Below are 71,357 nucleotides of genomic sequence, written 5' to 3' on the forward strand. Positions count from 1 at the left end.
TAGCGGCATTAAATATATATCAGTGTGCAGGAGGGTAGAATTCATTCATTAAAAGCAGGATGGAATGCTATTTTAATGTACCTTATAAGATTTTAGTTTAGGTAAAAAAACGAGGAGTACTTGTGGCACCTTAGAAACTAGCAAATTTATTTGGGCATAAGCTTTCGTGGGCTAAAATCCACTTCATCAGGTGCATGCAGTGGAAAATACAGTTGGAAGATATATATATATATATATACACAGAACATGGAAAAATGGGTGTTGCCATATCAACTGTAATGAGACTAATCAGTTAAGGTGGGCTATTATCAGCAGGAGAAAAAAATTTTTTGTAGTGATAATTAGGATGGCCCATTTCAGACAGTTGACAAGAAGGTGTGAGTAACAATAGGGGGGAAATATTAGCATGGGGAAATAGTTTTTACTTTGTGTAATGACCCATCCACTCCCAGTCTTTTATTCAAGCCTAATTTAATGGTGTCCAGTTTGCAAATGAATTCAGATTCTGCAGTTTCTCGTTGGAGTCTGTTTTTGAAGTTGTTTTGTTGGAGAATTGCAACTTTTAGGTCTGAAATTGAGTGACCAGGGAGATTGAAGTGTTCTCCGACTGGTTTTTGAATGTTATAATTCTTGACGTCTGATTTGTGTCCATTTATTCTTTTGCATGGAGACTGTCCAGTTTGGCCAATGTACATGGCAGAGGGCACATGATGGCATATATCACATTGGTAGATGCGCAGGTGAACGAGCCTCTGATAGTGTGGCTGATGTGATTAGGTCCTATGATGGTGTCCCTTGAATAAATATGTGGACAGAGTTGGTAATGGGCTTTGTTGCAAGGATAGGTTCCTGGGTTAGTGTTTTTGTTGTGTGGTATGTGGTTGCTGGTGAGTATTTGCTTCAGGTTGGGGGGCTGTCTGTAAGCAAGGACTGGCCTATCTCCCAAGATCTGTGAGAGTGAGGGATTGTCCTTCAGGATAGGTTGTAGATCCTTGATGATGTGCTGGAGAGGTTTTAATTGGGGGCTGAAGGTGACAGCTAGTGGCGTTCTGTTACTTTCTTTGTTGGGCCTGTCCTGGAGTAGGTGACTTCTGGGTATTCTGGCTCTGTCAATCTGTTTCTTCACTTCAGCAGGTGGGTACTGTAGTTTTAAGAACGCTTGATAGAGAGCTTGTAGGTGTTTGTCTCTGCTAATTTTTTTCCCTACTGTTACTCACACCTTCTTGTCAACTGTTTGAAATGGGCCATCCTACAAAAGTTTTTTTCTCTTGCTGATAATAGCCCACCTTAATTGATTGGTCTCCTTACAGTTGGTATGGCAACACCCATTTTTTCATGTTCTCTGTGTATATATATCTTCCTACTGTATTTTCCACTGCATGAATCCGATGAAGTGGGAAAGCTTATGCCCAGATAAATTTGTTAGTCTCTAAGGTGCCACAAGTACTCCCGGTTATTTTTTGCTGATACACACTGACACGGCTACCACTCTGAAACTAGTTTAGGTAAGAAACCTACTCTTCCTTGTCTCATCTCATCTGCTGCAACTTGCATGCCGGGCTCCTTGTTGTTGGTTATCTTAGTTTCTTTGACTGGATCATAAATGCATAATTTCTCATAATCTTTTACAGACCACAGAGGCACGTTCCCTCTTTCTCTGCACTTCCATTTCATTTCTCTGAGTTCTCAGTTTCAGTTCTGAGAATGTCTGGGCCCTGGATGAAGTGGGAAAGCCTCGGGGGAGTTAGGAGACTTCTAACTGACATTTGAATAAAACCTCAGCGTCTGTTTTTCACTGTCATTTGTTATAGGGAGATTGTTGAACAGTCTTTTTTGTAGATCTGTGATCATTTGGAGAAATCGCTCTGTACAACTTAGAATCATAGACTTTAAGGTCAGAAGGGACTATCACGATCATCTAGTCTGACCTCGTGCACAATGCGGGCCACAGAATCTCACCCACCAACTCCTGTAACAAACCCCTAACTTATGTCTGAGCTATTGAAGTCCTCAAATCGTGGTTTAAAGACTTCAAGGTGCAGAGAATCCTCCAGCAAGTGACCCATGCCCCACGCTGCAGAGGAAGGCGAAAAACCCCCAGGGCCTCTGCCAATCTGTCCTGGGGGAAAATTCCTTCCCGACCCCAAATATGGCAATCAGCTAAACCCTGAGCACATGGGCAAGACTCACCAGCCAGACACCCAGGAAAGAATTTTCTGTAGTAACTCAGATCCCACCCCATCTAACATCCCATCACAGGCCATTGGGCATATCTACCACTAATAGTCAAAGATCTATTAATTGCCAAAATTAGGCTATCCCATCATATCATCTCCTCCATAAACTTATCAAGCTTTGTCTTGAAACCAGATATGTCTTTTGTCCCCACTGCTTCCCTTGGAAGGCTGTTCCAGAACTTCACTCCCCTGATGGTTATAGAAACCTTCGTCTAATTTCGAGTCTAAACTTCCTGATGACCAGTTTATATCCATTTGTTCTTGTGTCCACATTGGTATTGAGCTTAAATAATTCTTCTCCCTCGGTGGTATTTATCCCTCTGATACATTTATAGATAGCAATCATATCTCCTCTCAGCCTTCTTTTAGTTAGAACCAAGCTCATTGAGTCTCCTTTCATAAGACAGGTTTTCCATTCCTCGGATCCTCCTAGTAGCCCTTCTCTGTACCTGTTCCAGTTTGAATTCATCCTTCTTAAACATGGGAGACCAGAACTGCACACAATATTCCAGATGAGGTCACACCAGTGCCTTGTATAACGGTACTAACACCTCCTTATCTCTACTGGAAATACCTTGCCTGATGCAGCCCAAGACCGCATTAGCTTTTTTCACAGCCATATCACATTGGTGGCTCATAGTCATCCTGTGATCAACCAATACTCCGAGGTCCTTCTCCTCCTCTGTTACTTCCAAGTAATGCATCCCCAGTTTATAACAGAAATTCTTGTTATTAATCCCTAAATGCATGACCTTGCACTTTTCACTATTAAATTTCATCCTATTACTCCATTTTAAAAGGTCATCCAGATCTTCCTGTATGATATCCTGGTCCTTTTCTGTATTGGCAATACCTCTCAGCTTTGTGTCATCTGCAAACTTTATTAGCACATTCCCGCTTTTTGTGCCAAGTTCAATAATAAAAAGATTAAATAATATTGGTCCCAAAACTGATCCCTGAGGAACTCCACTATTAACCTCCTTCCAGCCTGACAGTTCACCTTTCAGTGTGACCCACTGTAGTCTCCCCTTTAACCAGTTCCTTATCCACCTTTCAATTTTCATGTTGATCCCCGTCTTTTCCAATTTAGCTCATAATTCTCCATGTGGAACCATATCAAATGCCTTACTGAAATAGAGATAACTTAGATCCGCTGGGTTCCCTTTGTCTAAAAAATCTATTACCTTCTCAAAGAAGGAGATCAGGTTGGTTTGACACGATCTACCTTTTGTAAAGCCATGTTGTATTTTGTCCCAATTACCATTGACTTCAATGTCCTTAACTACTTTCTCCTTCAAATTTTTTCCAAGACCTTGCATACTACAGATGTCAAACTAACAGGCCTGTAGTTACCCGGATCACTTTTTTTACTTTTCTTAAAAATAGGAACTATGTTAGCAATTCTCCAGTCATACGGTACAACCCCTGAGTTTACAGATTGATTAAAAATTCTTGCTAATGGGCTTGCAATTTCATGTGCCAGTTCCTTTAATATTCTTGGATGAAGATTATCCGGGGCCCCCAATTTAGTCCCATTAAGCTGTTCGGGTTTCGCTTCTACCTCGGATGTGATAATGTCTACCTCCATATCCTCATTTCCATTTCTCGTCCTACCATTATCCCCAAGTTGCTCATTAGCCTCATTAAAGACTGAGGCAGAGTATTTGTTTAGATATTGGGCCATCCCTAGATTATCCTTAACCTCCACTCCATCCTCAGTGTTAAGCGGTCCCACTTCTTCTTTGTTTGTTTTCTTCTTATTTATACATCTATAGAACCTTTTACTATTGTTTTTAATTCCCTTTGGAAGGTCCAACTCTGCATGGCTTTTGGTCTTTCTCACTTTATTCCTACATGTTCTGTCCTCAGTAAATTAGCTTTCCTTGCTAATCCCTTCCATCTTCCACTCCTTATAGGCTTTCTGCTTTTTCCTAATCACCTCTCTGAGATGCTTGCTCATCCAGCCTGGTCTACAACTCCCGCCTATGAATTTTTTCCCCTTTCTTGGGATGCAGGCTTCTGATTAGTTTCTGCAATTTTGACTTGAAGTAATTCCAAGCCTCCTCCACCTTTAGATCCACAAGTTTTTCAGTCCAATCCACTTCCCTAACTAATTTCCTTAATTTTTTAAAGTTAGCCTTTTTGAAATAAAAAACCCTAGTCATAGATCTATTTTTGTTTATCCTTCCATTTAGTTTGAACTGAACTAGCTCATGATCACTCAAACCAAGGTTGTCCCCTACAACCATTTCTTCTATGAGGTCCTCACTGCTCACCAAAACCAAATCTAAAATGGCATCTCCTCTTGTCGATTCAGCAACTGCTTGGTGAAGGAATCCATCAGCTATCGCATCCAGGAAAATCTGAGCCCTATTATTATTATTAGCACTTGTCCTCCAGGCTGTATCTGGGAAGTTAAAGTCTCCCATGATCACACAATTCCCATTAGTATTTACTTCTTTTAAAACATTAAAGAGGTCTCTATCCATATCTAGATCGGATCCTGGCGGTCTATAGCACACCCCAAGCACTATCCCAGGGGACGCTCTAGTAGCTTTCTTCCCCAATGTGATTTTTTGCCCAGACAGACTCTGTCTTATCCATTCCATCACTTCTTATTTCTTTACAGTCTACCTCATCATTGATATACAATGCTACTCCACCACCTTTGCCTTTATTTCTGTCTTTCCTAAACAGCACATACCCTTCAATACCTGTAGTCCAGTCATGACGACTATTCCACCATGTTTCTGTTATCCCTATAATATATGGTTTCACTTCGTGCACCAGTAGCTCTAGTTCCTCCATTTTGTTATCTAGGCTCCTCGCATTAGTGTACAAACATCTTAATTTTTACTGTTTGGCTTCGCTCACATTCTTTACCCAATTAGGCACAGATATTCCACCGCCAATATTACCTATTAGATTGGTATGTACACTGCCCTTCTGCCTTATGTCCATTCTCCTACCCACGGCTGTATCCTGTCTTACTTCGTTTTCTTCCCTCTCAAAGAGAAAATCTGGCGTGGAGATTACCTGGACATCTCCCAACCATCTCCCCTAAATTCCTAGTTTAAAGCTCTCTTGATCAGTTGTGCCATCCTTCATCCTACAAGTCTATTTCCCTCCCTACTCAGGTGATGTCCATCCCGAGAGAACAGTCCTCTGACCATGGATGCTTCCCAGTGGCCAAACATCCCAAAGCCCTCCTTATAGCACCACTGCCTGAGCCATCTTTTGAGCATCATAATCTTGTCACACCTTTGTTGTCCTTCTCTAGGAACAGGCAGAATGCCACTGAAGATCACCTGAGCCTCGATTTCCTTAAGCATCTTCCCCAGCCTGGCATAGTCTCCCTTGATATGTTCCAGAGAGAATCTTAGAACTTCAGATTGATATGATGAAGTTGTTACTATAAAAATTGCTGTAACATTGAATGCCTCTATGTTAATGTGGAATCCACAATGGGCTGACAGGGTTTCTAGCACATCCCCATCTGGTTAGGGACAATGGAGATTAGTTAGTTTTACCAAATGTACTCTGACCACACAATGGGTATGCTGAGAAGTTTTTCTCATGTGAAAACAGTTTTCCCCAACCCCTCAACAGGGGCCAGGGATTTGGAGAGTGGAAAATTAGCAGCAGCAGGGCAAACAAATCAAGGTACTGATGTTAGCCTTTAAAAATCACAGAGGATGGATGCGTCGGGAAGACTCAGAGAGCCACACAGGAAGTTTTGGGCGGGAGAGGGAAGAAGACTGGGATGCTTTCATAGCTGAGGAGTGATTTAGCTGAGGGGATCAACCAAGATCAGAGCATGGTGAGCTGGCAGGAGAGAGAGAAAAACTCCATGACTGAGAAGACAAGCCATGCATTGCAGGAGAAAGATCCTGAATGCCCCCAGAGAACTGTGACCCCAGCCCAAAGAATGCTGGGGAGCGGTGTGGAAATTGAGGCAGGGAAATGCATGTAGAGTTTGACATTTTATATAGGTTTATTTATTTATTGTGTGAGTACAGAGCAATGGTGTTAAAATCCTGTGCAAAGTGTCTGTGTGTGTGTTTCCTACTACATGCTCCTGAAGCATTAACCTGTGGACCAAGAATGACCACATGGCTGGAGTTCTGGGTGAGGGTGTGTTCAACCAATGAGGATGTCATGGGAAGGGGGGGTCAGCACTAGTCCCAAGAGTCAAGCAACTGGACCACAGGGTCAAAGCTCTCAGGACCCCAAGCTAGGGACAGTGCATGGGCACTGTTCAGATTTTGGAGGCTTAAAGCACACAGGGGATTCGGCAGCTGTCACAGAAGTATAGTGATTGTCCAAGAAGGGGCATTTGTCCAAGATGATGTGACAGCATCACCTTGTCTTGAGCCCTCTCCCAGAATATTACACATTCAGGAAAACTGAAATTGAATCCCAGTTATTGCTTCTAGCTAAAAACCATTCTATAGTTACTAGGTTCCTTTCATTTCAGTCATTTATTCAGTCCTAAACGGACAGTATTAGGTAAAAACTGGGCCAGATTAATGTAACTGCATTGCCCCATATATTTACACGCAATTGCCATTCCTTTGTTATTAATAATGCCATAGATTATTAAAACTAAGGCCCAGTCCTACAACTGGTTGCATGGGCAGGCCCCTGCAGTCATGAAGGTTTCAGTCAGGTTTTGCACAGGTGCAGTATCCCACATGAGTGGAGCTAGTTACAATTTGAAGGTCTTAAAATATTTATTACTGAGCTAGTGTTTGTGGCTCCAGTCCTGGTGAACATAGCCTTTCTCTGCAAAAATGGCAAAAAGCTGCAACTTCTGAGCAGATGGATGAATTCGTATCCCAGTAGATGTTGTTGAGATATTTTGCCATTTTCACAGAAAACTATATTTTGGATGTTCAGGTCAAAACAGTGCATTCCCTCTTACAAAAAACTAGCCTCTAGTTTTTGAAAACAAAAGTGAAAAATAAATTCAAGGTAAAATGAAAAATGTTTGTCTTTCTGGCAAACTCACAAAAATATGGGGCTCGAGCTGAGCAGCTGGTGTCAATCTGCTGAGTCAATGGAGCTACTCCACTGATTTACGCCAGCTGAGGACTTGGCCCTAATTCGCCATTGACATGTTATTGGAAAACTCTCTTTCCCCAAAAGAATAGCAATAACCAAGCAATTTCTTCTGCCGAACAATGGAACTATAGCATTTTTCTCCCTCTTTCCCAAGCATTGTTCCTTGTACTTGGGTTTGGTTTTTTTCATAATACCAGATTCACATTCATGACTCTTTTTTCCGCCTTTTAATGAAAAGCACAGTAAAACTAAGTGCCAAAAATAAATAGGCCTAAAAATGAAATATGCATCAATTATACAATTAGGGCAACCACATAAACAATGACAGGTTTCAGAGTAACAGCCGCGTTAGTCTGTATTCGCAAAAAGAAAAGGAGTACTTGTGGCACCTTAGAGACTAACCAATTTATTTGAGCATAAGCTTTCGTGAGCTACAGCTCACTTCATCGGATGCATACTGTAGACTATGCATCCGATGAAGTGAGCTGTAGCTCACGAAAGCTTATGCTCAAATAAATTGGTTAGTCTCTAAGGTGCCACAAGTACTCCTTTTCTTTTCACATAAACAATGTGGCCCACCCTGATTGGTTGGTCTGTTCTAAAACACGGCCGTCAGACCAGATAAAAAGACGAAGGCACGGGAGTTTGTGTGTTGTCGGTCGTACCTGACCCACACCCCCTGAACCAAAGGGACGTGCACTTCTCAACTGTCTGTACCTGGCCAGTGCAGAAAACAGCCGACTGAAGGGTAACATATTTTTCGGACAAATGCAGGGTAAGTCTATGGAGTAAAGAAGTCTGGTTGCTCGAGCTGAACTGACCATAGTCGTATTGATATCATAGTATAAAATCAGTAGTAGATGGCTGATGCATAATAGCTTTGCATGTGTTATTGCTCGTCTTTTACATAGCCCTAGCAAATGCGTGTAGCACTGTCATTCATCAGCTTTATGTTGCCTTTAAAAACACCAGAAATATAGGGCTGGTGAACAATAGTTTTAGCTGTGCTTGTCTTCGGGGCTTTTATTATAACCTGCCAGGACCAGCATATGTAGAGTCTCTCTTCAGGAACTCGCAAATGGTCCACAATATTACTTGTACTTGTGCTTGTCTTTGGTATAATCTGCCTTTTGTATTAATTCTTATTCAGTGTTGGTCTTTCATTTTCCTTTTCTTGTTTTGTTTATGCTGTTATTTTAGTTGAAATTATTAAAAGCCTTTCTTGAGGAATAATTAATAGTTCTTACTTATTTTATACGGACACCACTTAACCTCATTACATCTGTGTTGGGTGGTAGGAAGTAGTGAACACCCCAGGGTGAAATAGGGCCCCGAGGCATGCCTCCTTCTTCCTTGATCTCCGCACATTTCACCCTGGAACTTTAGCATCTTTGGGCTTAATATTGCTCCCATTGAAAACGACAGCAAAAATCCATCTGGAGTCACTGGAAGCAGGATCCTGCCAGATATGCTGTGCTTAAAGTTCTGAGTGCACCAACCTGAAATAGCTTGCTTGCATTGTTACAGAAATAAAAATTATATGAGACACATGTCAACACAAAACTCATTCAATTCAAGGATCATGAGCTTTTAATTTGTCTTCCAAATACAAACAGTTCAGTTAGTGAAGCTTACTAGGCAAACTGTTTTACTAAATGTGTTTTATTACTTTATAACCCCATTGTTGTTCAGTAAAAAGCATTTGCTCTGATTCTCCACCACCTTGCAAACTGTCATCACAAATTGAGGGTAAAATGCTACCCTGTGTGTGTGTTGCAGAATTTATTGGGCAATGTTCAGATTTCATTTGGTGGCTCCACTATGTCTTCCTGTGAATGTAAAACTATAGGCCAGATTTATCACTAGTGTAATTCTACTGACTTCAGATGGGTTACTCCAGTGGTAGTTACGACCTACTATGCAAACCACTATCTAACATATACTCCCATTAATCAGTGTCATAACTTATCCCAGACATAGCCAGCCCTTAGCACGTCTCCGTCTGCACACTCTTTCCAGCACACCATGTTCCACCATTTTGTGGGGCTGGGTTATTACATTGCCTTGTACGTCTCTTTGTTCCAGACTGGCAGGGAGTCCAGGATGACCAGCAGCTCCAGCTACCATTTGTCTTACTGCCTGTAAAATGATTTTTAAAAATATATTAGATTATAAGGTTCATTTCACAAGTAAGTGAGTCTCAGCTGAAAGCTAAATTGCTTTATTGCAGTGGCATGCTGCACTTGAGAGCTGGTGCAAAGTCAACTGAAGTTTCTTATGGGAGTAAGTCAGAGGCTACCATGATAAACTTATTCTTTAGACCAGAGATCTAATCCTAGCTCTGACACTGGTTCCCTCTGCATCCTTGAGACTTACCTAGTATGTAGGGTTGTTGTGAGGATAAATGTTTATATGGCACTTTGAAAATAGGATCTTCTAAAGAATATTTACCCAATTCAGATTGGTAGTTCATTGCTTTTTATTCTGCTTCTCTGATAATTTGCTGGGTTACAATTTGGCTTCTCTTTCCAAAGTGATTGGCAACGTGTCTCGGTGATGCATCTGTCTCACCTCCAAAAGGATAAAAGTTTCAGTCTTGTTCCAGGCAGGTCATCATAGTAATGCTGCTTGGGGAAATGCTGCAGAGATTCTTTGTGGAAGGGTCATTTCAGGACTTTTTCATTACTGTATACTCTTACTTGTCAGCAGAGTTCAATACTATAGATTGTGGTGTCAGTTTAGATTGATGGGAGCACATGATGGGGCTGTCACTGCATTTTTTTTTTTATTTACTCAACTGGTCTCTTTGTGTATCACAGACACTGTATTAATCCAGTTGTGCTGAAGTTTGCTATGAAGTCCTGATGAACCCATATGCTCTTACTATCTGTATTACCAAGGCATCAGTTTTCCAGTGACATGAGCCCAGGGCCTAACTCCTATTGATTTCAATCAGTGTTAGGTATTTAGGTGCTTTTGAAAATCCCATAAGGTGCCTATCTCCACCTTCAGGTGTCTAAATGCTTTTTAAAATCTGACCTCTAGTCACTACTGTTTTGCTGATAGCATCAAGCATCACCCCCTGGCCTCTGCCATGGCTTTCTCAGTCTATCTATTCTCTCTCTCTTACTCTGGGTTTTGCATTGTTATCCATCACTGTAATACCTACAAGTATCTTCCTGATTAGCAGAGGTCCAAAAGCGGATGTCACATTACCTCTTGCAAATCAGTACCTCAAGGACGCCTGGGTCAAATGGCTCTAGAAGTCTAGTTCCTCCCAGTGACACACAGATCAATGAGGACCATCTGGGTATAATGACTCCTTTCAGTTTCCATAGTGAGAGATCAGTGTTGGGCCATTTAAAGGGTATTTCCACATTTCCGCCTCGGTTATTTCTGTCTGACACTGAAGAGTCGATCCAACCTCCAGTCAGATCATATTTCACGGGCTCCTTGATGGAGCCTGGTGCACCTTACAACTGCAGCAGAGTGCTGCTGTCGGGTTCTGCACATTTCCCCAGCCTTGCTGGTGATTGATTCCTTTCCCTGACATGTCTGAGATCACACTTGTAACCACAAAAGAAGAAGAAGGATCTAGTCTGGTTTACTGTAGTGGTCTACACATGCCTTATATACACTGAGCAGTGCACTAAGGCCTAAAAAAACTGATCCCTTGATGATTCTCACAGAGCTGGGCAAAGCTGGCTGTTAGAGCTGTTAGCCGGCTGCTATTCTTCAGCTCAGACTTTGCTGTCTCCGCCAATTTGTGGTGCTGACATCTCTCCAGCTTTTAAAGCCTCCCTTGTTTAACCTGGCTTATTTATAATAATTACTTGAGCAGTTAATTTTACTCTTTTGCAAAGCCCCTAAGACTGCTTGGCACGAAAGGTGGTTTAGAAGTGAAGGTTTGATTGATGAATGGATTCAAATAGCTGCTGATTAGTATTGCCCAGGGTGAGAATACAGTTGCTATTTCCCGCCCCCCTCCTCACCGCCATGTATGCATGTTGTCGCCCTACCTTTGCGTCTGGTCTTCTCGCAGGCTGGGCCCTCATAACCCTGTGGACACTGACAAACACAGGTGTCCCCGAGAAGCATGGGTTCAGCATTGTTCTGACAAGGGCCACAGCGGCAGGCGTTGAACTCTGTTAAGTAATCGTCCAAAGCCCTTTTCAGGTTTTGCCTTTTTGTTTCAATATCACCAAGGTTGCTTCTACGGAGGATTTCATGTATGGGTTGTAGCTGCATAGAACAGAAGAGAAAATGTGGCAGTGATGGATTATAATTGCTTTAGTGGGTACACAAAAAAGGGGATTTAATTTAATGAGTACAGTTCAATTTATAAAGTACTACAGCCACAGCATGTTGGAAATTTATTGGAGAACACCTCAGAGCTAAAGAAAAAATTTACAGACAGATAGATATGGGCTGTGTACAATATTACAGATGGGCTAGAGCCAGAAACCTCCTCTCCAAAGCCCTGGTAATTTTGGAGGTGTTGGAATTATTTGAATACGTGGACTTATGTGCATCCCTTTGATTCTGCTCCCAAATCAGATCAAAAACCACAAGGGGCCTTATTTTGTTATTCATATTTAAATGATCCCACCCACAGTCTTGCAAGAGTTTTGCATGATTTCTGCCATCTTGGATCAGAATCCTTTGGTAGCAGCTGGTGGCATTTCAATGCCATTTAATCTAAACTCTAGCCTAACCACCTTAATCAAAGCAGTATCAGTTCAGCATCAATATATACTACACGCATAGATCTCTATGTATGAAGCACACATACTAGGTACATCCATGATACGGTATGCTACAGTTAAAACATATTGTACCATATGAAATATTTAAAACATCATGAGTCTAAAAATACTAACATCTAAATCTGCCATGTATTTAGGCCAATGGATTGAAATGTGGGTATCTAAAACTATGAACCTAACGTCCATATTTAGCCACTTAAGTGAAAGTGAACTGGTTTCCTGCGGTGCTAAGGACCCACCATTCCTATTGAAATGTTCAGCACCCTGAAAAAGGAGGCTTTCATTTGGCTGTCTATATAAGTATTTTAGCTAGCTAATTTTAGGCACCGAAAAGTAGCAAAAGTTGGACTTAATATCCTGCCCCTTATAGGTTTCAAAATAGGTTTTGTCAAGGACATGACTGTTCAAACAAAGTGCATTTTAAAAATCAAGGTTGGCTTTATATGTGTGTGTGTGTGTGTGTGTGTGTGTGTGTGTGTGTACATATACATGAATGAGACTGATACATACACAAATGATCACACTGGTTGCAGAGACTGGGTTTTCTCCTATTACACAAAGAGCATAGAAAAGGTTTTCTGAGGAAGTCCTACATGGCTTTGAAAATGCTGCTTAAAAACAATGTGCACAAGACTCTTTAACAAATAAGAGTGAGCTAAAGATAAGCTCGTCTGGCTTCTCCTTCTTACATAGCTCAGTGATGGGGGCAGTTAGGGAGCTCAAGTGGGGTACAAACCTCCAACAGTACCCCGCTATCCCAATAGAGACCTGGACCTGTTCCTTGGTCTGGGGAACAGGCCACTCTCTGATTATCTCCACCTTACACTTTTAAGCTTTTATTGTTGGTCCTGCCTCCTTGAGGCAGCCCAGCACCCTCTTCACCTGGGACACATACTGTTCACTTACAGAATTAGCATGGGGACATTCCTTTCTCAACAACCTGGTCTCCCCAACAAGTTGGCCAAACACAGCCACTTGGTTATGGGACTGTTTAACTTTCTTAACAGCTTTCACTCCATCTGAGACCTTCTCAAAGCTATCCACACTGGATCCTTCAACAGGAAAGTCAGTGGCTTCATTCACAACAGAAAATTTCTGGCTGTTAGGAACTGAAACTTTCTTGATTAAATCACTTTCACACCCTTCAGTTGCAGTAATCTGCTTGCAAAGACTACCATGAGGATTCCTTTCCCTAGGGGCTTTTCTATGCAACAATTCACACCTCTCAGAAATTCTGCCCTTACCCTCTTTACCTAGGGCTTGCTCTAGAGGAACATTCAAGTGGACACAAGTGCTTAGCAGCTATCTGAACTCACTCCAGATCCCCAAGCAATTGCAGAGCTCCCAAAGCCGCCAACTGAGAGGTCACCGAGTGAGTTACTAGAAAATTGCAGCAAATTTTGCCCAGAGTTGATGGAAACTTGCACAGAAGGGTGGATAACCTGCAGCAGAATGCTCAGCTGATACTGAGAGTGTTTCTATTTAAACAAAAAGAAAAGGAGTACTTGTGGCACCTTAGAGACTAACAAATTTATTTGAGCATAAGCTTTCGTGAGCTACAGCTCACATGAAGTGAGCTGTAGCTCACAAAAGCTTATGTTCAAATAAATGTGTTTGTCTCTAAGATGCCACAAGTACTCCTTTTCTTTTTGCGAATACAGACTAACATGGCTGCTACTCTGAAATCTATTTAAACAGACCATTTTGTCAATATGGCAGAATGTTCTGTAATTTCCTGTTTACCCAGCTAATAGTGTGGATAATTCCTGTTTCTGGGTTCCTTTCTACCTTCTATCACATTTTGTTGCCAAAGTCAGAGGCAGACATGCTTTTAAGTTAGAATGAGGGGAATGACAATGGAGTGGCACGACTCCATACCTGTACAATTACCTAGATGCTCCTCATTTCCTCGCACAGCTGTAGTCCCAGAGTGGGCTGGCAATTATAAATTCTCATGGAAGATTTTCCACCCTTAAGTGCAAGGAGAGAAACGCCCCCTCCACTGCCACACACTCAGAGCCATGCCTTTTAAGAAAATGTCTTGTCAAAGGCGGTGATGCGCTGAGAGATAGCAATGGCACAAAATAAAAGCTGCAGCGTATGACCACACTGAATTCTTTTTCCTCCTCACTGATCTCCTCCTTTCCTGTTCTATCTCCTCTCAATGACTCCCTTCCTGAAAACACTCAGGGTGGTGAGGCAGTTTGTCTGGAATGTCCTTGTTCCATTTTATGGGACACACAAGACTTGTGGGCATTCTGGTTAGGGTGACTAGACAGCAAGTGTGAAAAATGGGGACAGGGGGTGGAGGGTAATAGGTGCCTATATAAGCAAAAGCTCCAAATATCAGGACTGTCCCTATAAAATCGGAACATCTGATCACCCTAGTTCTGGTTTTGGCCCCTCCAGTTTTAGTTGTGATTTTTCCTGATTTTTATTTCACTTATTGTTTGTCCGGAAGCAGCAGGACCTAGACTACTAATTTACAGAGGCCATCAAACAGCCAGCAAACTGTGTGTTTAGAACTCCAAGAACTGCCTAGAGAGGGCACCCAGAATCAGCTGCTGGTCTGACCAACATGAATTGGTCCTCCAGCAGCTAGCAGGGCCGGGAGCAGGCTGAAGGCAATCAGCGCTCAGCTGGCAAGATAAAAAGGTCTGAATGATTTTTTCCAGGGGACATTTCTGGGTGAAATTGGGACCAGGGGAGGAAGGATTTCTCCTGTCTTAACCCAGGAGGCCCAGCCTGGTCAGGAGTTCTGATTACACCTTTTTGGTTGAGCCAACACAGGATTGTTGATTTTTGTTATGGAAAGTAATGCCCAGGTAGCCATCTTGAGTTGAATATCTATTCACTGCTGTAAAATTCAAGTGAGTGCACTTTGTGAATTGCCCCACTGTTTCAGGCAAACACAATGACAGGGTAACCTAGAAGTCAGAGATTCTGTATTTCATGCACTTGATCTGCTTATTCCTATAACTAGAACAATGCCTAATCCCTCAGAGCCATCCCCACATTGCCTTCAAGAAGGGGGATTTTTTTATAAAGGCATGGAGTGGAACATAACGGCCACACTGGATCAGACCAATGGTCCATTCAGCCCAGCATCCTGTCTTCTGACAGTGCCCAATGCCAGGTGCTTCAAAGGGAATGAACAGAACAGGTAATCATCAAGTGATCCATTGCCTGTTGCCCATTCCCAGCTTCTGGCAAACAGAGGTGAGGGACACTTCAGAGCATGGTTATGCACCGCTGCCCATCATGGCTAATAACCATTGATGGACCTATCCTCCATGAACTTATCTAATTCTTTTTTGAACCCTGTTATAGTTTTGGCCTTCACACCATCCCCTGGCAATGAGTTCCACAGGTTAACTGTGCGTTGTGCGAAGAAATACTTCCTTTTGTTTGTTTTAAACTTGGTGCCTGTTAAGTCATTGGATGACCCCTGGTTCTTGTGTTATGTGCAGAAGTAAATAACACTTCCTTATTCACTTTCTCCACACCAGTCATGAGTAAGGCTAAGATTTTGTCACGGATATTTTTAGTAAAAGCCATGGACAGGTCACAGGCAATAATGACCTGTCCCTGACTTTTACTAAAAATATCCATGACAAAATGAGGAGCCTGGACATCTGCCCATGGGCTGGGAGCTCCAGGGGCCCTCACCCCCATTGGGACTCAGAGCTCCAGGGCTCCCCTCCACTGGTGGCTCTGAGCTGCGGGGGTCCTTCCTGCCACTGCTGTGGTCAGGAGTGGCAGGGGTCCTCCCTGCCGCTTGGGGCAGCCAGGAGCTCCAGGGGACAGGCGGCAGGGGACCCTGCAGCTCCCCAGATGGCACTGGCTGAAGAAATGGATTCCATGACCTCCGTGACTAAATTGCAAACTTACTCATGATTATGCAGACCTCCATCATATCCCCCTTTAGTTGTCTCTTTTCCAAGCTGAAAAGCCCCAGTCTTTTTAATCTCTCCTCATATGGAAGCTGTTCCATACCCCTAATCATTTTAGTTGCCCTTCTCTGCACCCTTTCCAATTCCAATATACATTTTTTGAGATGGGATGACCAGATCTTCATGCAGTATTCAAGATGTGGGCATACCATGGATTTATATGGAGGTATTATGATATTTTCTATCTTGTTATCTATCCCTTTCCTAGTGGTTTGTAACATTTTGTTAGCTTTTTTGACTGCCACTGCAAATTGAGCGGATGTTTTCAGCGACCTATCCACCATGACTCCAAGATCTCTTTCTTGAGTGGTAACAGCTAACTTAGCCCCCATCATTTTGTATGTATAGTTGGGATTATGTTTTCCAATGTGCATTACTTTGCATTTATCAGCACTGAATTTCATCTGCCATTTTCTTGCCCAGTCACCCAGTTTTGTGAGATCCCTTTGTAACTCTTTGCAGTCAGCTTTGAGACTGAACTATCTTGAGCAATTTTGTATCATCTACAAATTTTTCCTCCTCCCCGTTTACCCCTTTTTCCAGATCATTTGTGAATATGATGAACAGCACTAGTCCCAGTACAGACCCCTGAGGGACACCACTATTTACCTCTCTCCATGCTGAAAACTGACCATTTATTCCTACTCTTTGTTTTCTATCTTTTAACCAGTTACTGATCCATGAAAGAACCTTCCCTCTTATTAAAGTCTGGGAAAAGCAGTGGCCAAATTCTGTTTACTATTTCAATTAAAAGAAGCAGTTGCATCAAATGTGGGATTAGCTTTTCTACCAGCCTAGCACAGAACTGTCTCTGGATATTTTTTTTTATTTTGTTGATCTTCTTTGACAGTGTTGCAAGTTGAGATATAAACTTTGCTCCTAAATTAGAGCATTCAACATGCAACCTTTTTTGCAAAGACTGCCTAAAACTAGCACTCTTGCCGATGACGAATTTTGTATTACTACTTACAACAAATAGGAGATAGGTATTTGCTAATACCCTTGAGAATTATAGTTCCCTAAACTGCTGCAGTGATTAATCAAGAATTGAATTAAAGGTAAATCCATCTGAGTTTATTTTTAACTTGTGGCATTTAACATTTGTGGGGGCGGGCGGTTGTAGGCAGTTTTAAGTTTTGCGGAAGTTTTTTAGGTTTCCCATTTCATTGCAAGAAAATTGTATGAAAGGCAAGAAATGTAAAAATGCTTCATTATGCCCCAGCGGTACAATCTAACCAATAAAATATCGTTTATCCTAACTAGAAAACTCTATGCTCTTTGCTATTTTGTCTCATCTTTAAGAATGAAATACTGGATCCTGCTCCATGGCCACTGGAGGGCAAAACCTCAGAAGAAATAGCTACCTATTTTGGTATGTATATAGTGCCTAACACCGTGATATCGAAGGGCAGCGGAGCAACATTTAAGCAGCGCAAGAAGCCAAGACAAAGGAATGTCTTGAAGCCAAGTTCTGCAGTACCCCACTCCATAGGAGCAGGTATGTCTATTGAAGTGCAGGGGGTTATGAGCATGACCACCAGACCTGTAAATTGTCTTTATTCCCCACATTGGATTGCATGGGGTGCATCCACTATGACAGCCTATGAGCTCTATTAGCATCTGCAAAATGGCTGTGTTGGGGAGGAGCCCATCCCTTCACGTCTCCTTTTGGTTCCCTATTTAACTGGGAGAACACAAATTTCAGCTGTCATGAGAATAATAGTGATTAGGTGACCACTGAAAACCATTCCTTGGGAAGCTGTTTTGTTGTGCATAGGGACACATCAAAAACTAAACTCTGCACTAAGCCAGCATTAAGCTTCTTGTCTGTCTCACCTTTGATGCTGTTGCTAAGAAGTGCACTCCCCATTGTGGAAGGTCTGAGAGGTTACCAGATCAGCGGCTCATTACATTTAATCTTGTTCTCTGATGGGATCACAATGAAAATATGAAATGATCTGGTCTACTCCACTTTCATTCCTCATAGTGGTGGAGTTTCTTCAACTGCAGAAAGTCTTACCTCAAAATCAATAACAGCAGGATTATATTTTAATGACCTTCCCCAGTGACGATACATATTGGCATTCCAACTGTTTAAAAGCCCTCCACTTGAACCAACATCTCCACCTTGAATCCGAGAGATAATATCTTCCACTACTGCATGCTTGGTTTCAGGATCTGGAAAGTTGAATTATAGCTAAATATTAGTTACCATTTCCACACGCAATAGAAAGTGTGACTCGGTGGATGGGCACTTGCCCCCATTAAGGCCCTGATCCTGCACCATTAAAGTCAATGGGAGATTTGCCATTGACTTCAATGAGCCTAGGAGCAAGCCCTAAACAGCCTTCCCCATCATTACAAGATAGCGTCTGATGAGTTAAACATTCTAGCTGCTATAATCATGGTGATGTAGGAGTTAAAGAATTTCTAAACTCCATGGCTCTGATCCTCTTGTCTCTCTGACATATACACAGGACCCAATATGTGGGGCAAAGATGGCTTTATATGATCTTTGTACCCCCCAGTCCATGTACAAAATAGCAATACTTGTCACTTGTATCATTTTCAAATCTTGGTAAATACCATTATTCCCCTACACATTTTTGTTTGCTTGGTTAATAGAGGCGAAGAGACTTGCCCAAGGTCACACACATCACGTCATCAGGGAATAGTACTCAGGTCCCCTGAGTCTAAATGAGATAGTTGGAGATGGAAAAAAAATCAAATAGACTGTGGAAGACATAGGCAGAAAGAGAGAAACATTCTAAGGAGGAAATGAGAGCTATTGGGAATGTTCTGTTGAAATGCTTTTTCTACAGCAAATGGATTTTCTGCACAATTGAAATTTTATGTGGTGTGACAAAGTCAGACTGGACAGCTGCAAGAGAGTGGTGGAAGCCCTAGACTGATAAAAGCCATTTTTCCTATCAGCTGAGAAGGAGTTACCTCAAGTCAATTAGGGACACCTGAGTCCAGTTAAGGGCTACCTGAGACCTTTTAAAACTCGTGGGGGGAGGAGGGAGAGAAGCTGCTGCAGGGATAGTGGCAGCAAGGAGATGGGTTTCTCCAGCATGAGAGGCTGTTCTCTTCCCCAGAGGGTAAACAACCAAAATTGAGTGCCTGTTTAGGGGAAGGACTGACACCCCAGGGGAAACAACAGGACAACGTCCCCCCCACAGTGTGGGGGCCGGGAAAGGTATTCCCCCTTTGTTCCTATGTTTGTAAATTTGTTTCTTTTTTGGTTGGTGGAGGTGCACTGCTTAGGTTTGCCCTGAGGCCTACCCTGAAAATACAGACAAATAAACGCAGAGGGAGAAAACAAACACTGTCTAGAGTGGGCCTGACTTACCCCAAGCCCGGCCACCACCAGATGGGGAAGTGCTATGTCTGGTGAGATGCCTTGCCACAGTGGGGAAATTACAACGAAATATTTTGTTTTGGGTCAGTTTGATCTAAATTAAAATATTTTGGTTTCTTGAATTGAAACAAAACATACACTTTTGACTTAGTTTGACCTTAAACTGCATCTACATATGGCGCAATGATGTCTCATGGGAGTTGTAGTTTGGGTGCCCCATGTCCCCCAGAATGATATTTTGATTTGAGACTGTCAGAAAGTTTTGTTTCAATTCAAAATTGTCCAAACAAAACATTTCCAAACTGAAAAATTTTGTTCCATTAAAAGTTTTGCTCTTTTGACTTTTTGTTCTGATTTGGAGTAATAGTAAATATTGCAATACTGGAATTTTCTGTAAGATGGATATTCCAATTTTTGCTCAGGTCTAGTCAAAATAAACACGTGGGAAGTTCCTCAGCTGGTGTAAATCAGTGTATCTCCATTACTGATTTACACCAGTTCAGGATCTTGACCCACCATGTAGAATGCCCACTTGTACTACCCTAGCTTTAGAGGTTGTGGACAGGGAATTGTTCAAACCCTAATGCATATTACCCTTTAGTTAGAGGTTAAATTGAATCTCCCTTGAAAAAACACAAGTTAGAATAATAGGGAAAATGGTTTGTGAATCTGAATTAGTTTTGTGAACACTACAACCCAACATTTATTTTGAGAGGTTCATTTAACCTCTTGAGCTTCATCCATCTCTACTTTAAACCATAGCCTAACCTCCACTTGCACCTCCAGATCCAGGGTAGTCAGAAATCTGCTAATGGCAACAGGGATAATAGGCCAGATTCATTACTGACATCAGTGGGTAAGAACTCCACAAATGCAGTTTGATCCACTTACACCAATGGTGAATTCAGCTCAAGATTTACTAGTAAAACAAATATATTCTGTGTATTCCCTTTTCGGGCATCATACCAGTTTTAAGGAATCCTTCCTTATCACACTTTTTGTATGATAGTGACATTGATATATCTGTTCTTTCCTTTTGGTACATGAGGCCTCCTGACAGACCAAAACAGGAACTTATTGTTTCAGCACTAATGGCTGTAAAACAAAACAAGAAAAACAATAATGTCAGTGTCATTATTGGTAAGAACGGCATTATTTTTTTCCCAGTGGTACTTGCGGGCACATCAACCAATAAAATATTCATACAGCTATGTATGGCACATTTGTGGAAGCTAAGAAATTATTGCCATCATTGTGAAAATGATTTTGCTGGGCTTTGTCGTTCTGGTGTGGAAGCCAAATATATGGCTCAGGTATGTCAGTGATTGTTAAGTCTGAAAGGGCAAAATACTTGCCCCAAAAGATTTTCTTCTAAAAGAAGAGTGAAAAATCTCAAATCTAGGAAGTCCTTTCATATGTCAGGTTCCGTTCTATCTGTTTACATTCTATTTAAACCCACTAAAGTCAATAGACCTATGCCAATTTTTAGCAACAGAGTATCTGGTGCCTACATCATAATATGCTTCTTAATCATCTGCATACTGAGACTGGCATATTAGCTACATAATTAGATAGAGGGTCAGAAGACAGTGTTGCAGAGAGCGTTTGCCTTTTTGTAGGAGTTTGGCCTTAGCCAAATATGACTTCCTGGGATACATTGATCATAACCTGAGCTGATATAAATTGACGTAGCTCAAGTGACCAGCTGAAGTACTGGCCCCATAGATTTTGGCCAGTAGATAATGTTTTACAAAACATGACTGAACGGATACTGAAAAAACCTCCATACTGAAAATAGCTGCCACAGAATTACAATACCATTTGGGTCAATTTGCATGAGTTGTTCTAGTGAGATAAAATGACTGGCTAGAATAGTAACTTCAATAAAAATGTATCAATTGTTTATCCTTTGAAAATCACTGAAGGTTTATTGCATGCTCTTATATTACCGTTAACCACCACTACGGCTGTATGTATTGTAAAAAATAAATAACTGGAGTCCTGTGAACAAGCTGTAGAGAAGAGAACTGAAATAAAGAAGTGGTTTCACCAAAGTACAGTAGCAGACACATTTCTTAGGTCAACAATGTTTTGTTATGTGTAAATTTCAGTGTGTGTGTGTGTGTGTGTGTGTGTATATACACACACACATATATATATTTATAAAGGCAAGTTCAGCAGAAGTTAATGGCAAGTCTTCCATTGATTTCAGTGAATGCAGGATAATAATACCTAGCTTTTATATAGCCCTTTTCATCAGTAGTAGAGCCCTGCGTGAATACAAAATTTGTATCCATGGATATAAGGTGGATATCTGCAGCGTTGCAGGGCTCTACTGCCAACGAGTGAGACCATGGCCAGCGACGGGGCCAGGAACCACAGCGGTGAAAGCAGCAGCATGTCGGGCCGCTGCTTGCAGGAACCAGTGCCCAGTGCAAGCAGTTCCTCTGGCGTGGCTGTACCCCCTCCCCCCCAGCCCTGCCCACTGGGGCGGGCACCAGGCTCACTGGCAGCTGTCCCTGGTCACAGCGTCCCTTCAACGCTCCTTCGCATCTCCTGTCCAGGACCGTGTGAGCTACTTGCATACACACACTAGCGTGACCAGGGATAGCTACTTTTGTATCCATGCAGGGCTCTAATCAGTAGTGCTTTACGAAGAACTTTACTGTATCATTATGCCCATTTTACAGATCGAGAAACTGAAGCATAAAGAGGCAAACAGACTTGCCCAAGGTCACCCAGCAGGCCGGTTGCCAAGGCGGGAATAGAACATAGCTGGCCTGATGCTAAGTTCAGTCCTCCCACTAGGCCACACTGCCTCTCATCAGCATCAGGCCTGTAGGCCTGAGTTTGCTTCCATTGAAGTAACTAGCAAATGCTGTTGAGCACAAGTCTCTTCTCTACTGCTACTCCTGTGAATAAGGAGTAACTCCAGTTGAGTCACACCTGTGCATGCCTGCAACAATTGAGACCAGAATCTGGCTCATTGACTTACTGGTGCAGGATCAGACCCTGAGCATGTGAGATGCTGACCACCTCAAGAGAGGCAGTCTGCTCCCTGAACTCCCATTCAAGTTGATGGGAGATGGAGAGTGCCTAACCCTTCATTTCTCATTGACTTCAATAGGAATAGAAGGTCTCATTGCATTGTAGGCCTGGGCCCTGAGAAAGAGTAAACATGCAGCATTCAATTACAAGGAGTAAAATATTCAACAGTTGTAAACAGAAATAGATAAAATTCCCTTCATCGGATGCATTTAGTGGAAAATACAGTGGGGAGATTTATATACACAGAGAACATGAAACAATGGGTGTTATCATACACACTGTAAGGAGAGTGATCGCTTAAGATGAGCTATTACCAGCAGGAGCGTGGAGGGGGGGGAACCTTTTGTAGTGATAATCAAGATGGGCCATTTCCAGCAGTTGATAAGAACATCTAAGGAACAATGGGGGAGGGGGGTAATAAACATGGGGAAATAGTTTTACTTTGTATAATGACCCATCCACTCCCAGTCTCTATTCAAGCCTAAATTAATTGTATCCAGTTTGCAAATTAATTCCAATTCAGCAGTCTCTTGTTGGAGTCTGTTTTTGAAGTCTTTTTGTTGTAATATTGCGACTTTTAGGTCTGTAATCGAGTGACCAGAGAGACTGAAGTGTTCTCCGACTGGTTTATGAATGTTATAATTCTTGACATCTGATTTGTGTCCATTTATTCTTTTACGTAGAGACTGTCCAGTTTGACCATGGCAGAGGGGCATTGCTGGCACATGATGGCACATATCACATTGGTAGATGTGCAGGTGAAAGAGCCTCTGATAGTGTGGCTGATGTGATTAGGCCCTATGATGGTGTCCCCTGAATAGATATGTGGACACAGTTGGCAACGGGCTTTGTTGCAAGGATAGGTTCCTGGGTTAGTGGTTCTGTTGTGTGGTGTGTGGTTGCCAGTGAGTATTTGCTTCAGGTTGGGGGGCTGTCTGTAAGCAAGGACTGGCCTGTCTCCCAAGATCTGTGAGAGCAATGGGTCGTCTTTCAGGATAGGTTGTAGATCCTTGATGATGCGTTGGAGAGGTTTTAGTTGGGGGCTGAAGGTGACGGCTAGTGGAGTTCTGTTATTTTCTTTTTTGGGCCTGTCCTGTAGTAGGTGACTTCTGGGTACTCTTCTGACTGTTCCTCAGACGTTCTTGTCAACTGCTGGAAATGGCCCACCTTGATTATCACTACAAAAGGTTTTCTTCCCCCCTCCCCCCCCCGTCCCGCTCTCCTGCTGGTATTAGCTCATCTTAAGTGATCACTCTCCTTACTGTGTGTATGATAACACCCATTGTTTCATGTTCTCTGTGTATATAAATCTCCCCACTGTATTTTCCATTGAATGCATCTGATGAAGTGAGCTGTAGCTCACGAAAGCTTATGCTCAAATAAATTGGTTAGTCTCTAAGGTGCCACAAGTACTCCTTTTCTTTTTGCAAATACAGACTAACACGGCTGCTACTCTGAAACCAGATAAAATTCATTCACTCAAAGCAACATGAATGATTGCTTATCTCAGCATTGAAGTGCCATAAAATTAAAGTTGAGATACACTCTGATTAATTGATTCACCATGGTTCCTGTTGAATAATTATGCTCAGCAAGGGTCTGTCAATACAATTTGCAATTGGTTGTCACGAACAGTGTAGATCCAGTCTTGATAAATATTGAAGTGGTTATTGTTGCAAAAGGGTGGTCATACAGAATACTGGCTCTTTGCAGGAGGGGAAACCATGATTGTTTATCATCTGATATAATTTCAGATAGTTGAATGTGTCCTACTCATGAGATTTATTGCTGCATTTTGAATTAATCAGAATATGAAAAGGCTCTTTCCATACTATTCTGTGCTGACTGCATCTCCCCAAAACGTCGTTATAGCTGTTAATGAATTACTCAATTTTTCTGCTGTGTAATAAAATAAGAATTTATTTTAAAAAGAAGGAATGAAAAATGTTGGTGGCATGATTCACAAGGTGCCTTATCCTGATACCCTTATTCATTTTTACTCAGTCCTTATTGAGACAAATTTCCACTTCAATGGGATTTTTGCCTTCGTTCTAAATGGCGTAATATCGGGATATAGCTTAGTAATTGGTTAGGACAAACTAGTTGTATTAGTTAGTGCTCGTTTATGCAGCTCAGTGGCTCAAGTTTTAGTGATAACATTTTTTGGTGGTTTTTTTTAAGGAAGTACAGGGCCAGTTCTTCAACTGGTGTAAATTCAACTGATTTCAATTGAGCTGTGCTGATTTACAGCAGCTGAGGATCTGACTCATACACACCATGTAACAACATAGTGAGGAACGACCTCATTCAATAGGAAATCTGTCCAGTACCCATGTATGGCATGATATAAGCCCTGCACTGATATTTTAGGATATAGATGCCTACGTAACTTTCTATGACATATAGTGGTCACTATTAAACCATCAACACTTACCAATTATTACCATGTGGTGGAATCTGAGACTCTGCAGTTTCATTCCCTATGGGATATAATGCTTTATCAGTTGATAAATGTTGAGTTTTTACTGGTATCCACTATAAATGGAAATTATACAAGTATCCTACATTAGAATGAAAATTATCTCTCTTCTGGGGCACATTTTTTATCTCTTGCAGAACTCCAACATCCCTCATTTTTAAAATAGGGCACCTTTGTAGCAGTAAATCTCATCTCAGATACACAGTAAGCACAAGATAAAGTAAAATAACAGCTCCTGTCCAGCTACTGGTGATTAATCCTTTCCTCTAACTTGGCAGTCTGCTTCTTAAAGTCTTCCTTGCCAAGACCTTGCTCACCTCTTTGTCACTCACTCTTCCAGGAGTGGAGGACACAGAGCGTCTCCAAGAATAAGGACACGGACTTCAGGAGAGCTGTACAAATCATTTCTGTTGCTAAGTACTTCTTTTGTAACACTCTCTATGGTTGGCTGTGAGCACTGAATATGTGTCATTGTAGATACCCAAACTACTCCAGGCCAAATCATAAACTGCCATAGTCTTACTGAAGTCAATGAAGCTGATTTATACCAGCTGAGCATCTGGCTGTCTTTTACTATTGCTATCATCATAGTCTCCATCTTAGGCCACCAGGTTGAAACCAAAGCAGAACCTCTAACAGATACTATAGATGACTAATGTCTGCTTGTATCATTGGATGTATAAAGGTTGTGGTATCTATCACACGGTAGTTGACTTTGCATTTTCACTAACAATCTTGTGAGTGTACCAAAGGACTATGTTGTTCTGCATCCTCATTCTTGATTAGATGAGGCTTTGTGTTTCAACTACCCAGAAACTGATGTGCATGCAATCCAAACTGCAGATGATACATTACATAAACATAATTTACAGGCATAACCAGGCAGCCCCGCACATCTCCATTGATTGAAAGCTGTAGTGAGCAGAACTCTGTCATTCCTGAGATTACAAGCCATCCAGTGTAAAATGGCAGATGTAAGGCCAAGTACAATGCATTTTTCACACATTCAGAACAAACAAATGCCTTTGAGTGTATCTTGATCTGTCTGTGTAATGCCTTTTTTCTTGATCTTAGTGCTAGCAAGTATAATCAAAGCTACAATTTTCCCCACCAGTGTGAAGAGAATGTCCTTGGGGGTCGATCCTGATACACTTGTGTCTGGGTCACTCATGGCGACCCTCTCAGAGGAGAGCTTGGTTTTTAGACTAGGTCTCACTAAGGGTTCCATCATATATGATTGAGGCCTGCACTGATTGTTGAAGTTTGAGTGACAGTGTCATTCTTTCCTCTGGATCTCTGTATGTGGTTGTTTTGTTCCCAGGCAGCCAGTTATTAAGTCTTCAGGCTTCTGAATATGGACATGAAATCCCTTACTGCATTCTGGACCCGTCCCGATCTCTGTACTGATAAATGAACTTTTCTCCAGGTACTGTCCTCCCTTTCTGTAGTAATAAGCCGGGGAGAGCAAAAAGGATGTGAAAAGAACAGGTTCAGATTTGGGAAGCCTAGATGCTGATGACACAAGGCAGTCATTGGTTGCAAAATTAGCTGGTGGAAAAGATGCAGCGCCATTATATGTAAGTTATAGGAGAATGATACGGTCAAGAAAGGGTACTGGACAAATCCAGACTCCTGCCGAAACTACTAATTACTGCCAAGGGAAACTTTGATGTAAGAAAGTAGAACAAGATGCCTTACTGGTGACTTTCCTCTGTTTTCATCCCCACAGGATATACCTGTTTGTTTAACCAGGCGTCGTGCAAAAGATAATTGACAGTCCTTCTTCTGGGAGGTAATGAGAGCTGCAAAATTTGGATCCATATTGGGTCTGGATGTAGAAACTACCCCCAAAGTGTGAGGAGGTTTGGACTTGTGGTTCTGGTTTGACCCATAGGAAAGGGAAACCCTAATCATGAATTTTAAAACCCCCTGACAGGTCACATCTTTTCAGAGTCAAGGTTACAGAATACCTCAGTCTTCTGAGTTCGCCTGTTTTGAGAGAGCACATTGGAGATGAGTTCATGTCCACTGGGATGATGCCTCCCATATAGCAGCCATACTAATATAAAGATTAAGCAGATGAAAAGCCATGTAGATTCCCCAGTACAATGAATGAGCTGGACAGGAACTGCATGCTGACTGTGAGGTGTACTTATTGGTTTATTTAACACCTTACAGCAGGATAAAAGATAAATAATCGAACCTAGAGAGCCTCCAGTTTAACTTCTCACATGCCTCCTAGTGACCAAAAGGAGATGTACTTTAAAAAAGATTTAGGGCCAGAACCTCAGCTGGTGTAAATCAGTGTAATTCCATTTATGCCAAATGACGCCAGCTGCGGAATCTGACTCATTATATTTAACTCACCTATGAAATGTACTGAAGCCAAGAATACTAAAGCGCTGGGAGTGACTCAGAGTGCCTAATTTTAGCCACTGTGAGCTCACTCCTGGCCCTGCTCTCTAAGGCCAGAAGGCCCAAATGCTACTCAGAAGCTGCTGATTTGCTGCACAGGAGGGCAAACTATGGAAAGTCAGTGTAAGTGGCTCTGCATGAGCATAGTGTGGAACAGTGGCAGCTGGTCCCGTGAGCGGTGGTGAGGGGGAATTTGGTGGAGGTAGATGGGTCAGGGGTAGGACGTGCCAGTTGGTGAGTGGCTATATGTACCCTCTGGTGGTAGGTGCTGCTTTAGCCGGGCTAGCACTATTGCTCCATGCCTGGGAGGATGAAGAGGGAGGAACCCAGCCGTTAGTCTGAACAGTTTATAACATTAAACAATCAGAGGGGGACAGTCGGAGAATAAAATGACGGACATGGAATTTGTAGCATTATTCTAACCTTTTCTATCCATTTCTTCTTTGTTAATGACGAGGATATATTCAAAGATGCCTCCCATGGTCCCAGATGTCATGAAATGGGTACCGTAGTCATTAATAAATTGGGCATACATTCCATAGTTGTAGCTTTCTGGAAGCGCCATCAGGGACTGAAGCACGTCTTCATCCAGAACTATGTTATCCCGTCTCATTTTGAACCGCGCTGTCTGTACCTTTGTTATGGCTCTAATGAATTCTATGTTCTGCAGATAAAGCAAAACAGACATTAAAAGGGAAACGTGCCTCTTCCCTGAGAAATATGCATGGGTCCACATTGCAGAATAGCGATATAAACATTCAGTGGGTTTACACCAAGCTGGGAGCCCTCTAAAGGAACATTGTCTGAGCCTGATTCTCCACTAAAGAACACTAATGTATCCTCACTGAAGCCAATAGAGATATATTGGTCTGGAATGGAGGTAAGCAGTGTTGCCAACTCTTGTGATTTTTATCTCAAATCTCTCAATATCTGCTCTTTTTCTTACAGCTTCAGTTCCTGGAGTCAAGTGATTCTGAGAAAATCTCAGCTTTCATTTAAAAAAAAAGTTTCTAGCTCTTACGGTTGCAGAGAAAAGCTTGAAAGTGTGACCCAAGTGTCCCTTAAAGGATCAAAAAACAAGAAGGAAACTAAAAATACATTTTATTTCTTAACATATTTTAAAGCAAATCTCGTGATTTTGGGGAGCTGGAGTCATGATTTTTGATCACCTGGGCAGTGGAGCTGGAACAATTTGTATAGTAGGGGTACTGAGAGCCATCGAACCAAGCTGCAAACCCTGTATATGATGGAAACCACTTCAAGCCAGAGGGTGTGGCTGCACCCCCCAGGAACCTCTAGTCCCAGCACCTGTGCACTTGGCGTTAGCAATACTGTATACGTGAAATCAGAATAGGCTCCTTATGCTTTTTTCCCCTGTAAATCGGATGCTCTACTCCAGGGGTTCTCACACTTCATTGCACCGTGACCCCTTTCTGACAACAAAAATTACTTCACAACCCCAGGAGGGGCACTGAAGCCTGAGCCCACCCAAGGCCCACTGCCCCGCGGAGGAGAGAGTCCAAAGCCCAAGCCCCACCACTCCGGGCGGGCTGTGGGGGGTACAAAGCTGAAACTCAAAGGCTTCAGCCCCTTGTCAGGGGGCTTGCAATCTGAGCCCTGCCACCCAGAGCTGAAGCCCTTGGGCTTTGGCTTCAGCACTGGGCAGTAGGGTTTGGGCTTCAGCCCCAGGCCCCAGCAAGTCTAAGCCACCCCTGGTGACGCCATTCAAAGAGGGTCCCGACCCACAGTTTGAGAACTGCTTCTCTACTCCTTTCCTGTATTACAAATAATTCCTTTGACAATTGAACATCTAACTGACATGTCACTGTTTATGCTGTTTGTTCACTTTTGCGTATCTCTCAGCTTTGACCATTAAAGTCGGCTTGTCAGTTTCACTTTACAATTTTTAGTCAATTTTGGTGCGGGCTTCTATGGCCTAGCCCAAAGCTTCAATAATGGAATTGCAATGCTTCCAGAGAATGTTTATATGTCTTAAAAATAGAAATATTTTTTAAAAATTGAATCATTTCTATTGGTGTTAGGTTCTGTTAAAATGTATTTGTTTTGTAAAACCTAAACCTAGTGGCCAGATTTAACCTGGTAACTTCCCTTTACACAGCAAAACTATGTTATGGCCACTCTGCTGGACAGCCAAGCAATGGAGAACCTCTGCAGGGGAACTCCACCAAGCAAAGTCGATGTGATTCTTGGGGCCATGTAAAAGATCCAGGTGCCACACCCAGATGCAATTACTACATTGCTCACACATGCTCGCTAACACACAAATACACACTCTCCTCTCCCCTTGGCGCTGGTACTAGAACTGTGGTCCTTCAGCTCCAGAAAACATAAGCTTTTACCACTTAAGTTAAAGAAGACCTTCTTTAGATAGTTCTAATAGTAGAATCTTGTATCTTCTCTATAGCAATGTCACATGTGTGCACACACACACCTAGTACATTTCATAGCATGTCTCTGCAAGGGGGTGCAGAGGAGAAGAATGAGTATATCAACAAATCCACATGGCAGCTGGTGCCTGGCGTTGCTTCCCCTACTCAGCATTAATTAGCTGTGTCTCAGCTGTGCAGACACCCTGGCTGTTCTCCTGTTGAGGGCAGAGGATGCTGTTCCCCAAAGTCCACGTGACTGGAGAGCATTCTCCTGCAAGTTCTCTCATGTTTAAGCCATTGCTCCAAGTCTCAGAAACTGACACAATGGGCTGCCCTGCCTGTGATGGGGTGTCAGCCCCACACAGACTTGGAAGAGGTTAAGGTGGCCAAGCAGGCCAATTAAATCCCCTAGGTGCACCTGAAGGGGGAGCCAGGGAGCTGGCCACTAATTATGAGTAGGCTCAGCTGTGCCGGAGCAGGAGGGGTCCAGTATATAGCCAAGTAGCTGGCCACAAGCAGTGGTGGTAGGAAGGCAGGCTACACTCACTCACTCAAAGTGGAAGGAGTTAAGATGCTGGTAAACCCAGAGAGGGGAGAAACCAGTGAAGTAGGAAGAAGCCCAGGGAAATAAAGAGATATAGGCCTTGGCTACATGTTATAGGATCCCTGAGCTGGAACCCAGTGTAGAGGGCAGGCCTTGGTTCCCCTACCAGCCACTGGATAGTGGCACAACGTGTCGGAGATCCCATCCTGACAGCAGAGTCTGGAAGACCTTTGAATTCCCCAGAAGGGGAGGACTTTAGTGACCTGGCCGGAGGGCCAAGTCATGAAGAGGAAGATGTAGATCTGGGAGTGAGCAGTGTAGTGGGAGATAGGATGGCGGAAGACACCACCGGAATGGGAGCACAGGCTGGTGGAGCTATTCCCTGGGAGAACCAGCAGGAGGTGCGGTGAGTGACCCTTGTGACCCAGCCCTTTTAATGAGTCATTTTCTGAGGATATAAAATCACTGATTGTTTTCATCAAAAAAATTATGTGACTCTAGACAAGGAAGAACTAGATACTTTAATGGTGCCAGCTTAGAGCAGTTTTGTAAGCACTTCAAGTAGGACACTGTCAAGATCATTCTCTTTTACTGTTCCTTGTCACTAACCAAGAGAAAAGTAGATCACAGGCATAGTATAAATATAAAATATTATCATTAATATTATTAAATCTAAATGGGAGTCACGACATATTTGGCCATGATACAAACTTTCTACTAAAAATAAACAGTTCCATTTAGTACTATTTGTTTACTAAGATACTTTTAACTTATGATACAATAGAAGCTTAATTTACCACCATATTGCAGCTTGTATTAAATTGAACAAGATCTATTTGCCACTGGAGCTCATTCCCTGAGGACAACTGTTTTGATGAACATCTTGATATTTTCCCCTCCCTGTTTGTCACTTTAAGCATTTCTTTATTTATATACTTAATATAGCCATGAAACAGGAAGGGGCAAGATGACATTTATTCTTATACTTTGTAATTCAATTTTATTCCCATTATAATGATTCTGTTTGCTTAAATGTAATAAGACCAACAAACAAGATTACTAATGATGACACATTTGCAATTACATGAACAAATGAAGGTACGATTACTATTGTTTAAAAAACATGCAAGTAAGGGAATAAACTAACAGAAGTTAAATTGAAATTGCACAATGCAACAAGACATGACTGAGAGAACACATGCACCATTATTTTGTTACCTTCTCGTTATACTGTGTGAAATTCTTCAGGGATCCTTTACCCTTTGATAAACTGAAACCTAGCTCAAAAAGGGGAGGTATGTTAGCATAACTTATTCCAAAGGTAAAGCCATAATTTGTGTATTTATCTTTTTTTATGGCATCAATTAAATCTCTCGAATCATCATAAAACTCAACAGAGAATCCAGAATCAGCATGAGCCTGAAATGAAAAGAAGAGGCATTACTTTTGCAGCTATGACCTGCCTTCTTTATCCTATAACTCTCTGTGCTGACGTATCTGATCCTGCCCCAAATGAAGTCAGTGGTAAGGTAATGCAGCTTATTATTAAAGTAGTCTGACACTTCCCATTACAAAACCCTGTTTTCAGTTGCTTATAACTTTGCCAAACCTTAATTGTTTTTGCTGAAATTTTCCCAGGTGGTGCCTAACTCACTCTGAATATTTTCTGGAAAATATCATCAAAAATGGTTCAACTATTTCTGAGAATGGGGTTAGGGGGAAATAATTTTTTTTTTGTTTTTGCTCACAATAAAAATATTCTTTGAACAACTCTAGTGCCCCTATACTTGAGAGCAGTGACTTGAAATTTGGCATGGTGGTGGCCTTTGTGTTAGGGATGTGCCTTTTGCCAAATCTGACTCAATTTAACCAAGTTTTGAGTCTTTTAAAAATCTACACCATAGATTAAGTTATAAATTATAAACACCTGCTCAGTAGAGACTGCTTAGATTTTAGCAATTAAAATCTAAGCACATTCCACCCACAGTGAGCCCCTGACAGCTCCTAGCATGAGCATGCACCATTCCCACAGAGTTACTGAACACGGTCCATCCCCGGGCTACAGGGCCTCAGATGGACTTTTGCTGTAAGTGCTGCTCCTAGCTGTCTATGCTGGGCAGGGGTCTCTCTCTCTTAGGGTATATCTGTACTACCCGCGGGATCGGTGGGCCACTATCGATCCAGCGGGGGACGATTTATCGAATCTAGTCTAGACGCGATAAATCGACCCCCGAGCGCTCTCCCATCGACTCCTGTACTCCAGCGCCATGAGACGCGCAGGCAGAGTCGCCGGGGGAGCGGCAGCAGTAGACTCGCGGCAGTGAAGACACCGCAGTGAGTAGGTCTAAGTACATCGACATCAGCTACGTTATTCATGTAAGCTGAAGTGGCGTAACTTAGATCAGTTCCCGCCCCCACCCCCATGTAGCCCAGGCCTTGGACCCTCAGCGATGGCACCCAGGCAGTGTGGAGGAGAAAGCTCTCTGATCTGAACACACAATGGTCAAAAAGCTGGACCAGGGAGGGGGAAAATGAGTAGATTGGGACAAGATGTCTGGGGCGGGAGAGAAACTGGGATTGGCTGGGCAAAGAAATTGTAACTGGGAGCAGAAAGGGAAGCTGAGACTGAGAGTTGGTGTGGGGGAGGCAGGGTAGAGGGAGTAGAAGTTGGGACGAGTTGGGCAGGGAGCCAGGTCGAGGAGTGGGAGCTAGTGAGGAAAACAGGAAGAGGGTGTCAGTTGGTGGTGGTGTGAGGGACATGGAAATTGGATGAGGAGCTGGGAGGAGGGGGGCTGTGCTTTCACCACATGAACTGCTTTATAATGCTACGTACTCTGAAAAATTAGGTCCTCCTAAACTCAAAATTTGTGGATTTTAATCTCGGTACTTCAACCCCCCATCTCTAAAATGGGGATAATATTACCCTCCTCACAGGGATGTTGTGAAGATAATTTAATAGATGTCTGTGAATCACTCAGATACTGTAGGGATGAGTGCCAGAGAAAAGACCATGAAGAAATTAGTAATTCTTTCTTCAGAGCACTATTTGAATAGTATGCAGTGAATAAGCCCTTCGGAGTTGGGGAACAAAATATTGAACAGGTGCTTGTTAAGTGAGCACCGTCCATCCTGTGCATTGAATTTTCTATCCTGTGGAAAATATGGTATGTGATCATGTAATTATAAACTGCAGCATAACGCTTACACACAAGAGGGCCAAATTAAGATTGCACAGGCAACCTTAGTTCTGGCTTCCTTAACTTTTTAGTGCTTGACTTTGCAATCTTAACATTCTTTTAATTTTTTGGTAGTTTATACAGTGCATAACATTTGTTAGTGAAAGCAACAAGTCTCTGCATGGAATAGCTTGCCATCTTGAGGGGCATACAGAGAAAATACCGTTTTGGAGCTTTACAGTGAAGTAACGCATTTAGAGTTCTGCAAGGCATTTGGTACTGCACCACATTTTGATTAAGAAACTAGAATGACACAAGCAACACGGCAAACATTAAATGGATTAAAAATGGGATGCGTCTCTCAATATAATTGCAAATGGGGAAAACGTCATCTAATAGGTGTTTTTTCTCTTGGAGTCCTGCAGATTCTTGGCCCTAAATATTTAAAATTTTTATCAATGACTTGGAAGAAAACATGAAGTCATGACTGCTAAAGTTTGTAGATGACTCACAGATCAGGGGAGTGGTAAATAACAAATAGAACTGGTCACGGATACAGAGCCATCTAGATTGCTTGATAAGCTGGGATCTGGCAAACAATATGCCTTTCAATATGGCCAAAATCAAAATTCATACATCTAGGCACAAAATATACAAGCCATATTTATAGGATGGACTCTATCCAGGCAAGCAGGGACTGAACAGAAGTCTGAAGTGTGACACTGTAGCCAAAAGAGCTAATGGAATCCTTGGCTGTATAAACAGGGGAATATTGAGAGAAGTAAGGAGGTTATATTACTTCTGCATTTGGCACTGGGTGACCACTGCAGGAATACCAGGTCCAGTTCTGGTGTCCGTACTTCAGGAAGGATGTTGAAAAATTGGAGAGGGTTCAGAGAAGAGTCTCGAGAATGATTAAAAGGATTGGACAGCATGCCATATACTGAGACACTCCAGGAGCTCGATCTCTTTAGCTTATCTAAGAGAAAGGGGGTGATTTTATCACAGTTTATATATATCTACATGGGAATACAAATTTGGTCTGCTAGATTGAAGAGCCTTCTATTATCAAGGTAAAACAAGATCCAGTGGCTGGAGATTGAAGCTAGACAAATTCACACGGGAAATAAGGTGGAATTTTTTTAACAGCGAGGGCAACTAACCATTGGAACAATTTACCAATGGTTCTTCGTGACTGAAAATGTTTAAGATACGCTCTAGTTTGAGCACAACAACTGGACTTGAAGCAGGAATTTAATTTAGGGAAGTCCTGCGGGGTGTGTTGTTCAGGTGGTCAGACTAGATCACAGTGGTCCCTTCTGGCCTTAAAATGTATTAATCTGAGGGCATGTCTTCATTAGCAACGTTAAGCACTGCCATGGCAGCGCTTTAACGTGGCTGCGTAGTCGCGGCCCCAGTGCTGGGAGAGCGCTGTAAAAAAACCACCCCCACGAGGGGAGTAGCTCCCAGCGCTGGTCCACTGTCTACACTGCCACTTTGTAGCGCTAAAACTTGCAGCACTCAGGGGGGTGTTTTTTTCACATCCTTGAGTGAGAAAGTTGCAGTGCTAAAAAGTAGCAGGGTAGACCAGGCCTAAAAGTCCATCTCCACTGCAGGAAGAAGTGTGTGTTCTGTGGGAATGCATAGTAAAATTTTTGAAAGGGTGAAAATTGACTTAGAAGCTGAAGACCCATTTTCAAATATGGCCTAGGGCTAGGGCCAGATTTTCAAAGGCACCTAAAAATGAAGACAGGTCCCTTCTAGGATTTTCGGAAGTCCCTGTGGCATGACTATAGCACTCCTGTTTCTCCACAGTTAACAGACATGATCAGGATATTTTCCTATGGGGAGCTTACTAAATGGGGGACCTTCCTGGTGAGAGGGTTCTCTACTAGGTGCGTAAAGCATGGCTCTCTGTGTTTGACCTCATGCTACAGATCCTAAGCAAGTTAAGCATCTAACTCAAAACTATTTCAATGGGATTTAGGGTTGTGGGCCCAGATCCTTAAAGATACTCTGTTCAGCACTGCAATGCCTAACACATAGGCTGCCTGCCACGCAGTGGAATCTTCAGCCTCAAGCTGGGTGCCCAGGCCCCGCATACGATGAATGGAGAGAGTTAGGCATAAGAAAGCACCTTCTTACAATCCTTAGGTGCTTTTGAAAACCACGCTAGGCTCTGATCTGTATTTTTAGGTGCTGAAATATCTTTGAAATCTGGTTCTGAGTGACTTAACCAAGCTCACATAGAAAGTCTGTGGCAGAGCAAAATCTCCATAGTTCCTAGACTAGTACCCTAACCATTAGATTATCCTTCCTCCCCTGTTTATTTGTTTTGTGTTAGTGCCTAAAAGCCCTTGCCTCCATGTACTGGGAAATGTACAAAGAGGTAACAAAGAGGCCTTCCCTGCCTCAAAGAGGCTATAGACAAAAAGTGGGTATAACAACCTGACAGGAGGAGCAAAAAGTAACAAAGCGGGGATTAGGATAAGCAATGGTCAAAGCACACTAACTGCTAACCATGGCAGTTATGACTTTACCCTGCAGTGTAGGAAGTTCTCAGCAGGAGAAGCTCCAGCATTATACAGACAGAGGTGGGGGTGGGAGGTGCCTTAGCTCTTCTATGGCACTTGTCATCCAGCCTGCAGATCTCAAAGCACTGTAAAAGTGGGCAAGTATCATCATCCCCATTTAACAAATGGGGAAACTGAGGCACAGAGAGGGTGACGTGACTTGTCCAAGGTGTCACAGTTCGTTAATAACCGAGCTGGGAGCAGAAACCCAGTTCAGTGCCTTGTCCACTCAACCAGAATAAGTAATAGGATTGCTTGGGTGATGCAGCAAGAATCACATTAGTTCCTTGATGTGTGGATTTTAAAAATAACTATGTTGTGCAAATGCTTCTTGTTAACTAAAAAAATGTTGCTTTAGAGACTGTTGTAAAAGGTGGGTGTTGTGGAAGGATTTGAAGGAGAGCCTGATTGAAGGGAGTACTGGACCCAAAACATATGGAATTGCTCTAGTAATCTATTGTATCAAAATGCACAATCTCAGTAACAGCCCCAGAGCATATGAGGCTGCTCATCCATGAAAGTAGGTCTTCAATGTTATCTTTCTACTGCTGGAAATAACTGTAATATATATCCTGAGAAAATCTACATAACATCTCTAAGGCAAACTTCAGTTCCTAGTGAGAAAATGTTTCTAAATTAACATCTTAAATACTTACTAGAAATTGATATACATGGAAATTGTAGGGTTTTCTAAAATATTTCTCATCATCCCCATAGTACAAATGTTCACATGCAGAGTCATACTTCAATTCCCGCCATTCTCCATTGTAAATGTACTCACACTGGCCTCCATAATACTTAGGATCATATACAAATTGCATTTCTTCTTGTGTAAGAACATTATATCTTTAATGAAAAGAGACATCATCCAGAAATTAACTATAGCTTTCTTTGCTACTACAAGAAAAATCGCTACCTTTTCTCTCTCCCCCCGCCCCCTTTGACTTTACATACATTCTGTTCTCAGACACTGGACTCTGTTTGCTTTGGATAGCAATGACTCAGGATCTTCGACTTCATAAATGGGAGGTTTTGATTCCACATCTCTCCATTTTTGCCCTCTCCTGGGGGAACTAAGCTAAAGTGATTTGTCTCTCTGACTAAAAATGAGACAAATAGCCTGTTATTTCAAAGACAGTATTGTAGAATCATAAATTAGAGATGGAAGACACTAATGAAATCATCCAGTTCATCTCTCTTCCAATAAAAGATGGTTCTCTGTAGTTCATTTTCTAGTATTTGGTCAGGTAGAGTTATAAAAATGTCCCAAATTGTGGGGCTTCCATCAAGTCCCTTGAGAAATCATTTCACAGCCTCCTAATCCATCTCACTGTCACAAAATTCTTCCTGGTATTCAAAGTAAGCATTCTGTTTCTCAATTTCACCACTTTTCTGCTAGTTCTCTCATTTACCTGTTTCCCCTTGGGTGTTAACACCCTCCATATATTTGTAGACTGCTCCCACTTAGTCAGATTATTCATAGTTGGTTCACTTAGTCATTCCATATTAGTCATTTCCTCCTGCTCCCTGACCATTTTAGATTCTCTTCTCTCAATTCCCTTCAGTTTGTCAATGTCTTTTTGCTAACTTGGTAGCCTGAAATGAAAGTAGCATACACTGATGTCCATTAAGAAATTCCTCAGAACCGGAAATTCTCTTCAAGAACATAAGAATGGCCATACTGGGTCAGACCTAAGGTCCATCTAGCCCAGTGTCCTGTCTTCCGACAGTGGCCAATGCCAGGTGCCCCAGAGGGAATGAACAGAACAGGTAATCATCAAGTGATCCATCCCCTGTCGCCCATCCCCAGGTTCTGCCAAACAGAGGCTAGGGACACCATCTCTGCCCATCCTGGCTAATAGCCATTGATGGACCTATCCTCCATGAACTTATCTAGTTCTTTTTTGAATCCTGTTAGTCTTGGCCTTCACAACATACTCTGGCAAAGAATTCCAATGACTGACTGCGTTTTGTGAAAAAATATTTCTTTTTTATTTTTTTTTAAACATGCTGCCTATTAATTTCATTTGGTGACCCCTAGTTCTTGTGTTATGAGAAGGAGTAAATAACACTTCCTTATTTACTTTCTCCACACCAGTCACGATTTTATAGACCTCTATCATATCCCCCCTTTGTCGTCGTCTCTTTTTCAAGCAGAAAAGTCCCAGTCTTATTAATCTTTCCTCATACAGAAGCCGTTCCATACCCCTAATTTTTGTTGCCCTTTTCTGAAACTTTTCCAATTTCAATATATCTTTTTTGAGATGGAGTGACCACATCTGCATGCAGTATTCAAGATGTGGGCGTACCATGGGTTTATATAGGGGCAATATGATATTTTCTGTCTTATTATCTTGCCCTTTCTTAATGATGCCCAACATGCTGGTCGCTTTTTTGACTGCCACTGCCCATTGACTGGATGTTTTCAGAGAATTATCCACAAGATCTTTCTTGAGTGGCAACAGCTAATTTAGACCCCATCATTTTATATGTATAGTTGGGATTATGTTTTCCAATGTGCTTTACTTTGCATTTATCCACATTGAATTTCATCTGCCATTTTGTTGCCCAGTCACCCAGTTTTCAGAGGTCCCTTTGTAGCTGTTTGTAGTCTGCCTTGGACTTAACTATCCTGAGTAGTTTTGTATCATCTGCAAAGTTTGCCACCTCACCGTTTTACCCTTTTTCCCAGATCATTTATGAATATGTTGAATAGGACTGGTCCCAGTACAGACCACTGGGGGACACCACTATTTACCGCTCTCCATTCTGAAAACCGACCATTTATTCCTACCCTTTGTTTCCTATCTTTTAACCAGTTACCAGTCCATGAGAGGACCTTCCCTCTTATCCCATGACAGCTTACTTTGCTTAAGAGCCTTTAGTCAGGGACCTGGTCAAAGGCTTTCTGAAAATCTAAGTACACTATCTTCAATGGTTTTCCCCCTTGTCCACAGGCATGTTGATCCCTTCAAAGAATTCTAATAGATTGGTGAGGCATGATTTCCAATTATGAAGATACTGAACACTTAATATTGTGTGCTTTGCCGAGGGAAATATAAATGACAGTAGTCTATGGCAATGAAAACAAAATAAATATGTGGACTGATAAGCTTTTGATAGACTCCTTTGGGGCTTCTTCCAAAAAAACCCCACCAACACCATTTAACTCATAAGGAGTCTTTCCACCAACTTCTGTAGCTTTGGATCAAGCTAATGTAGTGGTTATATGATGAAGGACCACATTCTCATACTGTAGCTCCTATTTTCTTTCACATAAGGCTAAGCTTATAAATATATAAATATATATATATATATACTTTAAATTATGCCATCATAGAGAGTTTGCCAGTGTTACCTGTCTTAGATTCCACTTTTTTCTTACCTAATTCAGTCATAATCAGTTTAGGATTTGATTAAGCAATACTTTCTCCTGCAAGTAGGTACACTGAGGACAGGCCCTGAATGCTCTAAATCAATGCTCTTAATTCTTCAAAGTGGGGAAAGCAATCAGACTTAGCATTCAGAATGTTCTATTTCACTTCATATATTGCTTTCATTAAATAGAGAAAGTTATAGCTTAATAGGGCATTACAAAGGTGGGGAATTATTATTATTACCCTGAGGGGCAAGCAGAAACATGGAGGGCATGTCTACACTGCAACTGAATGCCAGTGGCTGGCCTGTGTCAGCTGACTCCTGCTCAGAGGGCTCCGGCTAGGGGGCTGTTTAATTGTGGGGTAGACGCTTGGGTTGAAGCCTGGGCTCTGAGAGACTGCCAGGCGAGCCCGAGCCCGAGCCCAAGCCCAAATGTCAACACTGCAATGAAATAGCCCCCTAGCCTAAGTCTTGCGAGACTGAGCCAGCTGACATGGGCCAGCTGCAGGTGTTAACCTCTCTGGGCATGTCTGCACTGCAGTTAAAGTGATTTGTTGAAGCTTCCAGAGTGAGTCAGATGCAGAACTTGGATCAGATGCCGTGTCTGTTGACTCAAAGTCCAGTGCCCTGTCTGCTACAGTGCTACTCACTGCTGTACCATTTAGACTGTGAAGTCCTTGGGACAATATCCTCCTCCTCTGTTTTGTACAGTACTATGCATGCTGTCAGAGCTCAATTCATAGAGAAATGATGCTACTACAGAATAAGAGCAACATAAAAATGTAATCCTGGTCTGACTGAAAGAACAGCAAATAGAGATTAATTACTCACCCTTGGGCTGCTCTTTCAGACCCAGGAATTGGCTGTAGGTTTTCACAGAGGATTTCAATATCTTCATCCTCACAGTTACTCTCATCAGACCCATCTCTGCAGTCTGGCTCTCCGTTACATACAAGGTGGGGTTTTATACAGCGACCTGAAGTGTATATGTACATGTAATCTCTTAATCATCTCTACAATGCTTGTTCAGTCTAAGTAGGTAATTTTGGTTTAAGTGTTCAGTGACACAAGTCCATAAAGAAGGGTTGAGCCTGCATCTCCTTACTCAGGCAAAAGTTCCATTTATTTCAGTAAAAGGAGTGTATTACACTCCAGGGTCTACACTGGCTTCTGCCATTGTAGAGTCTTCAGAGACCCTAGCAGCTAAAGCTCCTTCATGGGCACAGGTGGTGCAGAACAACCACAATCTTCTTTCACTGGTGGCCCATAGAGAGACATCTGAGTGTGGGCAGCCCTGGCTGTGGTAGCAGTATGGCTTGAGCATCCAGGGATCCAGTGACTCAGCTTCTTCTTGCAGCTGGATGCTAAGCTGCCATAGGCAACCTGCTTCCCTTCATGGTGAATTACCTACTCTGGTTCAAGAGGCCAGTAGGCAAGGTGCACTTGATGTCTTGTTCACAGAAAACTGTACAGTGGTCAACATTAAAAAGTCACCCTTTGTTAAGTTACCCCCCACACTGGCATTTACAATACCCCTATTCATGGACAGGGGAAAGCTTGGTATCTCAGAAACCTCTGTGTGGTCAGGGCTGGCAAATGGTGGAACTATTAAAGGTGACCACTGTACATAAGAACGGCTATACTGGGTCAGACCAAAGGTTCATCCAGCCCAGTATCCTGTCTACCGACAGTGGCCAATGCCAGGTGCCCCAGAGGGAGTGAACCTAACAGATGGTGATCTAGTGATCTCTCTCTCCTGCCATCCATCTCCGCCCTCTGACAAACAGAGGCTAGGGACACCATTCCTTACCCATCCTGGCTAATAGCCATTAATGGACTTAACCTCCATGAATTTATCCAGTTCTCTTTTAAACCCTGTTTTAGTCCTAGCCTTCACAACCTCCTCAGGCAAGGAGTTCCACAGGTTGACTGTGCGCTGAGTGAAGAAGAGCTTCCTTTTATTTGTTTTAAACCTGCTACCCATTAATTTCATTTGGTGGCCTCTAGTTCTTATATTATGGGAACGAGTAAATAACTTTTCCTTATTCAATTTCTCCACACCACTCATGATTTTATATACCTCTATCATATCATCATAGAATATCAGGGTTGGAAGGGACCTCAGGAGGTCATCTAGTCCAACCCCCTGCTCAAAGCAGGACCAATCCCCAACTAAATCATCCCAGCCAGGGCTTTGTCAAGCCTGACCTTAAAAACTTCAAAGGAAGGAGATTCCACCACCTCCCTAAGTAACCCATTCCAGTGCTTCACCACCCTCCTAGTGAAATAGTGTTTCCTAATATCCAACCTAAACCTCTCCCACTGCAACTTGAGACCATTACTCCTTGTTCTGTCATCTGCTACCACTAAGAACAGCCTAGATCCATCCTCTTTGGAGCCCCCTTTCAGGTAGTTGAAAGCAGTTATCAAATTCTTCTCATTCTCATTCTTCTCTTCTGCAGACTAAACAATCCTAGTTCCCTCGGCCTCTCCTCATAAATCATGTGTTCCAGTCCCCTAATCATTTTTGTTGCCCTTTTCTGAAGCTTTTCTAATGCCAGTATGTCTTTTTTGAGATGAGGGGACCACATCTGAACACAGTATTCATGGATTTCTATAAGGGGAATAAGATCTTCTCCTTCTTATTCTCTATCCCTTTTTTAATGATTCCTAACATCCCATTAGCATTTTTGAATGCCGCTGCACACTGGGTGGACATCTTCAGAGAACTATCCACGATGACTCCAAGATCTTTCTCCTGATTCGTCATAGCTAAATTAGCCCCAGTCATAGTTGGAGTTATTTTTTCCAGTGTGCATTACTTTACATTTATCCACATTAAATTTCATTTGCCATTTTGTTGCCCAATCACTTAGTTTTGTGAGATCTTTTCGAAGTTCTTCACAGTCTGCTTTGGTCTTAACTATCTTGAGCAATTTAGTATCATCTGCAAACTTTGCCACCTCACTGTTTACCCCATCTCCAGATCATTTATGAATAAGTTGAATATGATTGGTCCTAGGACTAACCCTTGGGGAACTACCACTAGTTACCCCTTTCCATTCTGAAAATTTACCATTTATTTCTATCCTTTGTTCCCTGTCTTTTAACCAGTTCTCAGTCCATGAAAGGATCTTTCCTCTTACCTATGACAACTTGATTTACGTAAGAGCCTTTGGTAAAGGACCTTGTCAAAGGCTTTCTGGAAATCTAAGTACACTATGTCCACTGGATCCCCCTTGTCCACATGTTTGTTTGACCCCCTCAAAGAACTCTAATAGATTAGTAAGACATGATCTCCCTTTATAGAAACCATGTTGACTTTTGCGCAACAATTTATGTTCTTCTATGTGTCTGACCATTTTATTCCTGTATTTATATCCTGTATTGTTTTTCATATGTATTACAATGTCTTACCTGCACTATTCACTCCCTCTGGGACACCTGGCATTGGCCACTTTCAGAAGACAGGATATTGGGCTAGATGGACCTTAGGTCTGACCCAGTATGGCCATTCTTATGTCTTAGGAAGTCACACTGCCCTCTCTCTCTCCCTTCCAGGTAGAGATGAGCTATTGCAGGAGTAGAACTGGTATCTTCTGCCTGCAGCAGAGAGGGGGCAGGATTCCAGAGGACTAGGCAGGGGGCATATACTCTGTGATTCATGGGGATCCATGCACCCCTTTGAGCAGGAGTTTAGGGAGCCAGCAAGCTGGTGGATCTGTGATCTGCTAGCTATTCTTCACTACAGCGATGGGCAAAAGAGCCACAAGGGCTACTTCAGTGCTTTCTGCTATATCACTATAGCTTGAAAGAAAGGACTATTCCCTCCCTGCATCTACAAATCTTCTTAATGCTTATCTGGGTTACTTGGACCAGGATTTGGGCCTTATTGTTTAGAAAAAAGCAGAGTTTGAACTTGAAACCATCCTAAAACTTTCCCTGGCAATGTGCAGTGGAGCACAACTGTGGAGCCTGGGTTGGACACCTCCTAAGTTCTAAATAATGGATCCACTGTGTGGGAATCTTGTCAAGTTCATTTTGCGATGCTCCAGTATGTTTATTATCTAAGATCATGTTCCTGAATAGGAACTACAAGAATAAATTGCTTCTTCAGTTGGCTAAGTGCAATTAACTCTGTCAGGTTAATGTACAGATTTGCCTTTTCAAGTTGCAGAAGGTGCTTTGGGAATTTGTTACAATAATTATATTCAGAAATGAATGTTTGCAGGAGGCACAACTTGAGAATACTTGTGCCACTGAAAATGAAGGGACATATCTGCCGCTGGAGTAAATTGGTGTCGCTCCATTGATGTCTGCAAAGGAATGCTGATTTCCACCAGCTAAAGATCTGGCCCTAGATATGGTGCAAATATTTCCTAATATCTATAATGGTATTATATACTAGAAAGCAGAACTTGGCACTATTGTGTTGTAAGTAAAAAACTATACTGATTCAACCTAATCTTGCAGGGACAGCCACCTGATCTCCTGATTCTACCGTAGCTAGTGCTGGTAGAAAAAATTTCTGTCAAAACTCTTTTTGATAGAAAATTGTTTGTTTGGTTTTTTGACAAAACAACATTTTCATGAAAGCTATCTGTTTTCCACAAATTTTAATTTTTCATCAAAAAACCGAATACCTGAAATGAGAGAGGTTGTGATTAAGCCAATATCTGAAATCTGGGCAGACTACATCTCCCATGATACACCACATCCAGGGACTCATAGGACACATTCCCTTCCCTTACCATGAGGAGAGAAAGTGGTGCATCATGGGAAATGTAATCTAGCCAGAGAATTTACACTGAGGAAGCTGAGGTACTGGTCCATTGCTCTCATTGATTATCTCATCCAGGACCAAAATTCATTTGCTGTTATTCCCGATAGCATTTCACTTACCTGTCTCTTCACACTGAAAATCTTTTCCACAGCGTTGGCTTGCTGCACATGTTTCTGTTGCTCGGCATGCTGCCTCATCCCAAAAATGACCAGTGCATTTACTCCCCTTAAACTTGGCAGGCTGCAGCAAAGTTCTGTATCTGTACTAAATCACATTGAATAATAAAATAAAATAAAATAAAAAAGCAAAGAAACTGGCCAATTAACAAGAACTTTATACCCAGAAATTATAAGATTTCGATTAAATATTTAGTGGTAAAAACAAATCTCCTTTACAAATTAACCTGTTAGAACATGTTTTAATTATTTAGGAATAAATAAATATTACTGCAGCCAACTATGGAAATTAAAGGGCTTAGCAAGAATGAAAATAAGGTGAGAGACAATGGGCTGGATTTTTTTTTCTCCCCCTCCTTGCACTGTTGTAAATTTGGTGTACATCCATTGACTTCAGTGGAGTTACTCCTGATTTACACCAGTGTGAGTTGAATAACACCTATTATTTTGAACTAAGCGGCTCTTTAACAGTGGTGGAATAGATTACATATTATTTTCAACATCCTGCAGATACTGCAGTCCTTTCGGATGGAGCAGAGAAACTTCCCAGTTCTCACTTTCTGTTAATTGCACACATTTTAACTAACTGTCCCTGTTCCATTAGGCCCAACACCTGGCAAAGTTAATTAATTTTTCCAAATTCTGGACCTTGTGCCTTTGTTCTATGCCTTTGATGTGGTATTAAGCTTTTCCAGTTACATATGTTTTGGAGTGGAATGTGGTGAAAGCTATAGGAGTATCAGATGCAGACAAACAAAAATCACAACTGAGATCCTGAAAGGCACACAGCATTTTTGGCTGATTAATGGTGGATGCTGCTGCCTATCACACTGAACAAAAAGAAAAGGAAGAGCAACCCCATCTGGAGTATGGTTCTTCCTTTCTCTCTCATTCCATATGCTTGACCTCTTGCTTTCTGCCTATAATATAAGTGGAAAATAGAAGTTATGACCAATACTTAACAGTTATGAAGAAACACGTGAAATGATACAAAAATCAGAGTAAACAGAGATGATGAACAAAGAATGCTTTCCAAAGTGTTTTTATATCTGAATATTTGCATTGAGTCAACAGAAATTCAATTAAAACCCAGCTAAATAAAGAAGAAAACAATTAGCCAAATATTGCATGCCTGATTCTTCTCTCATTTGCACCAGTTTTGCACCTTTCTAACACTTTTGGCTTCAATTAAATTACTCCTAATTTACACCAGCATAAGTAAGAGGAGACTTAGGCCCCGTGTTTCTAATACAAGATAATGTTTATCATATTTGGATGAGTTTACTGGATGTTTCAGAAACTATGAATATGCATAATACATATAATTAATCTGTGTACGTGCTCATCAGACACATCTGAAGATAAGTGAATACATTATGGTTGAGACTTACTTTTTTCTCTTGGCAAGGAAAGCAACCAGTCCATTCTGACCACTGGCTTAGCTGACAGTTCACAGGAGCTGGAGTATTGACATCTCGGCTGGTTCTTCTGAAGAGAGTAAATGATACCGGCCTAAGTTTTGGCGTGGAGTTTTAAGAAGAGGTAATAGCTGTGAAGCCAAGCAGCAGGAGGAAAATCATATCCATTTTCCATACAATCACAGATTTTAGAGGAAACTAGAAACTTTTGTTGGGGAGAGTTGGCTCCAAACCACAGGTGGTGTAAATCAGTGTAACTGCACTGAGCTCATTGGAGCTGCACCAGGCTGCGCCAGCTAAAAATCTGACCAGTAGAATTTGCCAGTGGCAGAAGAAAAAGCAGGAACTGTATGTCTTGATCTCCTGTTTCCTGCTCTACCAATAGATGACATCCTTTTCCAGTATGGTATATGTGATAATGGGTGTTGTAAAAACCAAACATAAAGCTCCTAATAAATAATGGTTTATACCCACGTTCTAGAATATGACCAGAAACAGAATGCTGGAGACAGAAGAGAAAGCTGATTTGAATTCACACTGAGAATCCAAGTAAAAATAACAAACAGCATTTTGACCTTGAAGCTTCTTTTGAGGACAATTTGTAAAGGAAAGCATATAATTAATATGAGAGGAAATGTAAAGGTGGAGGCCACGAATATAATAGATACAGAAGATCCAGTAGGAGAGGGTATTGCAAAAGGATGAGGTGCAACCACTACATTGAGGAAAAAGAAAGCAAAATACTCTGTAGTGAAGTGGAGGAATAGCAAAAATATAAAAGTTTCGAGTGAAATCCACTTTTTGCTTTTCCTCTCACATCTCACCCCCAAATTGTCAAGATAATGTAATTACAAGTGCATGAACATGGCATTACAATGTCAACACAGAGTTAAAAAACATTAATGGAAATTTGGAAATGATTCTGAAATGCGTAGATGGAATGAAACCATGTCAATACAATTCTAAATGTGATTGGGCTAAATTGTACCCTTCCTTATGCCTGTGAAATCCCTTTGCCATCAGTCTATTGCACTGGCTTTTTATCGGTATAACTGAGAGCAGAATAACCATTCAAATCTGTAAAGACCACGGGTCAAATTCTCTTCTGGTGTAAATAAGTGAAACTCCACTGAAGTCAACAGAGCTCTACACATTTGCACCAACCAGTAATTTGCCCCAGTGTTCTGATAACACAACCAAACAATATCCGTGTGAGTATATGGAATCCACCTTATAATTTTACAGTTTAATTTAATGATATGGTTGAAATGCACTGTACACTATAGCATATAGGGAAACTAAATCCCCCCAAAGGAAAGGACACAACAACTATTAAGGCTGAGGCATAGAGGGCCTTATTCAAAACTCCTCACTCACTCCCTACTCAAAGAAAACTCTCATTGTCCTCAAAGGGAGTTTTAGCCACGTAAGGAGTAAAAAATAAAAAAAAAAAGTGCTGTATAAGGCTCAGAAATTCAGTGTACAGACATAATTCTCTCTAGGCCTGATCCAAAGCCCATTGAAAGACTCTTATTGACTTCAACGGGCTTTGGATCAGATCCTCAAAGAAGCTCATACATAGCACCAGGGAAATATTTGTCTTATCACCCAGTGCAGTACTTATGAGCTTTTGCCCATCAAATCTTACAATTTGTATTTGGATAAAGCATTGTTTTGTGTTGTGGAGTACTGTACCAAAATAGCGGTGTCTGCCTTAGCTCAAAACATGTTTTGTGGGTTTATTTCTAACCCTCAGCATGATGATTATTTTTGGCGATTAACTAATGAGCAATCTGTTTTACTTAAGAGACTATGGTCCAAAAAGAAACACTGATAATTAGAGGAGGTATGGGGTACATTAGGGATTCAGCAGAAGCTTGAGAAGAGAGAATACTAAATGAAACACACAAATGCTCAGCAAAGGAGCCTGTGGATACAGATCAGTGTGCTAGATGAAAACACACTGGATCTGCAGACAAACAGCAGAAACATGAAGACTGAGCACCCTAGAAAACATATATTCGTCCTGACGGAAGGGTTTGGTGGCTATACCCTTCAGCATTTCATAAAGTATTTAATTGGCTCACCTTCACCTAGCTTTTTAAATTTACCTCTTCATTATTCTGCCTTGTTTGATAAGTTCATCAAACATCAAAAATCTCTGCTTTGTTCACTTTCAAAAGGGATTACCAGAGTAAGCCTTCATAATTAAATGTATCTCTACCAAGCATTATTTCCTTTCTATGTCCTCCCTGCCTCCATGTTCCAATTATCATGGATATCTTTTTTGAGCCTTCAAAATCATATTTGCCTTTAAAACAAGTTTGCAATTAACAGCTGCAGAAAAATCCAATATTTTTTCCTATCTTCAAACTGTTTTCTTTAAAGAAATGTCACTTGTTTGTTCCTTTTTTAAGCCACAATGACATCGTAACGAGATACAATGGGGAAATAAATATAAAGACATATAATTCCCATTTAATTCATAATTTCAATGTTGAGCAAATCAAATAATGTTTAACATTCAAATCATAAATATGACATAACATAGTGTTGCAAACACTACAATTGAAAGCAAAATATTAATTATAAATAAAGCTTGATATATAGGAGATAGCAACCCAAAGTACACAAATATAGCACAGTAAATTTAAAATGAATGAATATTCTCCCTTAAAAGAATAAAGTACTATGCAAACAACAAGGAATGCCAATTACTAGACTATGATTTGGATGATTGCCAATATTCTTTTCTGGTAGCTGTTTACAGATAACAGTGCCCATATGCCTCCATTTGAGACTGAATTGATGGGCTAGCCAGATAGAGAGTAATGTACAGCTGTATGTTAAATTATATAGAGATAGACTTACCTCTGGGAAGGCAATCCTGTTACCTCACTATGTGCTGTAACTGTATCCTGACATGATATTAGATAGGCTAACCAGAGAATCAGAGGAGAAACTTCATTCAGGCTCCACCACATTTCTTTTACATATGTAAATATTTCCTATAAAATAGTTGAAAACAAGTTTTTCCTTTGCCTTGGAGACCCTTTGGTTCCAGTGCTGATGGGTAGAATACCAAAACCTCCCAATTCTGAGCATTGCAGAATACTGTAAATCATTGACAAAAGCACAAATCAAATCACGGGGCCCCAAGATGTATTCTGAAGGTCATTGCCTTCTTTTTAAACAAATGCCCAGATATTAGGCAAGGGAATATATTTAACCAAGTTTCTATTTACACATTAAAGTCAAATAAGACTTATCAGTGAAATGATCATTGGACCAACCTCAGGCACTCTGACTAATTTTGTGGGACAGGGATTCCTATTTTATTTAATTTTGTAACTTGTATGTAATTTTTGGTGTTTCTGATAACTAAAATAATTAGCTGTGGGGAAGTTTGGCAGTATGGCAAATTGAATATTCTAGAATTCGGTTACAAGGAACAGAAAGTGCCATGCACTGTAAGGAATACTAAAGGTAATGGCAATTCATTTTTCTCCATTGTCTGTTTCAATAAAATAGTTCCCAGAGTCCAAGGATGTGGGTGAGTTATTGCCTGACTCATAATGGCTGTCGGGTTTGCCTATGCAGTCACTGCGTCACCGGAATCTAAATCTTTGTTTTCTAAAGTGATCTGGGATGAAAAAGATGCACCTGAAATCTAAAGTTCTGTTCTGTTCTATATGCTCTGTGAACCCAGCTATCAAATCCATCTGCAGCCCAAAGTTCTGATGACCTTTAATATAAATGGCTGCTTTGCACAGTCAAATGCCTTCTCCATGATAACAGATCAGAAACATACCATATATAATGAAAATTATTTGTGGAATGCCTCCTAGAAATAAGGCTGGGCTGGTTTGTGCAACAATTTCTAACTGCTGGGCTTGGTCAATTATTTATTTTTTATTAGAGGGCGAATTGATATGGAGAGATTTAAGCAGTAAAGCAATGCACATCCTGTTAGAGGTGGAATTAAAGAAATGCTTTCCAAGGTGTTACATATAATCTCACTTTCAGTTATGATTCCATTTACAACATTATGAATTGAACTTGTCTGTGTGTTGGATTGCTGTTTCTAATTCTTTGAGCCTCTTTGCTTGAAATGCTGACAATGCGTTAGATGCACAATTTATACTGTCTAACTTCAGGAAAGTATCCCCAGAGCTTCAGATTGGGACAAAACAATAAGCTGGATAAATGGGGATAAAAAAAGACTCTCAAATCGGGGTTAGGCTATGGGCTTGATCCTGTACCTGGTGAAGTCAATAGAAAAGCTCCCACTGGTTTCAATGGAAGCTCTGGATCAGGTACTATGTTAATATTTTTATTCCAAATCAGTTTCTCCTCATGTTGAGGTACTCTGTATTGCTGGCATATAATTAGAAGCCTCATAACTTTTCATTTAGAGCCCTTGTGTACCTAAAATCTGAGGCAGATTAGCTCAGTGTAAACAAATTTGATCACACGTGTTCCTTGCTGTTCTCTGTTCCAGTTGAAGAGATTTAGATGGCTCTTGTGTGAATTGCATCTCTACTTTCTTAATGTTTTGCTCAAGCTGCATGGGGGAATCATTCATTTTCCTCACTGATAACAATATAGTATTTTGTTTCACTTCAACAGGTCTCCAGCTCAGTCATAAATACTAGTGTCTTATCCACAACAGCTGGAATTAATTTCTGCATGCAGAAACCATCAGTCTTGTAAATATCACCTGAATGCCACATATGGTAAGACAGCTGTATTAAACAATAAGCCTACAAAAGCCTGGGCTTACGGTATGATGATATCACACTAACTAACATTAAATTTCTGTGTAGCAATTTAGAACTAGCACTTCTGTATTTGAGGGTTACATTTTTTACTGTATTCAAATCTCTTCCACTGTAAGGAATCAGATTCTCTGAGAGAACTACCCTTACTTTTTCCATAGACATTTTGGGGTACACTATTTTTAATACTATAAATCTTAATTCCTGAATATGATGCTAATTTAGGACTGATCTAAAGACCACTGAAATCAACTTCTTTTCTAGTTCCTATACCACACTCATCACTGTAGTAACTGAGTACTTTCCAGTATTGCATTATGCAATGTGCCTAACATCTGTCGCATGTTTGTGCTCTCATTTTCTCCCCAAGAGGAGAAATGTATGCAGTGGAGTGTCTTCTGCTGGTCGGGTTGTGTTGTGTGTGGGTTGTTGTTTTTTTTATATACATATGCACATTGGTATGTATTAATGTTAGAGAAGGCAACGTCAAATAAATGTGCCTCGCACTTAGGGCTTGTCTACACTACTGTGTGGGGTCCATCTAAGATCTGCAACTTCAGCTATGTGAATAGCGTAGCTGAAGTCAATGTACGTAGCTGTCAACTTATTGCAGTGAAGACACCGCGGTAAGTAGATCTAACGCTCTCCTGTCGACTCCGCTTGCACTTCTCGTTCTGGTGGAGTACTAGAGTCAATGGGAGAGCGCTCAGTGGTTGATTTATCACGTCTATACTAGATGCGATAAATCGACCCCCGCTGGATCGATCGCTGCCTGCTGATCCAGTGGGTAGTGTAGACAAGCCCTTAGAGTGGAAGGTGATGAATTTGTGATGGACCTTAATTCCTGGGGGAGTTCATTCCATAGTCTCAGACTGGACCCTGTGAAAGGTTTACCTTCTAAGCAGATGAGCGTTACCCTTATTGTTGAGAGTTTCACTGTGTCAGAGGAACAGAGTTGTCAACCATGGTCTTCATCCCAAAGCTTTAGGTGGCCTTTTAAATATCCTGGGCCAAGGCTACGGAGAACCTTGAAGCTAAGGAGTAAGACTTTGAACTTAATTCAATATTCTCTGGAAAGCCAGTGTACAGGGTGGAGAACAGGTTTGATGGGCCTGCGTGCAATGAGTCATTTCTGAGCCTGACAAGTCCTGCTGAGCCTGCTGTCATTCCTAAACCTGATTGCTTGAGGGCTCCATGTAAATTAACCAGCACTCAGCCAGTCCACAGGCAAAGGTTTAACCAGGTGACCCCAAGGCCAGGGATATAGGCTCCCAAGGAGAGCAGCCATTCCAGTCTGCTCAACGTTGCTACCTCAGAGAGACTATCCCTTGTTGCTTCTGTTCCAGCCCCACCCTCTGCATGTTCCTGCTCCAACCATGTTCCAACCCCCTTCTTGATTCCTGCTCTGACCCCTGGCTCCAACCCCAGGCCTGACCGCTAGGCCTGACCGCCGATGCGCCAATCACTAGGCCTGACCATCCGTTTCTCAGTTTCTGACATTGTGGTAGCCTGTGTTGTTGAGGAGATACGCTGCAGCATTCTCTTTTAGCTGGAGTTTCCTAAGCGCCGAAGGCTTCATGCCCAGGTATATTACATTGCAATAGTCCACCCGAGAGGTGACAAAGACGTGAATAGCTGAGGGCAGGTCATTATCCGTCAGGATGCGATGCAGTCTCCTAGTCCACTGGAGGATGGTAGAAAGTGTTGTTCACAGATGCTGCTATATGAGAGCGTAGCCGCAGTGAGGAATCCAAGAGCACTAAAGCATAGACTATATTGACCAGTTGTGGTGTGTACCTTCAATGAAAGCAGACTGCACCGTGGCTGCTAACTCTTCAAAAGGCTTCCTCTTGCCCACCACATCACCGTTTACTTAGGTTCAGCTTCACCCAACTCTTCTTTGTCCATGAACTGATCTTGTCCAGTGGCTGTGCATTTTGGTGGCAGTGGTGTGATTGTATGGATGAAGGAGAAGTCGAGCTGGAAATGGCCTCACTGTAATATACCACCCCGTCCTCTACATTTTGCTGGCACTTGATTCCAGTTGCCTGATCATTTTATCTAGTGCAGGGGTTGGCAAACTATGGTCTGTGGGCTGGATCCAGCCCCTCAGGACTTTGGATCTGGCCCACGGGATTGCCCCCCATGGTGCTGCAGGCCCCGCGCCACTCTCAGAAGTGGCCAGCACCACATCCCTGGGGCCCCAGGGGAGTGGGGGGCAGAGGGCTTCATGTTTGCCCTTGCCTCCAGGCACCGTCCCCTGCAGCTCCCATTTGCTGGGAACGGGGAACCGTGGCCAATGGGAGCTTCGGGGGAGGTACCTGGAGGTGTGGCAAGGGCAGCGCATGGAACCCTGTGCCCCCCACTCTAGGGTCCACGCATGGACGTGGTGCCGGCTGCTTCCCGGAGCAGTGCCGTGTGGGGCCAGGGAAGGCAGGCAGGGAGCCTGCCCTGGCCCCGGTGCACGCTGCTGCCACCCCAGAGCCGCTTTAGGTAAGCAGCACAGGGCTGGAGCCTGAACCCCTCCTGCACCCCACCCCACAACTCCCTGCCTGCAGCTCACACCCCTCCTGCACCCTAACTCCCTGCCCTGAGGCCCCTGCACCCCTCCTGCACCCCAACCCCCTTCCCTGAGCTCACTCATACACCCCTCCTCTGCCCAATCCCTTGCCCTGAGCCCGTTCCTGCACCCCAACCCCTGCCCCGGCCCTGCATACAATTTCCCCACCTAGATGTGGCCCTCGGCTCAAAAAGTTTGCCCACCCCTGATATAGTGGCTGCATGTAGATGTTGAAGAGGTCCAGAAAGAATTGATCTCTATGGGATTCAACAAGTGAGGAGTCTAATAGTGGGGGTACAGGTCTCCATTGACTTCAATGGGCTTTGGTTCATGTCCATAGTATGTGATCCATCCAAGCACATGTTTAACTTTAAAGACATGAATTGTCCTTTTGCATGCAATGGGACTTCCTGCATGTTTTAAGTTTAAAGATGCTTTGGGGCTTTGATGGATCAGGACCATATTATGACAACCAGTCCCTTAGTAATACCTACAACAGATACTTGGATAGATAAAAGACAAAGCTCAAGAAGTCTTTTTTTTTTAATTGTGGTTTTTCATTGCCCTCCCTACAATGCCTGAATAGAGCTCCTCTTAAAATTTCTGAAATTAATCATGTGATAACTTTGATTGGACTGACCAATACTTTTCAGCTTGTTCAATTAAAAAGTATCATCTACATTGTCTACTTTTAGGATCAGTAAAGTTGCAAACATCTTAAAATAGCTAAACAGTTACCATGATTCTAAACCCTGATAGAGACAGATGAGCCTAGCACTCCCTCTAGTGGAAAACAAATGCAATAGAATACCTTTCTACGGAAATAACTAGAAGCTCAGTTTAGTAGGAATGATCCATCTCTGAAAGTGACTTCAGCACAAGGCTCTGCACCACTTTAGCTGGGTAGCATTACGTGAGGGTTAAGTGATGCGCAGTCTTTGAGCTTTCCTCTGCAGAGTGTGATATACAGCAAGTCCTCCAGGGAGTGTAGAGATACTATACTTCATGGAGGACTTGCTGGACGCTCTTTATGCAGACTTTGGTTTCTGACATGCTTTGTGCTGGGACAGAAACGAAGAAGCCCAGCACAGGATAGTTGCAGGCTGCAGCTATGCAAAGCATCAGCAAGTTTGTTAAATCATTTCTGTACATCATTCTCTTAATAAAAAGGGCTATCTTGCCACCAGTCTGTTCATCCTAAAGACACTGCACTGAGAATCAGTTTCAGCCTGTTGGAATCTGATGCTGCTCAATACATATAGTTACATGTGAGTTATATTTTAAAGCCAGTCCTGTCAACACAGGTTCCAAATTTCTTCAAAGTTCTGGAGTGTTTCAGTGTGAGGTTTCAGAGTAACAGCCGTGTTAGTCTGTATTCGCAAAAAGAAAAGGAGTACTAGTGGCACCTTAGAGACTAACCAATTTATTTGAGCATAAGCTTTCTTGAGCTACAGCTCACTTCGTTGGATGAATTCAGTGTGAGGTGTTTAATTTGGGTCCATCACTGGTCCAGACCTGTAATCTTGGTAACCACCGACAACTTTGGGGGAATTCATAGATTCTGTCTGACTGGCCTATCAGCAGTTTTTTGTGCAGCCATCATCATGGCATTGAGGCACCACTGTATCCAAACAAACCTTTGTGATGATCTTGAATCACACATGGTCACTTTAGCCAAAATTTCCACATGTTGGTGCCTAAAGTTAGACAATTTAATCCATATTTACGCACCTAAAAACATGGCCTGGTTTTCAACATGCTGAGCCCCCAGTGAAGTCATTCAGAACTATGGGTGCTCAGCATCTCTGGAAAAACAAGTTGCTTTTAGGTGTCTCATTAGGAATTGACATGTGTCAGGAGGTACACTAACCATTTCCCTCCTTGGCCTGGTTAGCTGGGCCTAGGTCACTTAGGCAGAGCCAAGGATTAAACCTCTTCTTCTTTTTTGTGTCAGGCCTGCTGATGTTTGGAACGAGAATATGGAGCTGTTAAGTGTCTGGGGAACAGATGGAGTAGGAGCTTCTTAACCTACTGGGCCTAAGTACCATGGATAACAGGAGATAGAAAATAAGGAGTGGCTTATCTAGTCTTTTCTCTCTCAAACTCAGGAAGACATTTTGCTTTCCTGACTGGTCCCCAGAAAAGGGCTTTCATTCTGATTTCGTTTGTACATAGACAGGGAGAGTTCCTTATTGGAAACTTTTGTTTATACCCTGAGAAACTACCATGTTCCTGTTTTGGGAGCATGCTGGAGAGACATCCAAGCCAGTGCAAACTTGCCTAACTGTATGCACCTGAGTTTGGGCCTTAACATTTTGCACTCATCCAAAAGTTCCAGATGGTAGTGCACCCTGTTGCAAGGTAGCTAGATGGAGCATTTCGCTAAGGTATAGCTTCCAAGCAATAGTAAGTTTAGACCAGCAGGCTCCATAGCACTGCAAGTGCCATCTCTTCTTCAGGAAGTCCTTCTTCTAGGCCAGCAATGCCTCAGGTTTGTCCGTGGATAGCATAAGGCAAGCTACTCGATGGAAATACGTTTGCAGGCATCAGTTAGAGAGAGGTCAAACTGAAAACCAACCCTGTGGTTTTACTCTTCTAAGCTCCACCCGCAAAATAAGCTTCGCCCACTTGCGCAATGTCAAAATGAGACACTTGAGATACTCAAATTCTGGTCAGGCATGCTCTGCACTGGGCTTCTTGTGCTTGTCTTCTCCACAGTGGGGTTCAAATACACCTCTTGCTGAGCTCCTCTTGCTTCCCATATGTGGGTGTCAGATACCACTAGAATGCCTCAGCTATGCCCTTCTCTTTTCTTAGGGCAATGTGTGCATTTACACAGTACACATGCGGCTCTGTCAGCTTGTGAAACCTATTCAGTTGCAGCTGTCAGTCTCCGCTCACTTTCCTTTCCACAAACCTGCAACGACCTTAGGAAACATTCTCTGGAAATATCTATTTTCCCCTTCCTTTTGGGGTCTGTGACTGCACACGCAACATGCAATTACTTCTGTGGCTATGATGAGTGACAATGAATTTTCAGTCTATTCCCACCCTCTAATACTATGACAGTAACCTCATGTTTCCAGCAATGATGTCCCAGGCATCACTTGACTCAAGCAGTCTAGGAAAGAAAGGGTCTGAAATGTCCTTACATTTCCCTACTCTTTTTGGGCTGGCTCCTCTCAGCTCCACAAACTGCTCCTGCCCCCTCTCTGAGAGATTCAAAGGCCCAGAATAAAGAATATTCCTAGGGTTATCTGTTTCGGTCTATTTCAAGGCCCCAAAGAGAACAATTAAAGGGACAGAACCAATACCAACTGACCAATCAGAGAGTAGCGATAATGAAATATATTTGCCAAATGCAGTTTGTGTGCACCCTATGAACTGCTGCAGTTTCCACGATATGCATCTGATGAAGTGAGCTGTAGCTCACGAAAGCTCATGCTCAAATAAATTCGTTAGTCTCTAAGGTGCCACAAGTACTCCTTTTCTTCCTATGAAGTGTGTTTGTGTGAAACATTAATTGAATTGAATCATTTCAAAAACCAAATAAACTCCTAAATTTTAAAGCCTATGAGTCAGGGAAATTTGCTGAGTAAATGATTGGCTCTGGATAGTTTGCACACCTCTAATAATAATTAATCTGTATTTATACTGCAGGTGGTAGTAGTAGGCTTTTATTTGTATTGTGGTACTGCCTAAGAACTCCAGTCATGACCCAGAATCTACTGTGCTGAGCATTGTACACAGAACAAAAAGTTGGTCCCCTGCCCCAATGAGTTTACAATCTAATATCCACACTAGGCAGGCCAGTCATTGTGTGTCCTGCTGTTAATTCTCTAATTGTGTTAATTTGCAATTCACTTTGGCTTAAAGAAATACATTTTTATTGTGGTGAGGTTTGGGGAAGGAAAGGAAGGACTATTAAATTGAGTCCTAATCCGCTTTGGTTTTTTTATTCCCTGATGTCTCCATGTAGTTTTTTTTAAAAACATACTGTCTTGAGTAAATCCTGTGATGTGCTCCCTTTAAAAGGGTCTTAAAGGGGGTTGACGTGCCCCCACTGAGTACCCCATCTTAGGCCATGTCCCAGCAGCTTAGAGCTGGTGTAAAAACTCTACCCTGGCTTCCATTTCCTGGGAGTACCCCACGTGCACTGCACTCCAGCTACGTGGTATTGATATAATGACCTATACAGGGCCATTATACGATGGTGCCATTTAGAGCAACCTGAGGGTTGCTCTACATTGTGTTGGGGGGGCCAAGAAGACCCTCAGCCTGGGCCAGAATTCAGGAGATGTAAATGTATTTTAAGGCCACCTTTGCCACCTCCTCTCTTTTTCTGTCCAAAGGATAATTTGGCCTTTTCTTTAGAAGGCCATCTTAAGCAGCCTGCCTTTCTTATGTCCATGAGATGAAGTGATCGGTCATAACCCCCCAGTTTCTCGAACAGTAGCTACCCCAAAAGGACTCGGTCATTACCTGAAAACTCCAAATGAGGCTGTGAAAGAAGTCAACACTGTGAGAAGTGTCATTCTTGAAGTTTTTTTCCTTAGGATCCTTTCCAAGAAAAAAGTAAACATCTGTGTGTGCAAAAGAAATTTGTGCGTGTGTGTAACCAGGACCTACGTGGAGGATTTTCCAAAAGGCCTAGAGCAGCTCTTAGTAAAAGTCTTTGTGAGAAGAAAAAACTTCTAAATATCTCATTGATATTGTGAATGGAAAACAACACTTTCCTTTCTCAGCTTTTAAAGTGCCTTTTTATCCCCATTGGTCTTCCTAGTCCCAGGTAGGGAGCAGGAGGGATATCAGATCTTTTAGTCTCTCTTGCTCTCCCCACCCAAAACAAAAGTCATAACATGATCCTCCTTATACTGTACCCCCACTTAACAATGATCAGTTAATGATTTAATACAGGCTGAACCCAGCCAGCCCGAACAAACATGAGTGCACAGAGCCTGATTGTCTTCTCACTCATTCTGATGTGACTGTGTATGTGTATATTCAGGACCTGGCCCCGAATACTTTCCCTTGAGTCTACATGCCACATTAATAGAAGTGTTAGGTGGGACAACCCAAGGGGCAATCTATCATCTCCATTAAGAGCCTGCCCAATTAAGAGAAGAGGCCATGCAAACAAAAAAGCCTGAAAGTATTTTAAGATTTAAACACAGTTGTACCAATGAAATTCTCTTGCAATTCATCTGTATTTCTGATTCTTTTAATCTTTCTTTGGAAACTTCTATATTTAAAAAAATCCAGAGTTTGAATGTCACAAGTGGCTTGATTATTCATTTGCACCATTAAGCAGCATTTATGCTACTGTTTCCTGACTCTCTTTGGTACTGAGACACAACTCTAGACGTGCACCAGGAGTACTCCGAGCTCAACAGGTTGCAACCCACCTCTTTTGTTTTTGCACCCTTTTCATAACACCCACTCCTTTCATCAGCCGCCTCCTTTGTTCCACATTAGCCCTTCCTGCTCTTATCTTGGGGCCATTTCCATAATCCTCTCCTGCTGAGGGTGCCAGCTCGCTGCTCCTACTGGTTCCACATTCCGTAAAAGGTGGTTTTCTGGTCCTGCCTCTCTCTTGGTGGACCTGAAGCCTTTCACCTGCCTGTGATCTGCCATTCTGCTTCTCCGCCTTTAGACTCCAGGTGCACCTGACTCTCCCAGTGGCCTCTGCGCTGCCAATGCACTTGAAGGTTTCTAAGAGAACATTGGAGTGGAAAGCATCTCCAGTCCTCCCCTGTCCTGGCCCCATCCATCCTTTCCAGATCTAGGGAACCCCATCCATGCAGAAGAGATTTGCGGGCATGGAGCAAACATACCTTCACACATGCACGGTGAGGTGTGTTTCACAGCATTTATACCTCATTTTGCTCTCTGCTCCTTGGTCTCCAGTGTTTTGATCCCTAAGGCAGTAAAATTCTAGATAATTTTCTTTCATTTTCAGCACAAATATGCAGTATATTTGAAATATTCTCTCCTATTCTTTATTCGCTCTTAGCTGTGTGATCTGAGCAGAGTACTGGTTTGAAGGATATGCTGCTGCTGAGAAGAAATACTTGGTTTCACATGAACACAAATCTGAGTTTGCCTTCATTGCATTGATCAAACTGTAGCAGCAAATAAAGCTTGTAATTAAAGCAATGAGGTGATACATCTCTCTGGCTCATCAATGACTCTACTCTGCCTTTTAGAAGACTTTAGTACTAAGGCATATAATGGGTGTTATGCTCAACCTACCTTAAGGGCAAGATGCAGCTAATAAGCATCTTGCTTCTGGCTCAAACTAACATGTACAATAGCACGCTGGCTTTTTGTTTTCACTGAGACCAGTGTACAATGTTCCACCCTAAAAGCTTCACACAAGCTTCTGAAGAGCCTAGCAAATGCAGCATGATTTAACGGTGTGGACATATGTCACACTGCCTAAGCAACTTCAGAACATCCAGCCACCTGTATGGCCAGCCCCTAAATGCCACAGGATCTGCTGCAGTAGCCCAGCCAGCCCATTCTCCGGCACACTGGTGCCATTAAAGTTAGACCGTCCTGAATGAATGCAGTCAGGGCTTTCCTTCTACCTGATGCACAGGTTTCAGGAAGGCTGGAATGGGGTTTAGTGAAGAACAGAGAGAAATGGATCTCTACTTGGATTTGAAAAAATAAATGGAAGGGCAGGGTACTGCACTCTCAAAGCGCATTATTGTTGAGTTGTACCCCAAAAGCAGTATCTGTCTATAGTACATACAAAGAGTGCCATCTACTGGCACATAGGGATAAGATCTGCATATTGTTTATAAATATGAACGTCCCATAAAGTTGCTGTCACACTGCAAGATCGCTTTTAGCTGAGTAGATGTTAACCACTACTGTACAGCCCTGGTCAGTTCTCTTCTATGATATGCATTCTGTGGGCTTAAGGAGAACATTGACTTCTCTCACTGAGAAAGATAACAGTCGCCAATCAGTTAAAAGGAAAAGGAGAATTCATGAGTGCTGGGGCAGTTAATTCTCCAATTGCTGGATTAACAAGTCTTGTTCCTGGGAAAGCTGCTCTGAAGAAAATTGGCTCTGTGTTGAAACAAAAGACAGAACCCTCTAGGCCATTCTCTAGGGAAGATATATCCCACGATAACAGAAGACAGGCATGTCCCTAGGACTCTGATAAATAGCTCACTAAGAAGCAGAGATACCTCACTATGAAATACATTTAGACTTGTTAAGAAGGGATGTTTGTTTGTACTAAGCTCTGCTACCTGGTGAGAAGGAAGAAGCTCTTTCCTGCTGGGGAAATGTCTGCTGTCATCTCTCTGATGGCTCTTATTTATGCTCGAGGAGGAGTAGTCATGCTGTCTGATTTATAATGGATAGGACTGGTGGACTGATGAAATACAATATCTGTACCCTTCATTTTTCCTGCTGGTAAAGAGGAAAGGATTAGTGTCAAAGAAAAGGCCTGACAGAGCACCATGGAATGGAAATAAGATGTCCAAGGATAAGAGCACAGGATAGATTCAGGGCATCTGGCTTCTAGTCCCAATTCAGTGATAACTTGTCTTGCTGTGCATTCCTTTACTCCTCAGGAAAATGGATATAATTGATAAGTACTTAACACCTGTATAACACTTTACAAGCAGTAATTAGTTAATGGATCCTCCCAGGTCTGTGTGGCATAGGTGGTATTTTACAACCAAATCTTTCCATGTCTTGGACTGTGTACCTTGAAGCTGGGAATTCACATACTGATTAAACCATCTCACTTTGGGATTGGACTGACACACGTCTTTCTTTATGCAAAAATAAAGGGTACCAAAGGGGATTGTGGTAAGAAGTTAGCAATACAAAAGGCATGATGCATGCAGGTGAAGTACTAAAGCAGAGATGCTAATGCCATGGGGAGTTCTGCATGAGTCAGACAATTTGTCCCTACAAATGTAGAACCTCCTAGATCGGGGCAGGCAACCTTTTTGACCAGAGGACCACACTGGGGTAAAAACTGTATGGCGGGCCAGGTAGGGAAGGCTGTGCCTCCCCAAACAGCCTGGCCCCGCCCTCTCCCACTTCCTGCCCCCCTCAGAACTTCCAACCCCCCCCCCGCTCCTTGTCCCCTGACCGTGCTCCCCCCCCCCAGGATCCCACCCCCTAGTCCCTGTCTGCCCCCCCGACCCCTAACAGGCCCCCCTGGATTCTCACACCCTATCCAACCCCCTGTTCCCCAACCCCTGACTGTCCCACCCCAGAACCTCCGCCCCATCCAACCACCCCCTGTCCCCTGACTGCCCCCCCAGACCGCTTGCCCCCTGCCATGCACGCCACCACCCCATTACCATGCTGCTCAGAGCAGCAGGAGCTCGCAGCCCGGACAGAAATACGCTGAGGCGGCAGGGGACGGACGGCGGCTAGCCTCCCCAGCCGGGAGCTCAGAAGCCGGGCAGGACCATCCCGCGGGCTGTAGTTTGCCCACCTCTGTCCTAGATAGATAACAAGTGGGAGTTTTATAACCAACAGCATGAGGGGTAAAGTTTGGCTAATGCTGAACACTTCTGAAAATCCCATCCAATATATCTAGAAGGGTCTAACATGAAGGGGCAAATGCTGCTTGTCCTACTCATCAACAATTCCCAATGACATTAATTGAAGTCTGGCATTAAAGGAGAGTAGGGGTCTAATGGTTAAGGAGAAGCACTGTTCCTAGGTAATACGCACAATTGGAATTCTGTTTCCATTTAAAGAAGTTTTTAAAATAAAGTAAAGCCCTCTGTGATTAGGAGGCTGCATGTCTTGTGCAGAATCAGCAATTCAGGAAACTTCTGAACTGCATAACTGATCCTTCTGTACCCTTAACTCAGAGTATGTGAGCTTATGACGGGGCTAGATAGACCTTTAGTCTGACCCAGTATGGCCGCTCTTATGTTCTTATGAGTCCTGGGGATCCAAAAAATCAAACATGGGGCCTGATTTTTTCAGAGGAGTGAGAAACTGCAGCTCCTCCTGCTGACTCCAGCTGGAGGTGCACACGTTCAGCTCTTCTGAAATCCAGCCCCCACATGGCAGCCCATAAGTTCTCCTGCCTGCCATGAGCCATCATTACACAGCTCATCCACGGAGTGAGGGTGGAGACGAGAGATCTCATGGGGGAAGAACATGATGCCTCAGAAAATAGCATAAGGCTTTCTTGTACAATACAAGAGTTTTTGGCAAAGGCCACAACAAAGATTTGCAGAACACTGCTGAGGTTCAGAATTAAATGCAATAAGAAGGTATAGTGCTTTCCTCCGGCACTACTCTGTCTGTCTGTAGTGATATAACCCGAGGCCTTCAGCAAATGCAGGGCCTAATCACATCAGCCACACTATCAGAGGCTCGTTCACCTGCACCTCTACCAATGTGATATATGCCATCATGTGCCAGCAATGCCCCTCTGCCATGTACATTGATCAAACTGGACAGTCTACGTAAAAGAATGGACACAAATCAGACGTCAAGAATTATAACATTCAAAAACCAGTTGGAGAACACTTCAGTCTCTTTGGTCACTCAATTACAGACCTAAAAGTGGCAATTCTTCAACAAAAAAACCAAAACAAGACTCCAACGAGAGACTGCTGAATTGGAATTAATTTGCAAACTGGATACAATTAACTTAGGCTTGAATAGAGACTGGGAGTGGATGTGTCATTACATAAAGTAAAACTATTCCCCCCCCCTCCCCCAAACGTTCTTGTCAACTGCTGGAAATGGCCCACCTTGATTATCACTACAAAAGGTTCCCCCCTCCCCGCTCTCCTGCTGGTAATAGCTCACCTTACCAGATCACTATCGCTACAGTGTGTATGTTAACACCCATTGTTTCATGTTCTCTGTGTATACAAATCTCCCCACTGTATTTTCCACTGAATGCATCCGATGAAGTGAGCTGAAGCTCACGAAAGCTTATGCTCAAATAAATTTGTTAGTCTCTGAGGTGCCACAAGTCCTCCTTTTCTTTTTGCAGATACCGACTAACATGGCTGCTACTCTGAAACCAGTATTTAGATTGTTAGCTCCACAGGGCAGGGGTTTACAGGTTCTTAAACAGAGCAGAGCATGTTGCTGGCTTTTTTTCAAATTGTTAGCAGCAGCAGCAAGAAGATAGGAAACTGTGCTGAACTGTGGCAAGCCAGCCTATGTTTGAAAATGGATCTACCTTAGTGTATGGACACCTTTTGAGACTTAGTTTGTCCCCTCACTCACCCTGCCCCCAACTCTCTACTACTCACTGATAGGCAGTCCTACTGCCCCCATTCCCTAATCAGGGTACTCCTCTAGAACCCTCTTACCTCTCAATCTTGTCCTTCCCATACACCAACTGAAACCTTCCACCTAACTCCACTCCTGATTATTCCCAACACATCTCTTCCTTCTGCATCCTACCCCTGGCTCATACACAAGCTCTTTGCAGCTGGAACCTCACTCATACACCACTGATAACTCCTGCCCCCAGACAACTCACCTGCCTTCCACCCCCTCCCTCTAGTCTCTGCCCTGCCCTTACATAAGCTTTCTCAATTTGGCAGACAAATGCTGCATAGTGAGTGGCTCCATTGCAGAGCACAGGTTGCTTATCTGTAGTGCTGATCCTGGGCTGCTTCTTGCCACTTCAGAAGCAGAGGCTATGAAAGGTCCTGAGGTGCCATAGACAACTATACAATTCACACTGCCCCAGGTGTGACCCTTAGACGTTCTGAACAGGGAGGTCCATCTGAGTGAGGCAGAGCTGGCTCCAGGTGAAGATATTCTGCACTCCACGCCCCTGAGGGACTGGAAAGGGAGGAGCCAGGTCTGGGTGCTGCAGGACTGGTGCTTAGGTGTGCTGTGCATGCCCCACCTTCCCTTGGCTTTTACTTCTTCAGCTCTCTGCAGTGTAATTGCTAACAGCTGCTGGGGAGAGAGGACGTGAATCTCTGTAAACGCTGGCTGGAGACAGTGAGAGTAAAATATGCTACAAAGCTGAGCTACTCGGTGGCTGTTGGACAGCTGAGAAGATATGGAAGTAGTAAGTGTTGTTATTTATCGTTGCTGCCTTTGGCTTTGCAATGCTAGGGCTAATGGATATTCCCCTGGGACATGTTTGCTGTTTGACTTTTTCTTGCTCTGCTTTATAGTTTCAGGCGATTGTCTTTGTGACTAGGCAACAGGTGTGGAAATAACTTCTGAGCATTGCCTGAGGAGGACATCCCAGACAGCCTGTCTGCTCTCTGTTTCTTCTGGTTAGCTGGGGTCTCTTGTCCTGCTCCTATGGTGGAAACTTAAGGGGCTGGGGAAGAAACTTCAGCTGGGGGTGTTGTATTCTCCATTAACAATACCTGTTTCTCCTAGTTCTGATATCAGCCTGTACTGAGCTCCTCTTCTGCATTTGCATCTAAGCACGGGTGGATTTGCAGGAAAAATCTAGATAGCTAGTTAACAGGTGATGCACCTCTTATTGTGAAATAGAGCAGTCCGGGAAGTATGTGGCAAGTCTTCAGCTATCTGTGTTGCGTGTGTCGTGTAGGGTCAGAGTGCAGTTGGGGTCCAACAAGACAAGCTCCTTTGATCCATTTTCTGTTCAGACTTCACCAACCAATAACTTTCACAAAGGGGATTGCAGTTCTTTTCTCTCAAATCTGTCATGTGTACTATCTGAGTGAGGTTATGGTTTCTTATACCAAAATATTAAATTGCCAATTATCCTACATGTGTATAGACTGACCTAGCGAGATACTATTACCAGCACCAAAATCCCCTAGCTGTTCCTCTTTCTTACACAGATCCTTTGTTTTGCTTTTTCTTTTCTTTTTTTTTTTAATTGGGAGGTATTTATTTGCAAGGGGAAAGTCAGTTTCCTGGCTGTAAAACATCAGTAGCTTTCAAGCCTGAGAATGTCTTTGTCTTTTTTTTTTTTTTTTTTTTAAGTTGGTGTTGTACTTGCTAAGCGTATTATGACTACAGCAGGGCAAATAATTCACTGACTACTTGCTGCAAGTTTCTGGTAATCTCTTAAATATAGTGACTTGGTGAATTCTCTTTCATTGCCTGACTGGCTCTAATTTATAGCTAGCTGCCTCTGACCACAGCCTTGAGCTCTGTTATCTACTCTCAGAGGGCTGACATGGAGACTTGGTATAGAGGGACTGCTAGCTTGCATTGAGAAATGTACTTCTGCATTGAGGTGCTGCTTTGTTTTAAGGCTGCACTGAGGTTAGCCACATGGTCCATCTGAGTGTGACTGACTGTTGTCACACAGGCTGAATCTGTGCAAAGGGTTTGCAGGGAGTGTTGGACCCCCTCTGATCAGTCAAGTTTGAAATTATCATGATTCTGACCAGAGGATGCTTATATAGCTAAAAGGCCTGTGAATCTTACCAGGACATCTCAGTTCTACTCCTTTCTCCACCCAACATTCCCTGGAAGTCCAGTGCCCTTTACCTGTTTGGGCACCTGGTGGTCCTGGAGACCCATCTCCCATTTTGTATCTTTTGGAGACAGGTCTGTACCACTCCTGTGGCTCTTGGAAGCCCTAGGAAAAGACCTATCCCCACCCAGAACAGGCAACTGGAAAGGAAAATACATCCTTTACCCCCGCAGCAGTTTTATATTGTCAAGTAGGGGAGCGGGGGGCATTACTTCTAAGCTCCTCTGATGCCTGGAATTGAAGCTCCCTAACTCTGTGAATGCTTGATTTCCAGGGAGCCCTGAGGCTACTGTTAAATGCCATTTAAATTAATACGTGGGCCAAAGGTGTTAAGATAACCTAGTTGAAGAGCAACATTAAGCAGTTTAAAAGAAGGTTCTGGTTTGGTGTACAGCGACCTCAACCTGCATAGTACAATGGCAAACACCATTAAAAATCACTTTAATCCAGGGGTTGGCAGCCTTCGGCCCGCAGCCCAGCAAGGTAATACGCTGGCGGGCTGCGAGACGTTTTGTTACGTTGATCGTCCTCAGGCATGGCCCCCTGCAGCTCCCAGTGCCCGCGGTCTGCTGTTCCCAGCCAATGGGAGCTGCGGGAAGTGGTGTGGGCCTCAGGGATGTGCTGGCTGCCACTTCCCGCAGCTCCTATTGGCTGGGAACAGTGACACACAGCCACTGGGAACTGCGGTGGCTATGCCTGCAGATGGTCAATGTAAACAAAACGTCTCACGGCCCGCCAGCAGATTACCCTGATGGGCTGCATGCCGAAGATTGCTGACCCCTGCTTTAACCTTTTTTTATTAAGGATGAAGAAAAGAAGGGAAAACAGTGAAAGCATTTGAAATTAAGATATTAAGTAAGGCTTTAATTTTAACAACATCTCTTGTTCCCTTGCCCTTACACTGGAGAGTTTTTGTTTTTAGAAGGAAAGCTGCCCTTGTTTGACGGTCTCTTAGATGGTGTGAAAGACTGTAATAACTGTCCTTGTGAGGAAAAGAGAAGTTAGCTGAGATGGGCTGGAACTGTTGCTGTTGAAATCTAATCCTGTATCCTAGAACATACTCATGAGAGGGGAGAGAAAAGACCATCAAAAGCAGAGAAAACAGCTACTTGTCTCTGGTGTTGACTCACATGCACTTGCAACCTCGCTGCTGGTGAAACACCAGCCCAGCCCATGGCCTTATCAGTCACACTGAAACCTGGTTAACTTGTAGCAGGACTGGGTTGCTTAGGGCATTGCTGTTGCTTCTTTCTGGTCACGCTGCTGTAACCTTGTTGCAAAAATGTTGTCTTAAGCAGAAGGAACGAGAAAAGAAATAAGGTGAGGCAGGAAAAGTTCGCCGGGGGTCAGAGGAGAGATACAGGGTCACATCTCAGGTGGTGGGGTGTGTCAAATGACTTCCTTTCTGGCCAATTTGGTCAGGACATCTCAAGATTAGGGTGAAGAAGGATAGGAGTCCTGGGGGGACAGGCGTGGCAGCAGCCATAATGGTGAAGCTCACTCTGGTTGCTGATTTTGGCGTGGAGGGGGGAAGTCTTTCCTTAAGGACCCCCAAAAGGGAGTGATGGATGGAATATCCTGTAATTATTTTGTCTCCTATCCAGGTCTAGTTTCCAACACCTCAATTCTAGTTCGCCATTTCTAGTTCCACGCTCTTCTTATTTACCCAGCATGGTCTTAACGGAGTCCTTGAGTTCTGTCAGCGGGCCTCTTCGTTTGGACTGATTCATTCTTTGTCTGCCTTCTGCAACTCTTTCCACCAGCATTTGTTGTTTTATAGATTATTGCAACATCTTATGAAATTACATTCACTTTTTACAATTGAACTCCCAATTAGAGTAAATTTGTAGTTATCACAATAGTACCATGCTAATCTTTGCAGGTTGCTCTCTGCCTGCAGTGTTTTCCTTTCTTACCACATAGGGTGCTTTGGTTGCTATTGTAGGGTGCGCTTCAGGCTATTTCCTATTTCTACTCCAGAAATTCATGGGGAATTGGGGAAGAAGTGACCATATATTGGGAAGAACCTCAAGATACCTGGTAGGTTGGTAGGGGTGAAGGGCCACCATGGATTTCATTGTGAAACTGACCTCTCTAAGATTTGTCTAGCTAGCATGTGCTTGCGTCTCTTTACCTCCGCTATTACATTTGCGGTTCGACAATGTCCTCATTCACTTGGTCGTATTTCCATAACAGGCACCCTCCTGCATGGAATGTTAGATCTGCTCAAGTGTTATAACTTTTCATAAATAATTTGCCCAGCTCTAGTACGTATGGTCGTGCCAAGTGTGCCTTTCTTAGGTCTGTGTTTCGTGGGCATACAAAGTGTAGCAAGTGCCAACTACCTGAATCTGACCAGGTTTGTGATATGCGTTTCCTTTTCAAGAAGTGTGGGGAGGGGGAAGGTGGGGAGAATTGGAGAGTCTCTAAAGTACTATGGGTGTAGTTAGTCTAGAAATATTATAAAGCTTTAACAACATCTGCACTTAAAAATCACTCTTCCTTCCTAGATCCCATGTCTGCAAAGTGGAGCGGGGGGGTGGGGGGGGAATAGCAGTTCAGCAAAGAACACAGACACTTAAAGAAGCCAGGGTGAAACTAGATAATCTGTCAATTAATTAAGCAAAGTGAATTATAGTTGCCATTTCAAGGCAAGAGAAATAACCTGAGGGAAAGAGGGATTTGTATTCACATCCTTTTTAATTAAGGCAAGGGTGGGGAGAGGTAGGACACAGAACAGAAGATGGAACCGTTAACTCTTGCCATCCCATTTTACCATTAGGTGGTTAACAAACAGGTGTGGGTTTAATGAACTACGTACACTGTACCAAAGAAGACCAGTCTTGTCTAACATGCTGATTGCATTTATAAGCACAAAAATACTGGTTTCCTCATGTACGGTTGCGTATGTCTCATGTATTAACCAGTTTCTCATTGGTACCATTAAACACCTGAAATGCATTTAAGGAGCTATTATCAGTGTTAAGTCCTTCAGGTGTTGCTTCAGTATACACAGCTGCTTGGTGCCCCTGCAACAGAAACAATGGCACCTGATTTTGTCCCGTTGTCTGTTTGGTGTACGTGTGGCTCTCTGTGGTGACTTGGACAGGGGGTGAATCAGTTTTTCTTTCTTTCTGGAAATCTCCATAATAGACTAGAATCATAGAATATCAGGGTTGGAAGGGACCCCTGAAGGTCATCTAGTCCAACCCCCTGCTCGAAGCAGGACCAATTCCCAGTTAAATCATCCCAGACAGGGCTTTGTCAAGCCTGACCTTAAAAACTTCCAAGGAAGGAGATTCCACCACCTCCCTAGGCAACGCATTCCAGTGTTTCACCACCCTCTTAGTGAAAAAGTTTTTCCTAATATCCAATCTAAACCTCCCCCACTGCAACTTGAGGCCATTACTCCTCGTTCTGTCATCTGCTACCATTGAGAACAGTCTAGAGCCATCCTCTTTGGAACCCCCTTTCAGGTAGTTGAAAGCAGCTATCAAATCCCCCCTCATTCTTCTCTTCTGCAGACTAAACAATCCCAGCTCCCTCAGCCTCTCCTCATAAGTCATGTGTTCTAGACCCCTAATCATTTTTGTTGCCCTTCGCTGGACTCTCTCCAATTTATCCACATCCTTCTTGTAGTGTGGGGCCCAAAACTGGACACAGTACTCCAGATGAGGCCTCACCAATGTCGAATAGAGGGGGACGATCACGTCCCTCGATCTGCTCGCTATGCCCCTACGTATACATCCCAAAATGCCATTGGCCTTCTTGGCAACAAGGGCACACTGCTGACTCATATCCAGCTTCTCGTCCACTGTCACCCCTAGGTCCTTTTCCGCAGAACTGCTGCCTAGCCATTCGGTCCCTAGTCTGTAGCGGTGCATTGGATTCTTCCGTCCTAAGTGCAGGACCCTGCACTTATCCTTATTGAACCTCATCAGATTTCTTTTGGCCCAATCCTCCAATTTGTCTAGGTCCTTCTGTATCCTATCCCTCCCCTCCAGCGTATCTACCACTCCTCCCAGTTTAGTATCGTCCGCAAATTTGCTGAGAGTGCAATCCACACCATCCTCCAGATCATTTATGAAGATATTGAACAAAACCGGCTCCAGGACCGACCCCTGGGGCACTCCACTTGACACCGGCTGCCAACTAGACATGGAGCCATTGATCACTACCCGTTGAGCCCGACAATCTAGCCAGCTTTCTACCCACCCTATAGTGCATTCATCCAGCCCATACTTCTTTAACTTGCTGACAAGAATACTGTGGGAGACCGTGTCAAAAGCTTTGCTAAAGTCAAGAAACAATACATCCACTGCTTTCCCTTCATCCACAGAACCAGTAATCTCATGATAAAAGGCGATTAGATTAGTCAGGCATTACCTTCCCTTGGTGAATCCATGCTGGCTGTTCCTGATCACTTTCCTCTCATGCAAGTACTTCAAGATTGATTCTTTGAGGACCTGCTCCATGATTTTTCCAGGGACTGAGGTGAGGCTGACTGGCCTGTAGTTCCCAGGATCCTCCTTCTTCCCTTTTTTAAAGATTGGCACTACATTAGCCTTTTTCCAGTCATCCGGGACTTCCCCGGTTCGCCACGAGTTTTCAAAGATAATGGCCAATGGCTCTGCAATCACAGCCGCCAATTCCTTCAGCACTCTCGGATGCAACTCGTCCGTCCCCATGGACTTGTGCACGTCCAGCTTTTCTAAATAGTCCCTAACCACCTCTATCTCCACAGAGGGCTGGCCATCTCTTCCCCATTTTGTGATGCCCAGCGTAGCAGTCTGGGAGCTGACCTTGTTAGTGAAAACAGAGGCAAAAAAAGCATTGAGTACATTAGCTTTTTCCACATCCTCTGTCACTAGGTTGCCTCCCTCATTCAGTAAGGGTCCCACACTTTCCTTGGCTTTCTTCTTGTTGCCAACATACCTGAAGAAACCCTTCTTGTTACTCTTGACATCTCTTGCTAGCTGCAGCTCCAGGTGCGATTTGGCCCTCCTGATTTCATTCCTACATGCCCGAGCAATATTTTTATACTCTTCCCTGGTCATATGTCCAACCTTCCACTTCTTGTAAGCTTCTTTTTTATGTTTAAGATCCGCTAGGATTTCACCGTTAAGCCAAGCCGGTCGCCTGCCATATTTACTATTCTTTCGACTCATCGGGATGGTTTGTCCCTGTAACCTCAACAGGGATTCCTTGAAATACAGCCAGCTCTCCTGGACTCCTTTCCCCTTCAAGTTAGTCCCCCAGGGGATCCTGGCCATCCGTTCCCTGAGGGAGTCGAAGTCTGCTTTCCTGAAGTCCAGGGTCCGTATCCTGCTGCTTACCTTTCTTCCCTGCGTCAGGATCCTGAACTCAACCAACTCATGGTCACTGCCTCCCAGATTCCCATCCACTTTTGCTTCCCCCACTAATTCTACCTGGTTTGTGAGCAGCAGGTCAAGAAAAGCGCCCCCCCTAGTTGGCTCCTCTAGCACTTGCACCAGGAAATTGTCCCCTACGCTTTCCAAAAACTTCCTGGATTGTCTATGCACCGCAGTATTGCTCTCCCAGCAGATATCAGGAAAATTAAAGTCACCCATGAGAATCAGGGCATGCGATCTAATAGCTTCCGTGAGCTGCCAGAAGAAAGCCTCATCTACCTCATCCCCCTGGTCCGGTGGTCTATAGCAGACTCCCACCACTACATCACTCTTGTTGCACACACTTCTAAACTTAATCCAGAGACACTCAGGTTTTTCTACAGTTTCGTACCGGAGCTCTGAGCAGTCATACTGCTCCCTTACATACAGTGCTACTCCCCCACC

General features: G+C 42.9%; 1 protein-coding gene across 1 annotated transcript; it reads right to left on the reverse strand.

The window, feature by feature from the left end:
• Nucleotides 1-9,288: 9,288 nt before the first annotated feature.
• Nucleotides 9,289-48,886, reverse strand: C8A (complement C8 alpha chain). The gene is given in 11 exon segments (XM_077824967.1): nt 9,289-9,440; nt 11,321-11,543; nt 18,041-18,198; nt 20,348-20,476; nt 27,747-27,987; nt 31,476-31,676; nt 36,663-36,852; nt 40,216-40,360; nt 44,287-44,431; nt 45,735-45,831; nt 48,633-48,886. Coding segments are annotated over 11 exon segments (1,935 nt in total).
• Between the last annotated feature and the right edge of the window lie 22,471 nt (nt 48,887-71,357).

This window comes from Eretmochelys imbricata, chromosome 8 (genome assembly GCF_965152235.1).
Source record: "Eretmochelys imbricata isolate rEreImb1 chromosome 8, rEreImb1.hap1, whole genome shotgun sequence".
In the NCBI taxonomy this organism is placed as follows: Eukaryota; Metazoa; Chordata; order Testudines; family Cheloniidae; genus Eretmochelys; species Eretmochelys imbricata.